The sequence below is a fragment of the Bos indicus x Bos taurus genome, chromosome 4 (assembly GCF_003369695.1).
Source record: "Bos indicus x Bos taurus breed Angus x Brahman F1 hybrid chromosome 4, Bos_hybrid_MaternalHap_v2.0, whole genome shotgun sequence".
Classification (NCBI taxonomy): Eukaryota; Metazoa; Chordata; class Mammalia; order Artiodactyla; family Bovidae; genus Bos; species Bos indicus x Bos taurus.
Window position 1 is genome coordinate 99,323,752 of NC_040079.1, and position 72,089 is coordinate 99,395,840.

Genomic DNA, 72,089 nt, shown 5'->3' on the forward strand with positions numbered 1-72,089 from the left:
CGTTTTAAGTTCAGTTCAAAACAAAAAGAGTTCAAAAACAAAATAACAAATATTCTTTGTGATTAGGCAATTCTTTTAAAAGTACACAAATGGAAAAATGTCGCCAAATATTTCAGTAAGTTCAGAGGAAAAGCAGCAGAGCAGGGGGTAGGATACCTGAGCTGGGTGTTGGAAAATAAGTTTGGGAGACTAAAGAAATGGTTAAAGAACGTTCTAGGGAAAAAGAATGAGCGAAGTGTGGACAAAGGAAAGGAATGTTTCCAAGGAATGGGATATATCTCAGTTTGCCTGGGACATAAGGGAGGGGCAATGACAGGAAATAAAGACTGTGAATTGTAGGTTGTGGCCAGATTAAAAAAAGATTCCCAACACCACAGTTGGGACTAGGGCTTTATTCAGTAAAAAAAACTAGGGACTAATAGCAACAGAGATTTCAACTACGAGACAGATTTCAGAGATATTACTAGACTAGACAGTATTAGGCAACAAATTAGAAGCGAAGCAGATGAAAAAAATCAATTTCAAAAGCATAACCAAGACACTTGACTGATACAAATTTTATTTTTCATGCTAAAATTTTTACAAATTTGATTTTGTCATACACAATTACAAGAGGAACAGTTACAAGTGAATTAAAAAATAGTATTTGGGGGCACTTCTATTCATTTTACTGTCGTAAGTATGTTTTGTTACAGGTACAGCAACAATAGTTATTAACTACAGAACTGTTCAACTTGGAAATTTAGTAAGTATATTACAATGGAGGCTAATACCTAATATAAACAAATAGTAAGTGCCCAAACATAGTCTCACACTCTATTATTATTTATTGCACAATTAAAATCACTGGTTAGAACCTACCCACCAATGCCAACAATTTCTGACCAAGCATGTCAAGTCAGAAAGCATTTTAAAATCATTTCCCCAAATCTTACTTACTTTAGTTCTATGAGGAAATACAAGACAAAACACACAAGACAAAGCTTCCTGATATTATATGCCTAAAATAAATCATTATACAATGAAATTATGCATCTTTTGCAATGTGGCATTTTTCCCATCTCACACAGTAACAAAAGATGAATACAGCTTACAGCATTTAAGAGTCAACTGACTACAGCTGACATAGTATCTCCCAGATTTCTAGTTTCTAAAATTCTGGGGGGAGTGGGACAATTTGAACTGTAACAGTCTACAAGGTAGTAACATTACCTCTTGGCCATTGGCCCAATACTAACCCCTTTTGTTTTTTAGTATACAAAATATGCTGAAAACATTTCTCTTAAACACATTTCAATTAATGTAATTAAATAGAAGGCAATAACTTCCTTCTAGAAGAATTAGATTTAGCTATGAAAAACTTGCCATATATTTGTTTAATTTATGGAATACTTTTTGGGTCAATACAGACCACAGTGTATTTTTAAACTTAAAAGCCTATGCTAAACATGAGTAAAAGGAACTAAAAACAGAATCACACTGGTAGTTTTTTAAAAATGAAAATTACCATTTTTATCCCTATAGTATATAAATATATCACTTGCTTTCATCCTAATTAAAGGTCAACTTAAAAAAAAAATCCACTGTGAAATTTAAATTCTAAGCACAAAAATATACAAATATTAGTTCTAATCAGAAATTTCAGCTGACAAGTGAACATTTTTACTTTGAAATATGTAGATCTGGGATACAGTAGTGAATTTTTTGATTGAACACATCACAAATATATCTAGTTTTCATGTAAAAATAATTTTTTTAAAGAAATAATGTTTAACAGTCTTTTTATCCCACCTCAAACATATTTTTTCCTTAAAATAGTTTAACATCTCATTTAAAACCTGATATTACAAAAAAGAAAGAAATGAAATTAATTCTTAGATGTATTTGAGCCAAGTAGTTACTGTTTTCAGATGTTATGAACTAAAAAATCACAGAATGGTGAGTAACCTTTGGCTTACAATCTCACTAGTACCAACTGGGAAGCCCAATCAAGGAAGACATATGTACTTGTTAATTTAAAATTTTATATCTTTTATAAAGAAACCCTAACAGATAAGCATTAATAATTAAAGATAAACACTTTATACTAAAGATTTATAAAATAATAAAGTATCTTAATAGTATTCTTAAAAATACTATCAAAAGCCTCAGTCCTACATATTATGTGCAACATCCAATACATTTTTATGAATAAAACATTTTCAAAGGCTGGAAAGAAAATATGCTTACTGTAAGAACAATGATGCTTGAGTAAAACCAACCTGTGTGAATCTCTAATCTGCCACTTTAAAGCTTACGTATATTTCTTAACCTCTCTAAAACCCAGATTTCCTCGGAGATAAAATGGGGGAGGGGTAATGACAGTCACTACCTTACAGGACTCTGCCGAGGGATAATGAGAAAAGTTAGTACAGTCCAGTATGTGACACAGAAAGTAATCAGTAAACATTAGCTATACTGAGAAGTGACTTACTTTGGGGTCAAATATCTAACAAATCATTTTCTTAAATAAGACATAGCAATATACAAAGAATTATTTTAAAATTAAAAAAGAAAGTCAAATGGCATGAGGGAAAGTTGGGGACACGTACTCCAATTAAACATCCAGAATTATATTGCAATAATGATAAGGCTAAGAACCACAAAGATTCATCAGGCTGACGTTTGAAGTTTTTAAGTCACTTTCATTTTGTTTTGGCAATCACTTCCTATCTATTTGAACACCACACTGTGTTATTCCTAAACTATGAGTCAGAAGATCCAAAGTGAATTTTATTTTCTTTGAGAAAATAATTCTTTGAGTAATAATAATTCATGAATTCTTTGAGAAAATAATTATGTCATTTGCCTAAACAAACAAAAAAGCATAGAAAAAATGCACACAAATAAAACCATGGTCCTTTACATGTTACATGTACAGTAAAGATAGCTATTTAGAAATTGCAAGCAGTTTATCTGGTGTCTAATATTTTCAAACTATTATTTCAAATCTCAAATCCATTAATCTCTTCTTTATAATTAGTCTATCTATTATCTTTATTGGAATAATCACAGATTTAACAGAAAATTAAGCTACTTAAAAATATTAAGTTATAGATTATGCTCCAAAATATCTTACAAGTGTTCATTTCCCTTGAAAATATTTCAGGTACTAATTTCAAGATATCCAAAATCTTAGTTCATTAGTATTAACTGTACTGTCATTGTGTTACCCATGTGAACACTTTCTCTGATTTTTACTTGTACTAACCTGAGTCAACAGGGCTTTCCAGTGGGTGATTTCATTGACCAAGCACAGAAATGGCAGACAGAAAAATTCGGTCTGGCATCAGTTAAAATATTTATTAAATATTCAGCAAGACCCTCAACTTCTCCATGCCTCTTTTTCCTTTTCTAAAAGATGGAGCTCCTACCACCCTCCTTTTCTGACTCACAGGATTCTGACAAATGATATGACAAAACAAGAGTTCTGCAAAGGGCATGGTGCTCTATAAATGTAATATCAAAACATGTAGGCTTGGTTAGAAGGACCAGTCTATTATAGGTGCAAGGAAGTTATACTTGGAAATATCAGAGAGAAAAAAATTAACATCTTTACCATGTTTGTTGAATAAGATCTAAAAATAGTTTTTTAAAAATCCTATTACCACGTAAGAAACTGCATTGGACAATGACCTAAGAAAGGTTAAAGCCTCATCTGTTCTTTCCAGATTTTTATTTTAATGGCTATAAGTCTGCATCATCGGAATGTGCTTTTGTAATTGTATTAATTTACAGCCTACTTGGCTCTAGGGTTCTCTGGCAGTTACTTAACCCTCTGTGAAAATAGTCACAAGTGATCTTGATTTCTCTACTACTTTCTTTTTTTAACTTATTTTAAATTTCAGTTTCTTTCTGACTTGAATGCCAAAGAAAGCAGGAATAATAAGGAATTTTTAATTTAAAGAATGAATAAATATTCAGAACTAAGTCAGTAAAAGCAAATGTTCTCTAACTTTCCTGACTCTTCGGCAGATGCTCTGTGTCCACTTTACAAGGATATTAGAGCTACGCATCAGAAGAAAAGTCCACTTAGTTTACACTGTACAGTTTTCCAAGGTTAAAAGATACAAAGTAGGAAAATAAATTAGGATTGATTTTTGAAGAAGGCATATCTGAAAGGATGATTTTGAAGAAATGGGACGAAACAAAATACGGTATTTTTTTTTAACATTTTTTGCTTTTACACAGTCACTTAAATGCTATTATCTCTAAAAGCTGTTAGTCATTCAGTCATGTCCAACTTTTTATAACCCCATGGACTACAGCCCACCAGGCTCCTCTGTGCATGGAATTTTCCAGGCAAAAATACTGGGGTGTGTTGCCATTCCGTTCTTCAGGGGATCTTCCCGACCCAGGGATCGAATCTGGTCTCCTGCACTGCAGGCAGATTCTTTACTGTCTGAGCTACCAGGGATGTCTAACTCATTAACTAAATGAGAAACTAGATAGGTTACTGGTCAGGGATGTAGGAACAGATCCGGATGCACTAATGGAGGTGATTGTTGAAGACAAAGAAGTAAAAATTTTGAGGCAGAAGAGGGTCTGGATACTACTCATTAAAACATCAGAAGATAGTAGAGTGAGAAAAATGAAATGAGAACAATGTGAAAAATACAGTTAGAACCCACACAGTAGTGAAGTGTGCAATTTCAAAGAGACAAAGGGTGATCAAAAAACATGGCAGAAAAAATATTAAAGATTGGGTTGGACCACAAAATCCATAATTAATTTAAAGGGGTGATTTTAGTTTAATAGTAAGGATAGATGAGTTAGCAGTGGATTAACAGGAGACTAAGTAGTTAAAAACGAAAAAAGAAGTTAGTACATTTCATCATTAAAATGGTTCATTGAGGAAAACTTAGAAATAAAGGATATGAAAGCTAAGGGGAAACCTGAGTAGGTTTAAAGGCAGAAAGAAGGGCTTCATTAGCTCTAATTACTTATAATTAAATAAAGCTCACGTTTTATAGTTGAGAGAATCAGACTTATAAATAAGAATGTTTCAGACCTATGTTAGGCACTTTTCAGGTAGAGAGAGGGGTAACCTGATTTATCACTAAGGAACTGAAGGAAATTAATCTCAAGCCAATGACTGTTTTTGGTATCAATAGTCAGCCCCTATGCTCAGTATCATGTATTTCAAAGGTACTTTGAACTTGGGAAGTGAAAAGGCCAAAAGCCCAAATGCAAAATGGTATTAAAAATATAAAATAGTAAAGTAAGTCAATAATTTACACTTCAGAACAACTTTAAACAAAATCCAAACCAAAAGTAGAAAACTTAAAAAATGTAACTCCTAGAGGCCTGATATCCACGACGTGCAAAGTAATTAAATTTAAAAAAAGTATAGGTTTTATTTTGCTATAGCCACCATAATTTATAACAGGATTTCCTGGATAATTTTACCAAAGTAATAATTTCACCTCATTAAAACATTCATAAAATTGATGATCTGAGTACCTAACAGTTGTGAAAAGTATCTTCATAATTCTTTAGTATGAAAAGCAACATTAAAAAAAAGTGGATCACCAAAATATTTTATTTCAAATCTATGTTATACCTGATCAAATATGTATTTGGAAACATATTCACATTCTAGAGGTTTCTGAATTTCATTTTCCTGTTTTTTTAATTTTTATGAGCAACTTACTAGATTTTAAATCTGTACCACTTTAACATTTATTACAACTATTTAGAATCCATGCATAATTTATTTACAATACTGTACATTAAATGGTTATATTTGAATATTACACAAAAGTTTCACACAACTATAACATGGAAAGACATGTGAAACATATTATATAGGGGTTTTTAAAATTTTTCAGGTACAGAATTCTGCAAACATTATTTTGGTTTATAAGTGTTATGCAAACACTAGCTTGAAATAACACTGACGAAACCATGCAAATGAGTGGGATTTCAAAATGAAAAAGTAAAAATATTTAGCTAAAAGCTAAAATAGCATATAGGTTAAATACTACCAAGTAGCAATGGGAGTTTATAAAACAGGAAAAAAGAAAAGGTATTCTTTAAATGTCTTCATCAGTAATAGGCCCTCTGTAATTTTCTATAAAAACATTCAGAAATAAAGTTTCTCAAATTATGTTCATCACCAAAATTATGTTTTCAGTAGTGATTAGAGCTGTGAATTTTAAATAAGTATCTGTTATCCTGAAGGAGAAGTCTTAGTTTTCCCCTTTGGGAAAGGAGTGAAGAACATCAATCAGTAAATTTAGGTTCAAATAAAAGATCCTGGTATAAACATCACAAACACAGAGTGGAGAATTGTAATAAACTACAAGTCCACATATTCTTAGATGTACTCTTAAAACAGAAGTGTAAACTTTAGGTTGTTCAATTTAAGATCTCCTATCACGAAGTACCTCATCCTTCAAAGTTTGGAAAATATCAATAGGTATTTTTTTTCTCTAGGTGCATCTCTTGAGTTTTCACTGTTGTGGCTGAAGTACATTTAGATATTCAGATTGCCCCAAATGATACGTGGTGTTTCTTCCACAATCAACATACTGGTACCTTTCCTGGGATATCTGTTCGGAATGTCCAAAGTAAGTTGTCGTTACAGTAACTCTGAAAATAAAATAAATGGAGAGAAGCACTGAATAGTTATATATAAAAAAACTTTCTAAAGTGGGAACACTTTATATATCAAAATTCTTTTCAGGGAGAGGTTATTTGATTAATGATAACTTAATGTTGTAGACATGGGTCTCTTAGGGAGTATTTCGCCAGTAGACAACAGGAATGCTGGCTGAGCAAGCCCTATCCAAATAATTATATGCAAAAAAAATGTCATTTTTTTCAAAACACCTATCTTTGGCTAAAAATATATTTAGTTCATTGCACTCTTAAAAATAATCACACAGTTCTCTCATCAGAGAAAAAGGGTTAATTAGGTGTTAGCTAATGGCCTAAAGACCCAACCTATAACCTACAATGTTTTCATGGCTTAGGGAAACACCCAGCTTGCAAACCAATAACATTATTTCTCTTCACTACTGTTACTGCCTTTACCACAGGGAGCAAGGAATTGGCTGTTGAGCTCATCCTTCTCTCTGTATCAATTTCTACTGTTTTCCTGAGTTCTTGGAAGGTCCAGATTCACTATTTAGCAGACATGTGGTCCTTCCTGCTTCTCTGAGCTCCCATTTCCTCATGTGTAAAGTGGGAAACTATTTTCTTCACCTCACTGCACTTATGTAAGGCTTAAAAACACAAATGAGACAGCATTTATAAAGATGTGTATACTCTAAGCTAATGTTACACATCTAAAGTTGAAACAAAGAAATTACTTCAAAAAAAAATCATACTTACTGCATCATGAGCACTATGTTATGTACCTTGATGGTTAACAGTGTACAGAAATCACTGTTAAAGAAAAAAGCAATGTAAATACACACAAACTATGACATTAGAAATTTATTAACAAAATAGTTTAATTACAATTCCTCTTCCTATGTTAAAGCCAATAGAAATACTATTAAGAAGATATAATAAATAGCCATTAAATGGTGGAGCATTTTCTATATCTCAAATGATTAATATTTTCATGGCTTCTTATTCTATGCTTTCATACTACAGCAGCTGTAGAGTTGTCTACTAACTACTTCTATTTTTTTTTCACCTTTTGAAATTTTAGTAACCAGATTATTACCTACTCAGAAATTCTGTATCAGGCTGATATCAAAAGAGGATTAAAAAATTATCACAGTTTTTTATTTAACAAGAGTTAATAATCATTTAGACCTAATTTACAAGTTTCACAACTTCAAACCCGAATAGAATATTAAATGTCATTTAGCATTTGTAGTCCTCCTATACAAAAACAAAAAAATAACAAAATATGAGAATATGATTTTTATAACATAGTAAATAAAAAGTGACATGGTATGCATAATCCTAATTGTGAAAAAAAAAACTATGTGTACAGGTATATGTACATTAATGTTACACATTTTGAAAAGAGAGAACAGAGATGATCAAAGGCCAGAAGGAATATTCTAAAAATGTAGTCTTGTCTCTGCTAAAATGATGGAAAATTAAACATATATATTTATTAAATATATATATTCACACATGTATATACGACTCTTTGTGACCCCATAACCCCATGGACTGTATATGGAATTCTCAAGGCCAGAAACTGGAGTGGGTAGCCTTTCCCTTCTTCAGGGGATCTTCCCAACCCAAGGATTGAACCCAGGTCTCCCACATTGCAGGCGGATTCTTTACCAGCTGAGTCACAAGGAAAGCCCAAGAATACTGGCATGGGTAGCCTATCCCTTCTTCAGTGAATCTTCTCGACCCAGGAATCGAATTGGGGCCTCCTGCATTGCAGGCGGATTCTTTACCAACTGAGCTATCAGGAAAACCCTATATATTCACACATACACACACTTATTCTTTATAATTTAATGAGAGAAAATAATTAAAAATCAGAACTTACAACATATAACTCATTTCCTCTGCTATGACAGTAGGTACTGTATAATCAATCTGAAAGGCAAAAAATGAAAATAAACCAACAGAGAATAGTATCAAAATATCAAATATTTCAGACACATTTCATAACTTAAAAGAGTTTGGAAATCTCTCTTTTTATGGGTTTGATTCTATGACTTTCTTTTACATACGTATGGGATACATTTCAAAGTCTAATTTTTTAGGAAAACCCCCATCTCCTGAAAGTTAATATTATATACAAAGTTGAGATGTATTTAACTCCTCCAAAGTATTTTCTGAACGAAGCTTACTTGTTTCATATCCAGTGGACCGATACTGGTTATGTTGTTTAAGCGTGCCTTTCCAATAACTGTTTTTGAAAACTGAACTTGTGCAGTGATGTTTTCAACTTCAACAGAATAATAGTTATTGTTCGTTATATTTAGTGTATTCTGAAAAAGAAAGGAGGTAGAAAATGTGCAAGTTATTTTAGAATAGGCATAATAAAGAAGTATTCAAAATAGAGAAAATGACTCCAGCTGTGGCTATGCTTCATTTACCAGGAGGAAGTAAATTGTCCCCCAAAACATCAAAGAACATTGAACCAATTATTTGGGTTTTGCATGAGTGCTATGTATATAAAACACATACAATGAACATATACTTTTAAAGAGTAGGCTCAGGAAATGTATAGTACCAGAACATAGAAAAATCAATGTTATAAAATGTATTTGTGGCCTTAGCAAAAATTCAATAAAAGTTGTTGTTCAGTTGCTAAGTTCGGTCCAACTAATTGCAACCCCATAGACTGCAGTATGCCAGGCTTCCCTGTCCTTCACTATCTTCCAGAGTTTGCTCAAACTCATGTCTATTGAGTCAGTGATGCCATTTACCATCTTATCCTCTGTGGCCCTTTTTCCTCTTGCCATCAACCTTTTCCAGAATCAGGGTTTTTTCCAATGAGTCAGCTCTTGGCATCAGGTGACCAAAGTACTGGAGCTTCAGCATTAGTCCTTCCAATGAATATTCTCAGTTGATTCCCTTTAGGATTGACTGGTTTGATCTCTTTGCTGTTCAAGGGACTCTCAAGCGTCTTCTATAGCACCACAGTTTGAAAGCATTAATTCTTTGGTGCTCAGCCTTCTTTATGGTCCAACTCTCACATCCATACATGACTACTGGAAAAACCATATATTTTTTTTTGTAATTATTATTATTTTTTTAAATTTTATTTTATTTTTTAACTTTACAATATTGTATTGGTTTCGGACTTTTGTTGGCAAAATGATGTGCCTGCTTTTTAATATGCTATCTAGGTCTGTCATAGCTTTTCTTCCAAGGGAACAAGTGTCTTTTAATTTCATGGCTGCAGTCACTGTCTGCAGTGATTTTGGAGCCCAGGAAAATAAAATCTGCTATCTTTTCCATTTATTCCCCCATCTATTTGCCAGGAAGTGATGGGACCAGATGCCATGATCTTTAGTTTTTTGAATGTTGAGTTTTAAGTGAGCTTTTTCACTCTCCTCTTTCACCTTCATCAAGAAGTTCTTTTAAGTGCTCTGCTTTCCGCCAAAAGTCTGATAACATCTGAGGTTTTTGATATTTCTCCTGGCAACCTTGATTCCAGCTTGGGATTTATCCAGCTCAGCATTTCATATGCTGTACTCTGCATGTAAGTTAAATAAGCAGGGTGACAATATACAGCCTTGATGTACTCCTTTCCCCATTTTGAACCAGTCCATTGTTCCATGTCCAGTTCTAACTGTTGCTTCTTCACCTTCATACAGGTTTCTCATCAGGCAGGTAAAGTGGTCTGGTATTCCCGTTTCTTTAAGAATTTACCACAGTCTGTTGTGATCTACACAAAGGCTTTAGAGTGGTCAATGACGCAAAAGTAGACGTTTTTCTGGAATACCCTTGCATTTTCTATGATCCAATGGATGTCTGCAATTTGACCTCTTGTTCCTCTGCCTTTTCTAAATCCAGATTGTACATTTGGATAACCACAACATATTGGTCATCCAGTTTATTAAGACCTTTTTGTATAGTTCTGCTATGTATTCCTGCTACCTCTTAATCTCTTCTGCTTTTGTTAGGTCCCTGCCATTTCTGTTGTTTATTGTGCCCATATTTGTATGAAATGTTCCCTTGGTATCTTCAATTTTCTTGAAGAAATCTCTAGTCTTTCCCATTCCATGTTTTCTTCTATTTCTTTGCATTGTTCACTTAAGGTTTTCTTATCTCTCTGTGCTATTCTCTCGAACTCAGTATTCAGTTGGGTATATCCTTCCCTTTCTTCTTTTTTTTTAAAATTTTATTTTTAAACTTTACATGCTTCTCTTCTTGTCTCACCTATTTGTAAGACCCCCTCAGACAACCATTTTGCCTTCTTTCATCTTTTTGGAGAATGGTTTTGGTCACTGCCTCCTATACAGTGTTATGAACCTCTATTCATAGTTCTTCAGGTACTCTATCAGATCTAATCCCTTGAATCTATTTGTAACTTCCACTGTATAAATGTAAGGAATTTTATTTAGTTCATATCTGAATGGCCTAGTGGTTTTCCCTCCTTTCTTGAGTCTGAATTTTACAATAAGGAGCTCATGATCCCAGCCACAGTCACTTCCAGGTCTTGTTTTTGCGGACTGTATAGAGCTTCTCCATCTTTGGCTGCAAAGAATATAATCAATCTGATTTTCGTACTGGCCATCTGGTGATGTCCACATGTAAAGTCATCTCTTGCATTGTTGGAAGAGGTATTTGCTATGACCAGTGCATTCTCTTGGCAAAACTTGGTTAGCTTTTGCCCTGCTTCATTTTGTATTCCAAGGCCAAACTTGCCTATTACTCCAGGTATCTCTTAACTTTCTACTTTTGCATTCCAATCCCCTATGATGAAAAGGACATCTGGTTTTGGTGTTTGTTCTAAGTCTTGTAGGTCTTTGTAGAACCGTTCAACTTCAGCTTCTTCAGCATTAGTGTTTTGGGACACAGACTTGAATTACTGTGATGTTGAATGGTTTGCCTTGGAAATGAACAGAGACCATTCTGTGGTTTTTGAGACTGCACCCGTAAAGTACGGCATTTTGGACACTTTTGTTAACTATGACGGCTACTCCATTTCTTCTAAGGGATTCTTGCCCACAGTAGTAGATATAATGGTCATCTGAATTAAATTTGCCCATTTCCATTTCTGTTCACTGATTCCTAAAATATCGATGTTCACTCTTGCCATCTACTGCCTGACCACTTCCAATTTACCTTCATTTATGGACCTAACATTCCAGGTTCCTATGCAATATTGATCTTTACAGCACTGGACTTTACTTTCACCAGCAGACACATCACCAACTGGATGTTATTTCTGCTTTGGCTCTGCCTCCTCATTCTTTCTGGAACTATTTCTATACTCTTTCCCAGTAGCATGTTGGACACATCAATCAGGGGAGCTCATCTTCTGGTGTCATATCTTTTTGTCTTTTCATACTCTTCATGGGTTTCTCAAGGCAAGAACATTGAAGTGGTTTGCCATTCCCTTCTCCAGTGGACTACGTTTTATCAGAGATTTCCACCATGACCCATTCACCTTGGGTGGCCCTGCACAGCATGGCTCATAGCTTCATTGATTTACACAAGAATATGATCCATGTGATCATTTTGGTTAGTTTTCTGTGATTCTGGTTTTCATTCTGGAGGCCATGGGACTGTAGTTCTTGCTTCTTCTGTCTGTTTTCTGATGGATGAGAATAAGAGCCTTGTGCAAGCATCCTGATGGGAAGGACTGGCTGTGGGGAAAGCTAGGTCTTGCTCAGGTGGGCAGGGCCTTGCTCACTAAATATTTAATCTAATTTTCTGCTGATGGGTGGGGCTGTGCTCCCTTCCTGTTAGTTGTTTGGCCTGAGCACCCAGTCCTGGAGTCTGCAGGCTCTATGGTAGGGCTGGTGGCTCAGATGGTAAAGAATCTGCCTGCAGTGCTGGAGACCCAAGTTTAATCCCAGAGTGGGGAAGAACCCCTGGAAAAGGGAATGGCAACCCACTCCAGTATTCTTGCCTGGGAAATCCCATGGACAGAGAAGCCTGGCAGTCTACAGTCTGTGGGGTCACAAAGAGTCAGACACAACTAAATGACTCCACATGCAGGCTCTATGGTGGGGCTAATGGCTACCTCCTCCAAGAGGACTTATGCCAACATGCTGTGCCTCTCAGGGCTACTGCTGCAGTGCCCATGTCTCCAAGGAAAATTACTTTTTTATTTTTCAATAAAAGTAACTCTAAAGTTCCATCCAAATTTTTCTAAATGTTAATATGTAAATGTCTTCACAGGCTAAGTTATTTCTGATTCTACTGAATACAAAGACAACCTTTTAAAATGTTAAGCAAAACTTTAAACTATTTTTTTTTTAATTGGTATTTTATCTCATACATGAGTAGAGGTTTCCAACAGGTCACTTTTAAGAGGAATTGGAACAGTTTCAAGACTTGATGAAAAGAAATACAGCTGCATCATTTCCACACTTAATTAACAGCTGGGCTGAACTTCTGCAATTCTAACTTAAAGAACTGTTTCAAATTACTTTAGAAAACAGTCAATGAAAAGAAAAACTGTTAAATCAGGAAATAACAAAACATCTAAAATAGTGCTAACAAAATAAATCATAAATAAAATCACAAAACATTAACTAATAAATCTTGAAGAAGTATTTGTAAGGCAGATAGTAATGGTTGTCACCTATACTACGAGGCCTTACAAAGTGGAAAAAAAGACATAAAGCCTCCTGTTAAAAAAAAAAATAAGAGCAAAGGATATGAGTAAAGAAATCAGCAGAGTACAAATATAAATGGCCAACACTATTTGTCAAATTAATTTATGGTCAGAGAAAAGCTGATTTAAATAAAGGTGGAATATTGCTTTATATCCATTAAACTAGTAAAAGTTATAGAAAATGACAGATTCTATTTCTGGCAGGGATATGGGCCAAAGGGTGTATTTTTGCATTCCTGGAAAATACATGAAGGATTACAGCAATATTCATTGAAATTTAAATTATGCATTATCCTCTGACCTAGCAATTCTACTTCTGAGCAATTATTCCACAGAAATAAAAACATTAGGATGTTAATGACAGTGTTATTTGTAGTGGCAAAAAACAAAACAAAACACAAATCTTGAAAATAAAGTGAATGTCCAACATAAAGTAGAATGCTTGAAAAATAATATTATGTCATTACATGGAATAATATGCAGCCATTAAAAAGAATGAATGAACTCTAAGCAGAAAATCAGGAGTGATTCCTGCAAAGTATTAACAACTGAGAAAACCAAGATACATAAAAGTATGTACAAAATATTATTTTTAGAACTAAATAATGATTTAAGAAAAACTGAACATATGAGTTTATAAGTTAATATGAATATGGAGAAAGATATGGAATGAGGCAACATGGGATAAGTGACAAGACAGAAAATGGTCTTAGTATAAAAATGATGACAAAAAAAAGAATGTGCTAGCAACCAGTAATTTTATGATCACATTTATGCATTCATTTTGTTAAATGTAGAGAAATGTTTTAAAATTCTATAAAATAGTAGAAATAACCTTTCTCTAAATATACAACATTTTCACCTACTTGGGTCTTAATACCAATATCATTTTATTTCTAGTTGCTGCTGCTGCTAAGTCACTTCAGTCATGTCTGACTCTGTGCCACCCCATAGACGTCAGCCCACCAAGCTCCTCTGTCCCTGGGATTCTCTAGGCAAGAATACTGGAGTGGGCTGCCATGTCCTTCTCCATTTATTTCTAGACACTACAGTAAAAAATTGCAAATTTAAGGTCAATGGACCCTCTGATATAGACCAAGGAATGGGATCCAGGAAAATTTTGGAGTTCTATTTAATATTGGTACACATTTTTTCTGATGAGGTGTCCATACTTTTCATTAGAATATTAAAATATTTTTTTAAATTCATAGGCAGCCCACACCATGGTAGTCAGCTCATTTTGTGTTGTCTTCCCATTTGCTCTGAGTTAATATTCCGCACAGAGAAGAAACTGCATCATGTGACATCAGTACCTTTTAGAACTGATCAGCATGGGTAGATGGTTTGAGGGGAAAAAAAAACGTGTAAGGTATTCTGTGGTGCCGTGAATGTTAGTCATTTTGGAGCTTGGGTAAAGGGAGGCAGGTTGAAACGTGTAGATTCCTCATAGAGAAGTTTTCTATTTCCCAGAAGTTAAAAGGTCTTCAGAGGACTGTACCTGTCATGGGGGTTTAGTAAAAAATGACCTCTCTCATTCTCCAGATCATGAAAATTATAGTGCAGCAGATGCTACATATTTCTAATTTTTAGCTGTTTCTAAAACAATAAGGCCTATCTTTTAAAATTTAAAAAAAAATGCAAACAGGCTGGAAACAAAAATACTTTTAAGAATTACAGAAAGATAAATTGGTAGCTAAAAAGATAACACAAAGATGATGCAAAACAGGCTGGAAACAAAAATACTTGTAGAATTACAGAAAGATAAATTAGTAGCTAAAAAGGTAACACAAAGATAAACATCAAGAGAGACAACAAAAAATAAGACAGGACAAAAAAGTTTAGTATGAAAAATAAAAAATTTTACTGCTGAAAACTGAGAATCCATTTAATTTATAAGGCAAGGGACTGCAGTCATAGGCTTTTGAATAATGATGATTTATTATCAAAGGCCTTAAACTTATGGTCTTTAACTGCAAATTTACTTTCAGGAATTTATCCTTAAAAAATAACCGGAAATGGAAGCACAAAGTTTAAGCACAAAGATGTTTTTGGAATAAATATTTGTAATATCAAAACTAAGCAACTATTAAGAAGGTTAAGTAAAAATTGTAATATGGCCATGTAAAAGACTACATGCAACCACATAATATGGGAAAATGCAGTGAGATCAATTAAGTGAAAACGTGTATGTATATACACTCACGTATATGTGTGTACCCTTTATACATAATTCCATTTTAAAATGTATTATGTGTAAATATATGCATGGAAATGCTTATATACAGAGTTAGCACACGTATGTTTAGTCATCTCTTGGTATCCATGGGGGATTGGTTTCAGGACCAACTGTCCCATCCACTCAAGGTTCCATCATACCAAAATCTACAGATGCTCAAGTCACTGATATAAAACGGTGTATATTTGCATATAACTTATGCACATCCTCCACATAACATCTCTAAATTACTTCTAATATCTAATATAGTGCAAATGCTACATACATAGTTGTGAATATAAAGTAAATGGTATGGAAATAGTTGACAGGGTATAGCTAATTCAAGTTTCTTTTTTAAAAAGAAGAAGAATAAATGAATCCATGTGAATTCTTTTCTTCCTGTAACTAAGGAGTAATTCTACCCAACACACATTTCCTTTTCAGTCCCTATGTCTCTCAACCCCCCTCCAGCACCACAGGCGCATCTACCTCCACCTCTAGCACACCAATCAACTCTTCAAGGAAAACGAATGAGGTCCAATATTACCCTTCCAAACAAATCATTGCCACACAGATGTACCTTAAAGCCAGAAGCAATGTATCTTCCTTACTAATAATACAGTGATTTGCAAACCATGCTTACATAAATGTAGAACACATACAAGACCTTCTCTGAGGTTTTTGTTTGCTTGTTTCAGGTGTGGGAAGGCTGCAGAATCCTAAAAATTATTTTCCTGAGAAACAAAGATTTTCACACATACTAATTTACAAGAGAAGTCAATCACTTGTTCACTACCTTTGAAAACAAAGGAATGGTCTGTTAAAGATGGCAAAAATTGTGTTTCACAAAACACAAGGACATGAAAATGTTACATGTATAACATCTATTCAATCAACTATATTAACATCTTGCTAGGAGCAACTGAGGGTCTAATGTTGAAAAGTAAACAGATTGTAAAAACTTTTCTCCCAGTAATTATTTTATTTTACCCTCTCAAAGGCATCTTCAAATGATAAGGATTCTGAATACACAGAATTTGCCATTTTCAGCAGAATCAAAGATGATAGAACAAGTCAATACATCAGACAGAAAGAAAGAAAACTAAGTATTAAAGTGTTACCTTTCATGTTCTCTCAATAAGGACAAAGGTGTTGCTTAACATGATAAAGCAATGATGTCTTCATGTTGATGTATGGCAGAAACAAGCACAATAAAGCAAATACCTCGCAATAAAAATTTTTAAAAAATAAAGGAATGAAGTCAAATATTAATATAAACATGTTCTTACCGTGATATTTAAATATATTGTGCGTTTTTGAACATCATAACTAACGTATGCTGATTTGACGCCAATGTATTTCACATCAATAGAACGAGGGAAAAGGAAAAACACAGCCAGTCCAGAAAGGAGCAGACAGACAAACACAGAAGCCATCACATACAGTTTGCTGGAAAAAAAAAAAAAAGGAAAGTGAGATATTTAAACATAGATGCATCAAAAATTACATAATGAAACATTCAGAGAAGACATTTTCATTTTCAATTTTTTCCCTATTATACCAGCACGAAAAGATGTTATGATTTTTTTCTTTTTAACCATCTTTTTACATTATAAAAGTATTGAATAGAGTAGGTTTGAATCTATTAAGCATTAAAATATTCTTCTTAAAAGACATATTTATCTTTTTGGAGACTCAAATTTCAGGCTTATTATAGATAGAACATTTACTGTGGTGATGCCCAAAGCAGGCTGCTCATGAGAATCAAACTGCGGAGCTTTATAAAAGTATATATTTCAAGACTCCCTGATGAATTTACTGAAGTAGAATTTTCACATGTGTGTGAAAATCTGTGGTTATTTTATCAACTGGATATATAGTTAGAATCAATTGTTTCAGTTTGTTTCAATTTGTAGGAACTGTTTTTTTTTTTTTTTTTTTACTTTTGATACAATCTTTTAAGTGATATTAAAAAAAAGAAGGACATGATCTAAAGTCTAAACAACAGAAATATATGCATGTACACACAGATATTTAATTTGCTTACCTGCTTCCTCTTCAAAGTTCGGTCCCAAACTCTGAAGGTAATCAATTTTGTTGGTCTATAGTTTATCATTCTATTGTCTCTCTCTCTGTGTGCATGCATGTATGTAGTTTCAAAAGAAATGTGCTTTGGATATCATGCTATAGTAAAATACAGTTCTTCCTCGTTCCATTTTATCATATAGATATAGTGTAACTTCTTCTACTAGTCCCTTTCTAGTGGCCACTTACATTATTTCTAGTTTTTGGTAAAATAAATACTAGCACAGTGAATAATGCGTGCAAATGCTGTATTTGACAGTAATCCTTAGAATAAACTTTTCAAAGTAGAATTCCTGAGCCAAAAGGTAAATGTGTATGTAATTTTGACAGGTAAGGCCAAATTTCCCCTTCAGTAGTAAGGCACAAGTGCGCTTGTTTTCACACAGTATTGCCAACAAAATAACACGGTCAAAATTTTGGACTTCTGCTCATCTGATACACAAGAAATGGTACCTCAGTATTGTTCTAATTTGCATTTCTCCTATGAGTGAGATTTAATATCTTTTCATATGTTTAAAAGATACTTGCTTTTCTTCCTTGTGAACTGGCTGTTCACAGATCTTACTTTTTGTATGGTTAGCCTTTTTCTTCTCAAACTGTCAAACTCTAGAGTAAGGATATTGGACCTCTAATAATATTTGCAAATACCACTTCTTAGTTTGCTATTTGTATCCTGACTTGATCTGCATCTTGTTTTTGCTTTTATCTTTTAAAAGTTAACCTACACTTTTATTAACTTTTTACATTTTATCCAAATTTATTAATCTATTCTTCTATTCAGTTCAGTTCAATTCAGTCACTCAGTCGTGTCCGACTCTTTGCGACCCCATGAATTGCAGCACATCAGGCCTCCCTGTCCATCACCAACTCCCGGAGTTCACCTCAAACTCACGTCCATCGAGTCGGTGATGCCATCCAGCCATCTCATCCTCTGTCATCCCCTTCTCCTCCTGCCCCCAATCCCTCCCAGCATCAGACTCTTTTCCAGTGAGTCAACTCTTCGCGTGAGGTGGCCAAAGTACTGGAGTTTCAGCTTTAGCATCATTCCTTCCAAAGAACACTCGGGACCGATCTCTTTTAGAATGAACTGGTTGGATCTCCTCGCAGTCCAAGGGACTCTCAAGAGTCTTCTCCAACACCACAGTTCAAAAGCATCAATTCTTCGGTGCTCAGCTTTCTTCACAGTCCAATTCTCACATCCATACATGACCACTGGAAAAACCATAGCCTTGACTAACGGACCTTTGTTGGCAAAGTAATGTCTCTGCTTTTGAATATGCTATCTAGGTTGGTCATAACTTTCCTTCCAAGGAGTAAGCGTCTTTTAATTTCATGGCTGCAATCACCATCTGCAAATATCACAGTAATCCAAGTCTATGCCCCAACCAGTAACACTGAAGAAGCTGAAGTTGAATGGTTCTATGAACACCTATAAGACCTTTTAGAACTAACACCCAAATAAGATGTCCTTTTCATTATAGGGGACTGGAATGCAAAAGTAGGAAGTCAAGAAACACCTGGAGTAACAGGCAAATTTGGCCTTGGGATACGGAATGAAGCAGGGCAAAGGCTAACAGAGTTTTGCCAAGAGAACACACTGGTCATAGCAAACACCCTCTTCGAACAACACAAGAGAAGACTCTACACATGGTCACCAGATGGTCAACACTGAAATCAGATTGATTATATTCTTTGCAGCCAAAGATGGAGAAGCTCTATACAGTCAGCAAAAACAAGACTGGGAGCTGACTGTGGCTCAGATCATGAACTCCTTATTGCCAAATTCTTCTATTACTGGATTCTAAAACAGTTAGGAAAGCTGCTCCACTCTAGGTTATTAAGAAATTAACTCTAATTTCTTGGACATTCTTAACTATCTAGAAATTATATAATAAAGAGTCAGACTGTTTATAAATCCTAGTTGCATTTTTCTTTCCATGAAGACTTGGCATGCTGTTTTACTGCTTATGTGTTTAAAGCATTGTGGTCAAGAAGGAACATGCCAATCTGATTTTCTATCCCTTATAATTTAATCAATCCTTTGCTTGGGCATTCAAAGGGGCTGTTGAGTTTTTTGTTATTACCTTTGAAGTCCAGTAATTTCACTAAGACTGGTTATTTCCAAAATTATGGTATGTCTTTTCAGTGTGTAGATTTATGTCTTGTTTATTTCAAGGAAGTGATCTTGAGTTAAACGTTTTCTCTTTCTTCAGTTTGCCTCCTTTGATTTTCTTCAAGAGCTCCAGTTACATTTATGCTCGATCTCCTTGGCTTGTGTTCTGTACCATTTTCTCTCAAGTACTTTTCATTAATTTTTGTTTGTGTGTGTGCACGAGTGAATGTTTTCACTTCATCCTTTGTATCTGCTCTGTCTTCTAAGTGCACTTTCCAAGGTATTTCTTTGTACTGTGTTCTTTCTGCTTGTCTTCATCTCAAAATTATTTTTCTCTAATTCTTTCCAGGGACCTGTAGACTCTCTTTTCATATCCTTCTATTGTTTAGTCACTGTATTTCTGAGCTCCTCAACTTTTGACTTTTCTGTTTTACTGTCATAGCTTCTATAGTTTCTTTCATCTCTTTCAGAACACGGAAGTATTAAGTTAAAGTTCTCATCTGCTTCTGATAATGCTTTATCATTTGCTAGTATTTTGATCAGTTCTTCTTTTATAAGTTTTACTACCTGTATGCAGGTCAGGAAGCAACAGTTAGAACTGGACATGGAACAACAGATTGGTTCCAAATAGGAAAAGGAGTATGTCAAGGCTGTATATTGTCATCCTGCTTATTTAACTTACATCAGAGTACATCATGCGAAACACTGGGCTGGATGAAGCACAAGCTGGAATCAAGACTGCTGGGGGAAATATCAATAACCTCAGATATGCAGATGACACCAACTGTATGGCAGAAAGTGAAGAAGAACTAAAGAGCCTCTTGATGAAAGTGAAAGAGGAGAGTGAAAAAGTTGGTTTAAAGCTCAACATTCAGAAAACGAAGATCATGGCATCTGGTCCCATCACTTCATGGCAAATAGATGGGGAAGCAGTGGAAACAGTGGCTGATTTTATTTTTTTGGGCTCCAAAATCACTGCAGACAGTGACTGCAGCCGTAAAATTGAAAGATGCTTACTCCTTGGAAGGAAAGTTCTGATCAACCTAGAAAGCATATTGAAAAGCAGAGACATTACTTTGTCAACAAAGGTCTGTCTAGTCAAGGCTATGGTTTTTCCAGTGGTCATATATGGATGTGAGAGTTGGACTACAAAGAGGGCTGAGCACAAAAGAACTTATGCTTTTGAACTGTGATGTTGAGGACTCTTGAGAGTCCCTTGGACTGCAAGGAGATCCAACCAGTCCATCCTAAGGGAAATTGGTCCTGGGTGTTCATTGGAAGGACTAATGATGAAGCTGAAACTCTAGTATTTCAGCCACCTGATGCGAAGAGCTGACTGATTTGAAAAGACCCTGATGTTGGGAAAGATTGAAGGCAGGAGGAGAAGGGTACAACAGAGGATGAGATGGTTGGATGGCATCACCGACTTGATGGACATGGGTGTGGGTAGTCGCCGGGAGTTGGTGATGGACAGGGAGGCACGGCATGCTGTGGTTCATGGAGTCGCAAAGAGTCGGACACTACTGAGCGACTGAACTGAACTGAACTTTCATATGATGCTTGATGGTAATCTGTTTTGTTTTTTTTTACTGCTCGTATTTAGATACATTTTTGTACTTTTAAGAGAAGTTGCCATATTATGTGGTGAGGATGGGCCAGGATTGCTTTCATAGCTTCACTGTTCAAGGACTCCATGCTCTGTTACACAAAGTATTAGATGGTCTCTACGTATATCCACTTCTATAGTTTTGGGACTATCTGTATGGTTTCTGAACCTCTTCTTTTATCACTACTCTTGTTCTATACAACCTGGATTCTACTGTCAGTAATTTTTTTCTTTAGGTTGTATCTTCCTTTTTGTAGGAGTTTTTGTTGAGTTTCCTTAAGGTCTTTGAGGACTTAGGATGGCCCAGTTCCTTTAGATTTTCTCAAGGCCCTTCTGTGTATCTCTGTCGACTTTTGTGCATTCTCTCCAACTTAAAGAGTTTTTAGATTTTCTATGTTAACAGAATATTCTCAGAGGAAATTCACTGGAAGTCTTCTGAGTGGGGGCCTCTTCTCTTGGGATAAAGTATTTACTTTGTCCAAGGGCTCTTAGGAACTCTCCTTCTGCGTTTCATCACAACTTCCGCAAAGCTGCCAAGCACTTTTGGGTCCTTATGTCATCATGGTATGAATAACCATATTTATTCTGAAGTTAGTGGGAATACCTTAACACCCATTTTTGATGAAAATGTTGTCTCTGTGTAACTGAGACCTAATTGCTCTTTCAGGTCTACCTGTTTTAACAGATTTAAGATTTCGATACTACACTGCTTTAAGAACTTATGCAATCAGGAATCATTTTTATTTTCTAATGACATAATGGATATGATGGCATAACTTAACCTGATACTATTTTTCCTTTTAATAGTTTTAACTAAAATACCTATTTATACATATTTGAAAAGCAAAAAAAATTTTTTTAATTGCCATTTTCTTATGATTACTTACGTTCTTCTTGGCCTTAATCTCTGATCACTGTATGGAATCAATGCCACCAGTTGGTTTTCTTGTCCTAAAAGAATTAGATTTAGAAACGTATTAACATGATTAATTAAAAGTATAATGACTCCTCATCAAAGTCTGGTTTGGAAAGAACACAATACCATCTGGCTCTCATCTCATTCCTTTATTAAATTCTCTCAAAATCTTCAAAAATCATCCAGTAGTAGCTGAGTTCCAAAGCAGACACTGTGTTTTTTTCATATCTGAATTTCTAGCTATTCAAAATACTATGAAGAATGAGAAAGAGTAATTCTTTCTTCCAGTGGGGGAAAAAAAAAATCACCAAGTCCAGGCTTTCAGATCTGAATTTACCAGGCTTTCCTTAACCCAGTTTTCCATTAAGATTTCAATTGGGTTATCTGAATGAGAGCAGAAGCAGCATACTGTTACCACTGTGTACTGAAACCCTATAACTAGAAAGGTTCTTAAAGTATTCCCCTTGAAAACCAAAACTGACATATATTAACTCTCAGGCTTCAAGACCCCAAACGTATATATAGCCTTCCAGGAAGGACTCTTTCAGGTCACACCCCTCTCTATATTAAGTTACTTCAAAATTCAATATTTCTTTCTTGGGTTGGTGGATCAGATGGTAAAGGATGTGCCTTCAGTGCAGGAGACCTGGGTTCGATCCCTGATTTGGGATTATCCCGTGGAGAAGGGAATGGCTACCCACTCCAATATTCTTTCCTGGAGAATTCCATGAACGGAGGAGTCTGGCAGGCTACACCAGTCTGGCAGGGGTCACCAAAGCATCAAACATGACTGAGAGGCTAACACTTTAACTTAATGAATAAATGGACCTCTAAATGCCAATTTTCCAATCTTATGAAAACTTGGTTCTTCATATTAACTATCAAAGCCCCATAGTCAAATTCTCTTTTAAAGCTTTCCATAATACTTTTGTTATACCTCCCTGCCCCCTCCACAAGTCTCCCCTCATCCATACTTCCCCTACCATATTCACATATAAATATATATCTGTGTATGTGTGTGTGTGTGCATATCTTATTTGGTGCTATTCATCTGTTTAAATGGCTACTGATTAAAAATAACCCTTTAGCTACTATGTCTGTATCTACACAGCTAAAAGTAGATAGAGAAGAACAGTCTCATTTTAGATCACTAATTTCAAGTGGCCTTTAATAATGCCAACACTTACACTATATTTCCCGAGTTCATACTCTCAACCTGACTCTCCCAAACTACAATTTCATAACTTCAGCTTTCTCTTCAAACCTCCAATATCTTCTCCCCTGTCCTTACGCTCAGTTCACGATGCGGCAAAGACACAAGGATTCCCACCAAGCTCCTACCACCACATCCACGCACCCACCCGCTTGTGCATCCATGCACTCTACCTCCCCTCCTCCTGCTAGGAGTAAACTGGCTATGCTCCTCTGGAGGAACCTGTTGTGCTTGTGCACTGTAATATTCCTTGCCACCTGCATTATCAGTGTTCTATGGATCAGTCTCATCAGCAAACACATTATCCATTCCATCTTCAAAAAATTCTTCTCCTGACCTTATAGTCCCCTCTAGCTATCACTTTTCTCTCCTCTCCTGTACAGCAAAACTCAAAGAAAAGCTATTTTCCGACTATATAACTTTGCGCCTCCTATGCACTCCTGATCCCAGTCTACACACGTTATGCATTCCTTTGCTACCAAAATTGCTCTTTTAAAAGGTCTCTGGCCTCTAAATTACCAAATCCCAAGGTCAGTTCTAAGTCCTCACATTATCTGATCAGCAGTACCTAACATAGTTGATGGACTTCTCCTCCACCAAGGAGTACATTTTTCTCATTTACCTTCAAGGATACCATGGACAAAGGGATTTCCTGTTTCTGCTCTAGCTGCTATTTTTAGTGTCCTTTGCTAATTCTTTCTCATGTCACTGACCTCAAAATGTTGCAATGCTCCAAGGTTCAGTGCTAAAGTCTCTTCTGTTTTCTATTTACACTGACAACCTTGGTGCTCTCATTCAATTCAGCTTTAAGTATCATCTCTACACCAATATGACTTCATGCTAGGCCTTGCATTTGAATTCCCAGCCATTAGTATAACTAACTTCCTACTGAACATATCCACTCAGATGTCAAAAGTGCATCTCCAGTTTTATATATCTAAAACTGAACTCCTGCTCTCTCCCCTGACACATATACTCAAACCTTTTCTCTATATTAATAAGTGGCTACTCCATTCCTCCAGCTGCTCAGACAAAAATATCTTCAAGATCATCCTTCACCTTACTATCCACAATACACATCCAGACAGCCAAAAACCTACTGGCTATACTTCAAAAATATATCTAGATTGCAAAAATGAGACTTCAGCCCTCCCCAGGCCCCCAGTCTGGTGCATTAATACCTTAAACTACAATAATCCTTTAATTCTCAAATAGCTACTACCTCTGCAAAGGTATTGTCATTCTGGCCTTCCCTCAGCATCTCTCCAGGGTCAAATATTGACTTCAATCAAGAAGTAAATGAGAACAGTACAAGGTTTCTTACATTATTTCTCCTTACTTCCACTGCTACTAAAGTAACCTACAAACAGCACATGGGGATTACTCCCTATCAACTTCCCCTATGACAAGGCACAAATTGATTTTTTTTCCTATATGGCTCATCTTCATGTATCATCCCTCTTCATGTAGTTCCTTTAAAAAAGAACTAATTAGCGCATGACCAGCTTATTATTATTCTTTAAACAACAAATTAAAAATATTCGGTCACCACATTACTTAACCTAACACCCACTACAGCAAAGCAACCGTGACCTGATCTCTATTGATACCAAATAGGACTAAAAGTTTACAGTCAAGACACGCTGCATATCTGCTATAATTTCAGGTGGGAAAGAAAAAAATATTGGAGGTAGAAGGGTGCTTTTCATTATTGCTTTAGGATCCCTAATTAAAATCTTTATGTTTGTGTCCTTTTGACAGAAGATAACTGATAGGAAGTTTTACCTTTAATTCTGTCTTTTAAAACATAAATGGTTGTGCTTAGACCCATGAGTTTCAAAGTAATTGTGAAAGTTCCTGTAATTATTCTTTAATGGAGAAACAGTGCAGTAACACATACCCCTAGGAATTCTTCCTGTTCCTTGACAAGTGGGGCAAGTGACACTGTCTCTTCCCGTAAATTCCACATATGGGAACTGAGAGACATCGCCACTTCTTCCGTCTTCATTATGGACTTCACCATTAACCAATCCGTTCCTTATATTTTCAGTTGATGTCATGCCATCATAACCATCTTCTTTATTTGAATGTAAAGGCAAATGAGAAAAAGACTTTCCCATGTCTAAGAAAAAGACAAAAATCTTACAGTAAACTTCAGTTAAAAGAAAGTATACTTAAAAACATTACAGGATATTTATACTCATCAAATTAATTAAAATAACCCTCAAGGGAGTATTCAAACTACTATTTGGGTTGGAATTATATTCAATCAAAATAATGTCTTAAATAAAACAGCCATTGACTAGAGTCCAAAAGTACTTTTCTAACAAAATATTATGAAATGATATCATATCAAACTTGTGATGAGAAAGGGCTTTCAAACAACATTAAAATTTGACAGAAGTCTACACTTAAGAGTGTAGTTCTTAAGTGAGAACTCTTAAGAGTTCTCTGAAAAGAAACACATGTGCTTCACTTTTCTTAGAATAAAACAAAAACACGTTCTACCTTTAAAACAGCAGCAAAGCAAAAGTTGCTTTGGGCAGATTACAGCTAGGTCTCACCAGGTAATGTCAAAGTAGTATTTTTCAACCTTTTAAAATTCATGCCCTTATGTGATAGACAAAATCCACAATCTTTCTCACACTCACACTTCTAGCTTTAAACATTTGCAACAACAAAAAAATACAAAAAACAAACCTCCAGATTTTTTCTTTCATTCAACAGTTGGTGAAAGTTAAAATTAATAAATTAATATTCCAAAATATTGACTATAATTCACCAAGACAAAGCAGCAAAATTTAGAACATTAATTTCAAGTTTTTAGGGTAAGAGTATCAAAAACGCAGGTGGGAAATTAAATAAAATTTAAAGACAAATAAAAATAGGAAGCGCTAGTACCTATACCAAAAGAACATCCACAGGTAAGTAATGCAGTAAGACCAGTTGAAGTCACACAAGTTTTAGGATTAAAATAAAATTTTTTTTAAGCCATATATTTTAATCTGTTGATATTCTCGGCACAAATTAACAAAAGGATAAAGCACAATTGAAAAACAATCCACTTCTGTTTTGAAATGTGACCATATATATTTTTTATCATTTCCTAAAACAGATTATTAAAGGCATTCATATAAAAAGATATGTCTTTAAAAATGCTCATTGCTTTTAATAAGAAAAACTGACCCTCAAAATAATTCAACTTATCTTATTCTATGAAGAAAATTCTACTTTTTAAAATTTGTATGCGATCCATGTATTGGGATCACTCGAACACAGGGTAAACAGCAGGATAAAAAATTATATAACTAGTGGACAAACTTAAAATTTCAGAATGATGAATAAAATGCTTGTTTTCAATATTTAAAAAAATCTATGTACACACTGCCCATTAAGTTCAAAAACATAAATAACTTATGACCTCTAAAAACGCATATATTTCTCTGGATTTTGCTCAAAGACATTTACTGCAAGCCAAACCAATACTTGCCAGTCACAGGTGGTTCAGGGGAGAATTAACATCACTGACCCCACACACTCTGACCTTGGGCTTATGTGGAATACTAGATGACCTGGGATCAGGGCGCCAAACGCACCCTTTTAGGATCTCAGTTAACACAACAGAGGTATAGGGTACCTCCCACTGTAATGACTTAAAGGGAAAAGACACAGAAGGCAAAAAAATAAAACAACAAGAGGCTCTCAGTCGGAGTCTGTTTTCTATCCTTATGTAACAGCTGCCTTAGAGTCGGCGTGGGACTGGTGTTTGTTTCATCAAGGTTAATGGACAAGTGCCAGGCTTTGTCAGGTACTGCCCATTCCTGCCCTCCCTACTGGATTTTCCTCAAAGAGCTGCTAAGTTTAACCACTTTTATTCTTGGAGACTTATAAAGAGGTGCTAGGCCCCTGTGCTCAATATATATATATACATATATATATATATATATTTTTTTTTTAATCAAAATCCCTTCATTTACTTAACAGCAACACGAATCTTAGGCTCATTATGGAAGGGGGGAGAAAAAGTACAGGACTCCATCCGATTTAAATAGGTCGTGAGCTTCTAAACGAAAAAAGTCGGCGCCTTTCGTAAGCCTGCCGACTCTGGAAAGGTTAAAGATGAAATACAGGCAGTCGGACAAGAATACTGAAAAAGAGCAGAACTAAGGGCTACCGGCCGCTCAAGGCGTGGGGGCCTGGTATCTTCCCCGTGCGCCGGGCTTGCACGGAAGCCCGGAGTCCCCTGGCAGAAGGCTGGGCCGGGGGAAGAGGAGCTGACACACCTCCATCGCCCGGCCCGGAGCGTCTCTCTGCCCCGCAGCCTCCCCTCCGCCACCTCCTCCTCCGGCTCGGCTCTTTCCGGGGTGCCCGCTCGGCCCCCGCTGGTGAAGGGGACCTGGGGGCTGCGCGTCCCGGGTCGCTCACCGGCACGCGGGGTGCTGTGCAGTCCCGAGCAACTCCGGCTCGGACAGGCCCGAGGGCAGGGTCACGGAGTCCGCAGTCCCGGGTGCTGGGGCGGGAGCGACGGGTCTGCAGCGCTGGGTCCCCGCGGGGTCGGGGTGGGGGTGGGGCAGCACCACCACGGCATCAGCTGAGGCCCGTCACTGTCGCTGCAACCTGCGCCCGCGCCTGCGCAGAGCGCTCCTGGTGGGGCTGTGGTGGTGGTGGTGGTGGGGGCAGTGTGTGTGTGTGTGTGTGTGTGCGCGCGCGCGCGCGTGCTGTGGCCCGGAAGCGCGCACTACGCCTGCGTCCTTCCTCCGTCTTAAAGCTCTGAATGTCTGCGGCGGTTTTTATGTGCCGTCTCCCAGTTTCATTTCCTTCGTGTCTCAAGAACTAGTGGTAAAATTTGACTGCTCTGGCCCTGGAAGATTTGAAAATAGTAGTACTCCCTCCGTTTTCCCCTATCAGGCTGTTTCCCTTTGCAAAGGGGAAAGACGGTGACAGCTCCCTGAGCTGAAACAGCCTCTCGTCCAAGCTCTTCAAGTGGTCCCTGACACTCGCGACGCTGGGAGTGACATAAATCGGTTGGTAGACGGGTGTCTGGTAGCTGAGAAGTCACATCTGTTTTAATTTAGAACCTCTTAATTATAGAAAGGAATAGTAAGTGGGTGGGAACCGGATATGGTTTTGTTTTTGTACCTTATGTCTCCTTCCTCCCCATAAGTGCTTAGTTACAAAGAGTGAGATCCCCGCCCAAATCCCCGTGTTTCAACTCATCCCTGTGACTTGGGGCTACTCTCCCCAATATCTCAAAGGGTAGGTTATCTCATGTGAAAAATGAGAATAACCATACAGAGTTGTTTTGAGAGTTAAATGAGGTATTGGCAATGCCTGTCAACCGCGGACTGGACTCATTGCCTGCAGAGAACTTCACGTTTAATGAATGAAAGCTACTTTTATAATCACGGTCACAAGGACCTCATAACCAAGGAAGTAAGTGATAGTAATTTATTGTATTTTTGTGTTCTGACACGATAGGTAGCCAATAGAATATGTAGATACGTAAAAGTAAGAAATGCAAATAAAAAACATACAATTTAATATCTTAAATTCCTATTTACACGTGTAAGATAATGAGCCTGCTCACATAATGTTGGTAAAGATATAAATAACCTGGCAAGCAGTTAGACAATATGTAGCAAGAGTATTAAATTTTCACAACCTTTAGCCCCACAGACCCACCTTTTGGAATTTATCCTAAACCTAAGGTCTTCCATTGTGGCTCAGCTGGTAAAGAATCAGCCTGCAATGCAGGAGACCTGGGTTCGATCTCTGGGTTAGGAAGATCCATGGAGAAGGAACAGCTACCCACTCCAGATTCTGGTCTCAGTCCATGGGGTTGCAAAGTATCGGAAACGGCTGAGCAACTTTTACTTTCGAGGAGAACTCTAATAAGATTTCAGTACAAAGTGCATGCATGCTAAGTCGCTTCAGCCGTGTCGGGCTTTTTGCGACCCCATGGACTGTATGTCCATGTCCTTTCTGAGGACCCCATGTCCTCCAGGCTCCTCTGCCCACGGGATTCTCCAGGCAAAAATACTGGAGTGGGTTGCCATTTCCTTCTCCAGGGGATCTTTCTAACCCAGTAATCGAATCCAGGTCTCCTGTATTGCAGGCAGATTCTTTACCGACTGAGCTAGGAGGGAAGCCCTCAAAGTGACAGTTGTTCAGTTGTGTCCAACTCTGCGACCCTGTGGACTATGCAGTATGGAATTCTCCAGGCCAGTATACTGGAGTGGGTAGCCTTTCCCTTCCCCAGGGGATCTTCCCAACCCAGGGATAAAACTCGGGTTTCCCTCATTGCAGGCAGATTCTTTACCAGCTGAGTCACCAGGGAAGCCCAAGAATACTGGAGTGGTTAGCCTATCCCTTCTTGGGATCTTCCCCACTCAGGAATGAAGGCAGGGTCTCCTGCATTGCAGGCGGATTCTTTACCAGCTGAGCTAGTAGGGAAGACCAAGAATGCTGGAGTGGGTTGTTATTCCCTTCTCCAGGGTATCTTACCGACCCAGAGATCCAACCTGGTATTGGCAGATGGGTTCTTTACCACGAGCACCACCTGGGAAACCCTCACTTAACCTAAATGTCCAACAACGTGAGGTTAGTTAAATCATTCCTCACCTCCCCTTTTAGCCCGTATCTTCCCTTGGAAGCATTGATTAAATTATTTAAGCCCTCATATTTAGCCCAGGCCTTCCAAAGGTGAGGAGAGGGGTGAGCATCTTTCACTAACATTGTTTGAAATTTCAAAATAAATATTATGGCTAAAAGAAATCAAAATCATGGAGGAAAAAAAAAATAACTTGCAAATCTATTGTAATGGCCTACCTGTATGACCCTACACTTACAGAATTAAAGGGTTACCTAAATATAGAATAGCCATGCAATTAGATCTTATAAAATTTGTAAAAATTATGTTTTAAATGTTTTATTACATGAAAAGTGATGATAATATACCACTAAATAAAAGCAATATGCAATAGATAATGTATGAAATATTATAAAGGCTGTACAGTCTGTTCCCATTAGAACATATGGGTATAAATGGAAAGAACTATACAAAGTAAGCAGTCATTTGTAGTTTGAGGCTATGCTTTTTTTTTTTTAATTTGGGGAAGTGAGACATCTGCTTATTTATTTTGATTGGCTGTGCTGCATGGCACATGGGATCTTAGTTTCCTGTCCAGGGATTGAATGGACCCTCCTTGCATTGGAAGCAGAGTCTTAATCTCTGGACCACCAGGGAATTCCCTCATTTTTGAATTAGCAAATGTTTCTTTAACATATATTGTTTTTCAGTTTAAAGGTATTATTTTAAATTCTCAAGGCAATACTTAGTCATTATTCTATCAACTGTTCATGGGAGTGTAACTTAGTTCAGCCACTGTGAAAAACATTATGGAGTTTCCTTAAAAAGTTAAAACTAGAAGTACCATATGACCCAGCAATCGCATTATCATAGTATATATCTGAAAGAGATGAACATGAGGTCTTGAGATATCTGCACTTCCATGTTCATTGTTGCATGGTTCACAGTAGCCAAAATATTGAAACAAAGTAAGAGTCAGTTCAGTTCAGTCGCTCAGTCGTGTCTGACTCTTTGTGAGCCCATGAACCGCAGCACGCCAGGCCTCCCTGTCCATCACCAACTCCTGGAGTCCACCCAAACCCATGTCCATCGAGTCGATGATGCCATCCTACCATCTCATCCTCTGTTGTCCCCTCTCCTCCTGCCTTCAATCTTTCCCAGCATCGTGGTCTTTTCCAATGAGTCAGCTCTTCGCATTAGGTGGCCAAAGTATTGGAACTGCAGCTTCAACATCAGTCCTTCCAATGAACATTCAGGACTGATCTCCTTTAGGATGGACTGGTTGGATCTCCTTGCAGTCCAAGGGACTCTCAAGAGTCTTCTTCAACACCACAGTCAGTAGATGAATCAATAAACAAGATGTGCGTATATATTGATATATATGTATATATACATATGTATATACATACACACATACACAAACACATAGAAATGTTATTTGCCAGTGTGAAAAAAGGACATCCAGTTGTTTGTGGCAACATAGATAGAATTTGAAGGCATTGTACTAAGTGACAGAGAAGGCAATGACAACCCACTCCAGTACTCTTGTCTGGAAAATCCCATGGACGGAGGAGCCTAGTAGGCCGAAGTCCATGGAGTCGCTAAGAGTCGGACATGACTGAGCGACTTCACTTTCACTTTTCACTTTCATGCACTGGAGAAGGAAATGGCAACCCACTCCAGTGTTCTTGCCTGGAGAATCCCAGGGACGGGGGAGCCTGGTGGGCTGCCGTCTATGGGGTCGCACAGAGTCGGACACGACTGAAGTGACTTAGCAGTAGCAGTACTAAGTGAAGAAAGTCAAGCAGAGAAAGAAATACCATATGATACAGTTTATACATGGAATTTTACAAAGCTGACCTCATAAAAACAAGCTAGGATTGTGGTTAAAAAAGGAGTGGGAGAAAAAGGAAATATTGTACAAACTTCCAGTTACAAGATTAATAAGTTCTGGGGACTCTAATGTATAGCATAGTGACTATAATTAACAATACAGTATCATACACTTGAAAAACTAGATAGTAAATGTTCTAACTGCAAAAAGAAATGGTAATTATGTGACATGATGCAGGTCTTAGATAATGAAGGCTATGGTGGCATCATTTTGCAATATATAAGAGTATCAAATCAACGTGTTGTACTCCTTAAGCTTATACAATGTTATACGTCAATTATATGTCAGTAAAGCTGGAAAACAGTAAGAATAATTAAAACTAGTTAGTGACTTGAATTACCTGAGTTTTTTACAGGATCTTAGTAATAATTTCTAATGAGAATAATTTTAAGAGTTTGAGAAAGCTGTGCTGAATGAATGAATTTATTGTACCAGGCATTCTTTATATCACCTCATTTAAATGTAATAGGTTCTATTATTATCCCACATCTTTTTTTAAAATAGAGGAAGTAGAGGATTTGCGGTATTATGACTTATTCATGGCCACAGAACTAGCAAATAGCAGAACTGGAACTCAAATATTCTGGTTTCAAAGGCTAAAGTATTATCCACCATAGCAGAGGTGTCTGTATTTAATTTTAAAGATGAATTTTGTCTGGAAAAAAGGATTAAAATACATGAAGACTGAAAAATATATGCTAATATAAAAAGTAATTCTTAAACTTCATAGCAGAGAATGTGAAGGGAATGAAACTGCTCTGGGTTTTCATGGAATAGAATGCTGAAAGCAGCAACAAGAATAATTTTTTTTTAGATTTGTTGGACTATAAAGAAAGCTGAGTACTGAAGAATTGATGCTTTTGAACTATGGTATTGGAGAAGACTCTTGAGAGGCCCTTGCACTGCAAGGAGATCCAACCAGTCCATCCTAAAGGAAATTAGTCCTGAATAGTCATTGGAAGGACTGATGTTGAAGCTGAAACTCCAATACTTTGGCCACGTGATGCAAAGAACTGACTCATTGGAAAAGACCCTGATGCTGGGAAGGATTGAAAGTGGGAGAAGAAGGGGACGACAGAGGATGAGATGTTTGGATGGCATCACCGACTCAATGGACGTGAGTTTGAATAAACTTGGGGAGTTGGTGATGGACAGGGAGGCCTGGCGTGCTGCAGTCCACGGGGTCGCAAAGAGTCAGACATGACTGAGCGACTGAACAGAACTGATAGAGGTAGGATCTTAAATATGCTCATAAATTTTTTTCAGATATTCTTCCCCAATAGATAGTTTTACTACTCTTTGCTACTCTGTATTTTCAAATCTTAGTCTAATACTTACATATGAGATGATAATTTTCTTCTGTTTTTGTTTCTTTGTTTTTGCCACACGTACAGCTTGTAAGATCTTAGTTTCCTGACCATGGATCGAACCAAGGGCCTCATGAAAATGCCAAGTGCTAACCACAATCCCCACAATAGGTTTTCTTTAAGAAATAACAGGATTCATCAAATCAAAGTTTATTTGTTTCTTTGACTTGCTGTGTGTTAGTTGTGGCACACAAGATCTTTGATCTTCGTTGCGGCATGCAGGATCATTTCATTGTGGCATGTGGGATCTAGTTCCCTGACCCGGGGTTGAACCTGGGCCCCCTGCACTGGGAATGTGGATTCTTAGTCACTGCACTACCAGGGAAATCACCTAGAGTTCACTTAAAAGACATTCCAAATCAGTGCTTGTTAAATTATTTTCATAAATCTCTTTAGTAATATGAAATATGATATGAAACTACTCTCCCAAGGTGGGAGAAAAGAAACAAAAACATTTTGTGTACATTCTCAAGGGAGTCACAGATTTCCCTGATATCTGGCCATGTGGGCCAGATTAAAAACCCTTGCTGTAAAAATCATTAAGGATTAATGTGGCAAGAAAATAGATGATAAAACCCAGTTAGATAAAGATGGCTCTATTTAGACCTCAGTCATTACAACAATGGTGCTATATTTGCTAGCCATTATTTGTTCTAATTTTCAAAAGGGGCTTCAGGAAATAGTACTTATGAATTAGCTACAGAGACAGGATTCCACTGTGGCGTATCAGCATTAGGTGACCCTACATTTCTTTTCAAAATACCCTGAAAAGATTCATCTTTCTTTCTTTCTTCTTTTTTTTCTTTACAGTTTTTCTACTTTCAGTATTGCCATACTTTAAATTGCAGTTTAACCTTAAAGAGGGGTAAGTTTTAGTTTTTATTTATAAGTGAGACATAGCTTGGGCACCCTGGATTCTGGCTTTGTGTTCTTCAAATTTGCCTCAGTGATCACCGTGGTACTAATATCTAAGTAGGCTCATTGTTTTATGCATTGTCATTTTAAAATAGCCTGGTCATAAGGAAATGTTACATGTTTTATGAATACCCTAATCATAGAAATAATATTCAAAATATAATAAATTTAAACTAAGAGTGAATTAGTAAGAATCAAATTAATTAAAACTTTAAAGTCTTAAGGGAGCTTCTAAATATTGAGATCTTACCACTTTGACACCTAGTATCCCCCAAGCTCAAAGTGGTGTTTTAAAAATCTAGTTAGAGCTTGTAATTAAATGAATTGTTCTTTTTCATTAAATATTAAATCTAAAATAGGAAGTGAAAGTAGATGAGAAACTGGAAATACCTGAATAGAGATTTCATATGTATAAATTATTCATTGTGTCCCCCTGGTTCTTCAGTCTTCCAGAGTCACCCTTTCCATTAGTAGACAAATAAAACACCATGAACCCTCTTTTAGAGACATGTGTTGTTGTTGTTGTGTGTTGTTGTTGTTGTTGTTGTTGTATTCGACTCTTTGCAACCCCATGGACTGGAAAGCTTCCCTGTCCTTCACCATCTCCTGGAGTTTACTCAAGCTCATGTCCATTGAGTCAGTGATGCCATCCAGCCATCTCATCCTCTGGCCCCTTCTCCGCCTGCCTGGGGCATATACTCCCCAGTTTTTCTAAAAATATCTGTGAAGGAAGGCTTACAACATTTTGCTGAAAGTTGACTGTCATTATTTTCCATGCTCTGCTCCTGGCTGAAGTCTTGATCACTTTGTGGTGTCGTATCACTCCTTCTGGATTCTTCATCGCATTCTCTGCATCCTTTTGCCATGCATTTAAACATGGTTCCTTTCTGTTAGACCACAAGTCATCATAAACAGAAAGCTGTATGTGTAACAGCTAAAGTGGTTTAAGCATACAAAAAGCAAACAACTTAAAACTGTATCCAACACTGGTTTTTATTAAAGTTCAAAGTTCATTTTCTGCCACAAGTCATTTTGTAGTGATCCTCCTTGTGCCTGAGCCCAGTCCATCAGTTACCCAGGAGCCCATTCTAATTCTCCAGCAAGATTTTTCCCAAATGCTTTCCTGTCAGTCCAGGGGCCCAGACTCTCCTTTTCTCAAGATATTGCAGTGAAAATAGAAAATTCCTCTTATAGAGGCCAGTTTGGCTGTACCTTTACCTTAATGTCTGTTTTAAGACTAGCCTTGAGACTTTTCTTTTTTTATGACCCAAATGGCCCCTTATGTTTGTTCTCAAATACAGCAGTGTCCTCCCACCTTTTGTAGAGTGTAGTGACATTTATATTAAAAATTTGAAATCCTTTCTTCTTTTGTTCCTTTATTGAAATGGAATGACTACAATGTAAAAGGACTAACGTGTAGGTATGAAAATTCTTCCTGTGAAATGCCAGTTATCAGTTCAGGTGTTGGATGAAAGTGTTTATTCTCTATAAACAGTTCTGTTCAACAAAAATACAATTGAGCAACAAATGCAAGCCATGTATGTAATTTAAAATTTTCTAGTAGCCGTCTTAGAAAAAGTAAAAAGAAATGGGTGAAATTAATCTTAATGGTCAGTCAGTATGTCTAAGTCATTATTATTTCAACATAAATATAAAGATAAAAAATTAATAAGATATTTTAAATACTATGTTTCATATGAAGTTAAAAATTGATGCATTTCAATTCAGAGTAGCCACATTTCAGGTGCTCAATAGCTATATGAGGCTATTAGTTTATTTATTTTGTAAGTTTATAAATAAATGTATATTTATATACATAATATATTTTACCTATTTGTAAGTAAATAAGCATGTTCTTTTATTTTATTTATTTATTTATTTTTGGCTTTGCTGGGTCTTTGTGGTTGTGTGCGGACTTCACTAGCTGCGGTGAGCAGGGCTTGTGGTGCTCGGGCTTCTCATTGCAGTGGCTTCTCTTGTCATGGAGCACGGGCTGTCAGTGCACAGACTCAGTGGTTATGGCACATGGGCCTAGTCACTGCAAGGCATGGGGGCGAAGCATGTGGGATCTTCCTGGACCAGGGATCAAATTCATGTCCCCTGCATTGGCAGGAGTATTCTTAACCACTGGACCACCAGGGAAGTCTAGGATGTATTCTTTTAGTAACAAGAGTTCCATGCAGTAACACAAAATACCAATAGAGTTCTTAGTTTTTGCTTTTTTTTTATTATATAACTAGAAATTTTTAGTTTAAGGAAGAAAAGAATACCACTTGCCTCTCATCTTTTTTTTTTTCTATTAATTTTTATTGGAGTATAGTTGCTTTACATTGTTATGTTAGTTTCTACTGTACAGCAAAATGAACCAGCCATACATATACAGGTATCCCCTCCCTTTTGGACTTTCTTCCCACTCAGGTCACCACAGGTCATTAAGTAGAGTTCCCTGTGCTATACAGTATGTTTTCATTAGATATCTATTTTATATATAGTATCCATAGTATATATTTGTCTATCCCAATCTCCCAATTCATCCCACCCCCATTTACCTCTCACCTTAATGCCTATTTAGACTTTTGTGCTATCCCCAAACTTTATTTTGATTTTCATTATATTTGTTCTCTGTTACTGTTGACTAGAAAATATATTCACAACCTAAAAGTTGAGAGTTATGTTTTATTTGGTGGGAATTTTTAGGACTTCAAGCTCAGGAGTCAGCATTTCAAGTAACCCTGAGAAAACTGCTCCCAAGAGGTAGGCGGAGAGAGGCCAAGATAAATAGGGGTTTTGTAACAAAGGGCAGGTAGTCTGAACTTCAAAAGATTATTGTTATTTAAAGAAAACTAGATATGTCAAGTTTAGACATTTAGTGTGTTTCTTTGTATGGGAAGATTCAAGAGTCTGGGCTCATTGAAATCATTCCTTTGATATGCACCTTAGCTATCTGGGGCCAGTATCCTGTGTTTTCAAATTCAGGAATTCTTTTCTCCTGAGTTCCCTTAGAGCTCATCAGCTCACCATAGACTGTGGTGTAATCGTTGATGACTGTGATAATCTTTCTTTACTGATATGGCAAGAAACATTCCATTTCTCATTCCTAAACACTGTTTTGCTTTCAAAAGCTCTTCCATACTCCAACTCCTAAATTATGGCAGTTGGATACAGCCTAGCCTATTAGCATTATTATCTTTTATGTTTCCCAACATGAAACCCCTAATGAAGTTTCCCCTGAGTGACAGATATACATAGGAGTATCAGGTTAGTTTTAGATTTAAGACAGAAGAGCCAAATGGAAGCTGGCATATCTACATGGTGTGTGTTAAAGTATATGTATTAAACCTTCTGATTTCAACTTTTCAAAAGTATTAAGTATCACTGTGAATATGTTCAGTTCTTCTCAGATTAGTCTTCGAATTTCAGTCATTAATAATTCATAATGATGGTTTTTAACAACAAATATTAGTATATAGACATAGACCTTTGGCATATGGACAAAAATTATTGCCTGCCATTTTGGTAAACAGAATGTTGCCCCACCATCAAGCCATTAACCAGTGTAGCTGCCTCTGAGGGGCATTCAGGATGGAGAAAAACAGGGTATTGGCCCTAGGTAGTTAAGATGCATATCTAGGAAATAATTGCAGTGAGCCCAGACTCTTGGATCTTCTCATACAAAGAGAAGCATAAAAATCATTAACTTGAGATGTCTGTATTTTGTGATTAGCAGTAATCTTTTGATGTATGACTACATTTTTTTTCCCAGCAGAAACTTCTGTATATCCTGGCTCCTCTTTTACCTCCTTGGAGCAGTTCCTCACAACTATCTGAATAGCTCAGAGCTATTTCTCAGAGCTATGGCTGTTTCCCAGGCAATAAGCCTCAGTAAGATCCCCAAGTAACACATAACTTGCAACTTTTAGGTTGTACATTTTTCTCCAGTCAACAGGTATCAGTAGAGGGCAATGTCCATTCCAGTCACTGTTCTACTTTGAACAGAACCAATGTGTGCTTTCAGAGAGGGTGTGTCTTATCTCTAAGAAATCACTCTCAAAAATAATATCCCCCTTTATATTGCTTAAAATCTAGTGAAGTAGAAAGGTAAATCAAGGAAAACAATGAAATATGATAAGGTATATGAATGATAGAAGTAGGCATAAAAGAATGCTATCTACTAGTATCCGGGAATAAAGATTGATGATGATTCCTTGGAGAAGTAAGGAATGTGTAGATTTTTTTTTTTTTAATTTCATTAAAATTTTCCTGTGGTATATTGGCTACCATTAGCATACATTGGCATACCATTAGCTATACATGTTTAAAGTACACAATTTGAGAAATTTGGACATATGAATATACTTGTAAAACCAAAACTGTGATAGAAATAATGAACATATTCACACCCACAAAAATTGCTTTGTGTCCCTTTGTAACCTCATTCTTGCTACTCTTCCACTGATATACTTTGTCATTATAGATTAGCTTGCATCTTCTAGAATTTTACATTAATGAAATCACACATTATGTACTCTTCTTTGTCTGGCTTTTTTTCATTCGTCTACTTGATTCATCCATCTAGTAAGTATGCACAGTCCATCCCTTTTTATTGTTGAGGAGTTTTCTCTTATAAGGACCATGGATGTGGGTCATGGTCCTGTAGCACAATCTATATTGTCTCTATGGTTTTACACCTAATCCTGAATGTATAAATGGACCCACATGGGGGAAAAAGCTTGGTATGGTCATTCTTTTTAATTTTAGCCATTAAATAGATGAGTAGTGGCTTCCTCCTGTGGTTTTAATCAGCATTTCCCTAATAGTGACTGATGTTGAACATTTTTTCAAATCCGTATTTGCCATTCTCATAGACTGTTTGATGAAGTGTCTGTTCAAGACTTTGCCCAGTTTTTCTTATTATTTTGTTTTCTTTTTATTGAGTTTTGGGAGGGTTTTAAAAATATATTCTGGGTACAAGCATTTATCAGATATATGATGTGCAGAAAATTTTCCCTTCAGTCTCATTCTTTTAACTTTGTCTTTCAAAGAACAGAAGTTAATTTTGATAAAGTTGAATTTATCAACATTACCTAAAGCCAATTAGGTAAGAGAGTTAAGTAAATCAACAATTACAATATAATGTGATAAGTCCTATGATAAGGATTTGCATAGGATGAATGAAGAGATGGTGTTTGACTCAAACTTAAGATTAATAAAGACTTTGTGAAGGAGGAGATGCCTGAGGAGGAGCTAGTTGAGTAAAGCTGGAAATGGAGTTGCAGGCAAGATAAGAACATGGGCACAGTCTGTGAAAGAGAATGATATTTTAACTATGAAATCTGTATAAGTGGAGCATAGTATACCTATGAAGGCAAAAATGAAATTAGGCTGAAAACTGAGAAAATAGTCATTGAAGGATCCTGTGCATTAAGGGGTTATGACTTTATGCTAATAATTATGGTCATATGTGCATTTTTAAAAGATCTTTCAGTAGTTATTGCTGAAAATTCATGGGGATGGATGGGATGAATACTGGGGGCTGAGAGACCAAATAAGAAGTGTGAGAAGGACCCAGGACAAAAGTAATGATGCCTGGGGGACAGAGAAGGTTCAGTTTAGTCCTTCAGTCATGTCCAACTCTTTGTGAACCCATGGACTGCAGCATACCAGGCCTCCCTGTCCATCACCAACTCCCAGAGTTTATTCAAACTCATGTCCATTGAGTCGGTGATGCCATCCAACCATCTCATCCTCTTGTCTCCTTCTCCTCCTGCCTTCAATCTTTCCTAGCATTAGGGTCTTTTCAAAAGACTCAATTCTTCGCATCAGGTGGCCAAAGTATTGGAGATTCAACTTTAGCATCAGTCCTTCCAATGAATATTCAGGACTGATTTCCTTTAGGATGGACTGGTAGGATCTCTTTGCAGTCCAAGGAACTCTCAAGAGTCTTCTCCAACACCACAGCTCGAAAGCATCAATTCTTCGGTGCTCAGCTTTCTTTGTAGTCCAACTCTCACATCCATACATGACTACTGGAAAAACCACAGGTTTGACTAGACAGACACTTGTTGGCAAAGGAATGTCTTTGTTTTTTAATATGCTATCTAGATTGGTCATAACTTTTCTTCTAAGGAGCCAGTGTCTTTTAATTTCATGGCTGCAGTCACCATCTGTAGTGATTTTGGAGCCCCCCCAAATGAAGTGTGTCACTGTTTCCACTGTTTCCCCATCTATTTGCCATGAAGCAATGGGACCAGATGCCATGACCTTAGTTTTCTGAATTTTTTTAAAATTTTATTTTATTTTTAAACTTTACAATATTATATTAGTTTTGCCAAATAAGTTTTAAGAAAGAGAAGGTGGATGGCTATAAATAATTGGAAAATAGACTAAGAAAGATTTGACTATCACTGAATATTTCCTATGAGACTGTGGAAGAAGTTAAATGTGAAATTGGAAAGAACATTTTTAAGCATAAATGACCTAAATGGTGTAGCCAAGAGACAAGGATGCACAATTTGAAATTTCATTATTTGTTTTATATATTTTGTTCTTTGAGGAACTAGTGGAATGGGATTGATGAGATGGCTGGTAGATCAACACGGTCATTAGCTTAGTAATGGACACTAGTAGTCAAGGAATAGGTGGAACCACATACTCAAGGGCTTCCCTGGTGACTCAGAGATATAAAGAATCCTCCTGTAGTGCAGTAGCCTCAGAAGACATGGGTTCGATTCCTGGGTGAGGAACATCCCCTGGAGGAAGGCATGGCAACCCACTCCAATATTCTTTCCTGGAGAATGCCATGGACAGAGGAGACTGGCAGGCTTCAATCTGTAGGGTTGCAAAGAGTTGGACATGACTGAAGTGACTTAGCACACACACACTATACTCAAAATACATCCCTATATGTTTTGCAAGTTGAAGATTATTTGGGATTCAGATCTTTATAGGAGAATAATAAAATCTTTCCAGGGGAATAATATATCATAATTAATACCTCCTGTGTTTGTATTTTAAGATTAATCATTAAATAATCAGAGCAATCTCATGTGAGACAACAAATTTGCTAAGTGACTTGGGAGACAATTAGACTATTCAGGTTGGAGTTCAACTGAACAGCAGGAAATGAAACTGACAGATTTTTTTTTTTTTTCCTGTTCAGAGTTGGTAACTATAGAGATCAGTGAAGTCAGAGAATGATAGGCAAGTTTTATGTGTTTAGTTGGGCAACTGACCAAATCCAAAAGGTCAGCCCAGCTTGGAAGTAGAACTTTCCCATTCCAGGCTAAGACAATATGGTTAGTATTAAAGAAACAAGAGCTTTCAGGACAAGGCTATCCTTATACAGTGTGAGAACCCTGAGCAAAGAGCCAACAAATGCAAATTAATGATTCAGGCAAAATGTCTGAGCAGTGATACATCTGTGGTGGAAACTAAGCTAAGAATATAGCTTAATAGTAAACCAAGGTCTATAGCTTCCCTGGTGGCTCAATGGTAGAGGATCAGCCTGCCAGTCCTGATCTGGGAAGATCCCACATGCAGTGGAACAATTAAGCCTGAGCACCACACCTATTGAGTCTGTGCTTTATTTTTTTATTTTTATTTTTTTTAATTCTTCCAATTTTATTTTATTTTTAAACTTTACATAATTGTATTAGTTTTGCCAAATATCAAAATGAATCCGCCACAGGTATACACGTGTTCCCCATCCCGAACCTCCCTCCCTCCTCCCTCCCCACACCATCCCTCCGGGCCGTCCCAGTGCACCAGCCCCAAGCATCCAGCATCATGCATCGAACCTGGACTGGCAACTCTGTGCTTTAGAGCCCAGGAGCACGACTACTGAGCCTGTATGCCTCAGCTACTGAAGCCCATGCTCCCTAGAGCCTGTGCTCCGCAACAGAAGAAGCCACTTCAGTGAGAAGCCCTCACAATGCAATGAAGAATAACCCCCTCTTGCTGCAACTAGAGAAGCCCACACAGCAATGAAGACCCAGCACAGCCAAAAAAAAAAAAAAAAAATCTAGAAAACCAAGATCTGAATTGTTCTCAACATATTGGAAGTCCAACAATGCACAAGTAGAGAAGGAAATGTGACCAGAGTCAGAGACTCGGAATGAGAAACATGGTCAGATAATAACAGTCACAAGGGGATCAAGTACTTTAAACTACATGAACAAGTACAGTTAAGTGGTTAGGAGAGAAAGAAGGAAGTATTTCACTTTTACTAGTGATCCTCACTCCTGCTGAAAAGAGAACTCTTGAGGCAGTGTTTTGAAAGTGTTCTAAAATAGAAATACAGAATCCAGTCAAGTTACAAAGTAGGACTTCCCTGGTGGTCCAGTGGTTGAGACTCTGCCTGTAAATGCAGGGCACATGGATTTAAACCCTGGTTCAGGAGGATCCCACATGCCTCAGGGCAACTGAGCCCATGTGCCACAACTCCTGACTTGTGCTCTGGAGCCCACGAGCTGCAACTACTGAGCCCACGAGCTGCAACTCCCAAGCCCACATGCTGCAATTACTCGAGTCCGAGCTCCTAGAGTCCATGCTTCACAGCAAGAGAAGCCACCACGAGAAGTCTGAGCTCTGCACTGAAGAGTAGCCCCTGCTCACTAAAGCTAGAGAAAAGCCTGTGCAGCATCAAAGGCCTCATGCAGCCAAAAATAAAAGCCAGTTTATTTTAAAAAATTACAAAGTAGTAAAAGATTACTACATGAGTGCACTAAAAACAGGAGTAAAGGGAGACCAGCCAAATGTTTAATGGCTGTGTGTAGGCTGCAATGATATAATAGATTATAATCTCATGGCACTTCAATCATCAAGGGAGTCTGTGCCCACCCTCTAACTCTTTCCCAAGGCCTGAACTAAATACTCAAAAGTAATATGTGAAAGGCCATGAGTAAGGCAGGATTACTGGGAAAAATCCCTTTAAGGATGCCAGGCTGTCTTCAAATGCACTGCAGCAATGCTCTGAAGATTAGAGGCAGGCAGCAAGATGGAGGAAGTTCAGCTCAGGCAGCAAAAGGCAGGCAAGACCAGGTAGTAAAGAGAACAACCCACAGACATACTGGAAGCTAAGCTTCTGAGCCAAGAGTTAACAATTCAGTGGATGGGCTGTCAGGTACAAAGTCATCTCTAGAGTTTTGCCAGTGCTTAACACCCAAGTACTTTTAAAGGACATAGTGAGCTGAATCTAATTAATTTCAAAAAGCCCAGACTCAGCAAATTTAAAGATTCAGTTTATGCAGGCTTCCAAAGAAGAAGCCTAGTAAAAAAAATGTGGTAAGATACTTTTTAGGGTAAATATTACTTATTGTTCTGTGTTATATAATATATAGCACATAACAAAAATTGTGAAATATGTGAAGGCACAAGAAAATGTGAGCCATGGTCAAAAGAGAAAATAGTTAAGAGAGGCAAACACAGAAATGGCCCACATGTTGCAATTATCTGAAAGGGAAAGGGACTTTAAAATCACTATAAAAAGTGTTAGAATATGTAGGAAAAGTGAACAACATGAATGAATAGACAAGATATTATGATGAAGCAAAGGGAACTGTTTAAAAAAGCAAATGAAAATGATAGAAATAAAATAGATAAAATATCAGGCATAAAAAGTCCACTTTGTAGGATTATTAGCAAACTGGATACAGCAGAAAGAGAATTCATAGATTTGAGATAGTTCAATAGAAATTATACAAATATAAAAAGCAAAAAAAAAAAAAAAATGGGGTGGAGGGGGACAGAGGGAAGTGTCTGATATTTGCAGGACAGTATCAAATGGTCTAGCATACATGTAGCTTAGAATTCAAGGAGAAGAAAAAAGAGGACAGAAGAAGTATTTGAAGAGCGAAAAACTAAGAAATCTCCAAAACAAATGAAGATATCAATCCAGAAAGCTCAGTGAGTCCTAAAAAACATAAATTGAAAGAAAAGCAAACAAGAGATCATAGCAAAAAAAATCTTAAAACCAGTCACAGGAAAATGATACACAATACATGCAGGGAAAAAAAATGTTTTAAAAAATCATTAGTGATTTTTTTATGTCAAAAAGAACAGATGCCATAGGGTATGGAAATGAAGTGGAATTTTTGAAGTGTCTTAAGATGGTGACTGCAGCCATGAAGTTAAAAGACGCTTACTCCTTGGAAAGAAAGTTATGACCAACCTAGATAGCATATTGAAAAGCAGAGACATTACTTTGCCAACAAAGGTCCGTCTAGTCAAGGCTATGGTTTTTCCTGTGGTCACGTATGGATGTGAGAATTGGACTGTGAAGAAAGCTGAGCACCGAAGAATTGATGCTTTTGAACTGTGGTGTTGGAGAAGACTCTTGAGAGTCCCTTGGACTGCAAGGAGATCCAACCAGTCCATTCTGAAGGAGATCAGCCCTGGGATTTCTTTGGAAGGAATGATGGTAAAGCTGAAACTCCAGTACTTTGGCCACCTCATGCGAAGAGTTGACTCACTGGAAAAGACTCTGATGCTGGGAGGGATTGAGGGCAGGAGGAGAAGGGGGCGACAGAGGATGAGATAGCTGGATGGCATCACTGACTCAATGAACGTGAGTCTGAGTGAACTCCAGGAGTTGGTAATGGACAGGGAGGCCTGGCGTGCTGCGATTCATGGGGTCGCAAAGAGTCAGACACGACTGAGCGACTGAACTGAACTGAAGACTATAAAAAACATATATCAATTTAAATTTTATGTCTAGCAAAAAAAGCCCCAAATATTTCAGACAAAGCAAAGCTTTTTTCAGACAGACAAAAGCTGAGCAAATTCATCTCCAGAACATTTCCAGCAGAAATTCCAGAAGTTCTTTAGGCTAATGTGAAATGACATCAGATGAAAGTTTTGATATATAAATAAATATATAGAGAAATTTTCTTTTTCTAAAGCTACACATGCCTTTAAAAGATTATTGACTAAGATAGAACAAGGTGGTGGAGGAGTAGGTGGACGTGGAGTACGTCTCTCTCCATGGATACATCAGGAATACACCTTCAGACTCAGAAAACGAGCTGAGAGCAGACAAGAATACCTGACAAGCTCAGCTCAGCTCAGTCGCTTCAGTTGTGTCCGACTCTGTGCGACCCCATAGACGGCAGCCCACCAGGCTCCCCAGTCCCTGGGATTCTCCAGGCAAGAACACTGGAGTGGGTTGCCATTTCCTTCTCCAATGCAGGAAAGTGAAAAGTGAAGGTGAAGTCGCTCAGTCGTGTCCGACTCTTAGCGACCCCAGGGACTGCAGCCTATCAGGCTCCTCCGTCCATGGGATTTTCCAGGCAAGAGTACTGGAGTGGGGTGCCATTGCCTTCTCCGGAATACCTGACCAGAACCACGCAAAACTCAGTAGGAGGAAGGAACTAGGCGGGGAAATGGGAGTGTTAGTAGGACTGGACCTGCTTTGGCAGGTGGGGGAACTGAAACAGGGGTCCGAGCCCCACATTGGGGCAATTGTCTGAATCAGAGGAGAAATGTTTAAGGCTGAGAGTGAAACAGCTGATCTGTGGCAGCCTAAATGGAATGAGAATCAAGACAGTCCCTGCTGCAGCCATACATACCTGGCACAGGGACATGAATCAGCTAGAAGGCACAGCAGCTGGGAGCTGGAGTTTGGGGATTGTGGAGCAATCCCAGGGTGAGGGCTGCTGTTGACTGTGGAGAGACGGGTTGAGGGGAGGTGAGGAGGGAGACTGTGATGGGAAATGCCTGTGGAGGAAAGCTGGGCAGCCATGGAAGTAAGGTGATACTTCTGGGTCATCGTAGGGGGTGGAGCCAGTCCCATAGCCTCTCTCTCCCCACATGCGAGCATCAGCAGCTGAACAATAGAGAGGCTGGTCCATCAAATGCCTGATGCACTGAACTACGGAGTAGGACCCCACCCAGGGTGCCCCTTTAAATGCCTGATGGGCTGATCTACAGAGTAGGACCCCAGCCAAGAGGGCCCCTCTATGTGCCTGACTCGCTGAACAACAGAGAAGGACCCCAGGCAATGGAGCCCTCTAAGTGCCTTATATCAACTACAAAAAAAACAAAAACAAAAACAAAAACAAAAAACCTGTAAGTGATACAAACACATGGAGATTAAATAACAGGTTTATACATAACCAACAGGAGACTGAATAAATCAAAAGGGAAATCAAAAAATTTCTAGAAACAGATGACAGTGAAAACACTGTTTTGAAAACTCAAAACTTTTGGGATGCAACAAAAGGAGTCCTAAGAGGGACATTTATAGCAATACAATCCTACCTCAAGAAATAAGAAAAACATCGAATAGACAACCTAACTTTACTCCTAAAACAACTGGAAGAGGAAGAACAAAACACCCCCAAAATTAGTAGAAGGAAAGAAATCATAAAGACCCGAGCAGAAATAAATGAGCAAGAAATGAAAGAAACAATAGTAAAGATAAATAAAACCAAAAGCTAGTTCTGTTGAAAAGATAAACAATATTGACAAGCCTTTAGCCAGATTCATCAAGAAAAAAAGAGAAAAATAAAATCAACAAAATTAGCAATGAAAAAGGAGAGGTTACAACAGACAGTGCAGAAATACAAAGGATTAGAAGAGACTATTAAGAACAACTGCTGTTGCTAAGTCACTTCAGTCATGTCTGACTCTGTGCGACCCCATAGATGGCAGCCTGCCAGGCTCCCCGGTTCCTGGGATTCTCCAGGCAAGAACACTGAAGTGGGTTGCCATTGCCTTCTCCATTATGAACAAATATATGGCAATAAATTGGATAACTTGGAAGAAATGGACAGATTCTTAGAAAAATGCAGTCTTTCAAGCCTGCCAGGCTCCTCAGTCCATGGGATTCTCCAGGCAAGAATACTGGAGTGGGTTGCCATGCCCTCCTCCAGGGGATCTTCCCAACCCAGGGATTGAACCTGGATCTCCTGCATTGCAGGCAGATTCTTTATCATGTGAGCCACTAGAGAAGTTCCAAGCCACCCCCCACAAAGGAAAAGATGGTGAAAATTTCGTCATTTGGTAATGCAAATCAAAACTGTTTCTCATCCACTTGAAGGGCTGAAATGTAAAACAAAAATCCCTGAGAATATGAAATGTATAAATATTAGTTCATTAATGGTAACAAGTTTACCTCACTCATATAAGCTGTTGCTGCTGCTGCTAAGTCTCTTCAGTCGTGTCCGACTCTGTGCAACCCCATAGACGGCAGCCCACCAGGCTCCCCCGTCCCTGGGATTCTCCAGGCAAGAACACTGGAGTGGATTGCCATTTCCTTCTCCAGTGCAGGAAAGTGAAAAGTGAAAGTGAAGTCGCTCAGTCGTGTCTGATCCCTAGCGACCCCATGAACTGCAGCCTACCAGGCTCCTGCGTCCATAAGCTGTTACTATTGTGTAAACTGTTGTACATAGGACTCTGTCCTATGGTGAACATGTGAAGCAAATAAAATGCTCATAAACTGCTAAAGAAAATTGAAAAGTAAATTCTTTGGAGAACCATCTGACAGCTTCTTATTAAGTTAAACATACATCTGTCCTATGACCCACGTACCTAAAGGAATATCAAACATGCCCATAAAAAGACTTATACAGGAATATTCATGTCAGTCTTATTCTTCCTATATCAAAACTTGAAGAAAAAACCCAACAAATATCCATCAACAGGGTAAAGCAAATGATATACATTTGTACATTCATATAATAGATTGCTGCTGCTGCTGCTGCTAAGTCGCTTCAGTCATGTCCAACTCTGTGCGACCCCATAGATGGCAGCCTATCAGGCTCCCCCGTCCCTGGGATTCTCCAGGCAAGAACACTGGAGTGGGTTGCCATTTCCTTCTCCAATGCAGGAAAGTGAAAAGTGAAAGTGAAAGTGAAATCACTCAGTCGTGTTGGACTCTTAGCGACCCCATGTACTGCAGCCCACCAGGCTCCTCCGTCCATGGGATTTTCCCAGCAAGAGTACTGGAGTGGGGTGCCATTGCCTTCTCCATATAATAGATTACTACTCAGTAATTTTTAAAAAAGAACAAATTACTGATAAAAACAGCGTGTAAGTATCCAAAGAATATTTTGATGTGCAAAATAATCTGGATTTTTTTTTTTTTTTTGAGTGTCATAAGTGGCTTTTATTAGGTTGAGGAGGGTCTCCTCTACACTGACTCTGTTAAAAGGTTCTATCATAAATAGATGTTGAATTTTGCCAAAAGTTATTATTTTATCCTCTTAACTTGTGATTTATTATTTTTAGTGTTATGTTTGGAATTTCTTTTTTTAATTAATTTATTTTTTAATTGAAGGATAATTGCTTTACAGAATTTTGTTGTTTTCTGTCAAACCTCAACATGAATCAGCCATCAGTATATATATATACATCCCCTCCCTTTTGAAACTCCCTTCCATCTCCCTCCCCATCCCACCCCTCTTGGTTGTCACAGAGCCCCTGTTTGAGTTTCCTGAGCCGTACAGCAAATTCCCATTGGCTACCTATTTTACATATGGTAATGTAAGTTTCCATGTTACTCTTTCCATACATCTTGCCCTCTCCTCCCCTCTCCCCATGTCCATAAGCTTGTTCTGTATATCTGTTTCTCGATTGCTGCCCTTTAAATAAATTCTTCGGTACCATTTTTCTAGATTCTGTATATATGTGTTAGAATATGACATTTATCTTTCTCTTTCTGACTTACTTCACTCTGTATAATAGGTTCTAGGTTCATCCACCTCATTAGAACTGACTCAAATCCATTCCTTTTTATGGCTGAGTAATATTTCATTGACTATATATACCACAACTTCTTTAGCCAATCATCTGTTGATGGACATCTAGGTTGCTTCCATGTTCTAGCTATTGAAAATAGTGCAGCAGTTAACAGTGGGATACATGTGTCTTTTTCAATTTTGGTGTCCTCAGGGTATATGCTTAGGAGTGGGATTTCTGGGTCATATGGTGGTTTTATTCCTAGTTGTTTTTTTTTTTTTTTAATCTCAATGTTAATTTAATTTAATTTATTTAAAATTTTATTTTATTTTTAAACTTTACAATATTGTATTGGTTTTGCCAAATATTGAAATGAATCCACCACAGGTATACATGTGTTCCCCATCCTGAACCCTCCTCCCTCCTCCCTCCCCATACCATCCCTCTGGGTCGTCCCAGTGCACTAGCCCCAAGCATCCAGTATCATGCATCGAACCTGGACTGGCGACTTGTTTCATATATGATATTATACGTATTTCAATGCCATTCTCCCAAATCATCCCACCCTCTCCCTCTCCCACAGAGTCCAAAAGACTGTTCTATACATCAGTGTCTCTTTTGCTGTCTCATATACAGGGTTATTGTTACCATCTTTCTAAATTCCATATATATGCATTAGTATACTGTATTGGTGTTTTTCCTTCTGGCTTACTTCACTGTGTATAATAGGCTCCAGTTTCATCCACCTCATTAGAACTGATTCAAATGTATTCTTTTTAATGGCTGATTAATACTCCATTGTATATATGTACCACAGCTTTCTTATCCATTCATCTGCTGATGGACATCTAGGTTGCTTCCATGTCCTGGCTATTATAAACAGTGCTGCGATGAACATTCGGGTACACGTGTCTCTTTCCCCTCTGGTTTCCTCAGTGTGTATGCCCAGCAGTGGGATTGCTGGATCATAAGGCAGTTCTATTTCCAGTTTTGTAAGGAATCTCCACACTGTTCTCCATAGTGGCTGTACTAGTTTGCATTCCCACCAACAGTGTAAGAGGGTTCCCTTTTCTCCACACCCTCTCCAGCATTTATTGCTAGTTTTTTAAGGAGTCTCCATACCATCTTCCATAGTGGCTGTATCAATTTACATTCCCTTGCAACAGTGCAAGAACATTCCCTTTTCTCCACACCCTCTCCAGCATCTATTGTTTTTAGTTTTTGATGATAGCCATGTGACCTGTGTGACGTGATATCTCATTGTAGTTTTAACTTGCATTTCTCTAATAATGAGCGATGTTAAGCATCTTTCCATGTGTTTGTTCATCATCTGTGTGTCTTCTTTGGAGAAATGTCTGTTTAGGTCGTTTCCCACCTTGTGATTGGGTTGTTTGTTTTTCCGGTATTGAGTTGTATGAGATGCTTGTATATTTTGGAAATTAATCCTTTGTCAGTTGTTTCACTTGCTATTATTTTCTCTCATTCTGAAGGTTGTCTTGTCACATTGCTTATGGTGTCCTTTGCTGTGCAAAAGCTTTTAAGTTTAATCAGGTCCCACTTGTTTACTTTTGTTTTTATTTACATTACTCTAGGAGGTGGGTCATAGAGGATCTTGCTTTGATTTATGTCATCGATTGTTCTGTCTATGTTTTCCTCTAAGAGTTTTATAGTTTCTGGTCTTACATTTAGGTCTTTAATCAATTTTGAGTTTATCTTTTTGTATGGTGTTAGGAAGTGTTCTAATTTCATTCTTTTGCATGTAGCTGTCTAGCTTTCCCAGCAGCATTTATTAAAGAGGCTGTCTGTGCCCCCATTGTATATTCTTGCTGCCTTTGTCAAAAATAAGGTACCCATAGGTACATGGGTTTATTTCTGGGCTTTCTGTCTTGTTCCATTGGTCTATATTTCTGTTTTTGTGCCAGTACCATACTGTCTTGATGACTGTAGCTTTGTAGCATAATCTGAAGTTGGGAAGGTTGATTCCTCCAGCTCCATTCTTCTTTCTCAAGACTGCTTTGGCTATTCGGGGTCTTTTGTGTTTCCAAATGAATTGTGAAATTTTTTGTTTTAGTTCTGTGAAAAATGCCATCGGTAATTTAATAGGGATTGCGTTGAATCTGTAGATTGTGTTTGGTAGTATAGTCATTTTCATAATATTGATTCTTCCTACCCGGGGACATGGACTATCTCTCCATCTCTTTATGTCATCTTTGATTTCTTTCAGCAGTGTCTTATAATTTTCTGTGTACAGTTCTTTTGTCTCCTTAGGTAAGTTAATTCCTAGATATTTAATTCTTTTTGTTGCAATGGTGAGTGGGATTGATTCCTTAATTCCTGTTTCTGATTTTTCAGTTAGTATTTAGAAATGCAAGTGATTTCTGTGTATTGATTTTGTATCCTACAGCTTTGCTAAATTCACTGATTAGTTCTAGTAATTTTCTGATACTATCTTAGGGTTTTCTATGTACAATTTCATGTCATCTGCAAACAGTGAGCACTTTACTTCTTGTTTTCTGATCTGGATGCCTTTTATTTCTTTTTCTTCTCCGATTGCTATAGCTAGGACTTACAGAACTATGTTGAATAACAGTGGTGAAAGTGGACACCCCTGTCTTGTTCCTGATCTTAGGGGGAACGCTTTCAGTTTTTCACCATTGAGAATGATGTTTCCTGTAGCCTTATCATATATGGCCATTACTATGTTGAGGTAGGTTCCTTCTATGACCACTTTCTGAAGAGTTTTAATCATAAATGGGTGCTGAATTTTGTCAAAGGCCTTTTCTGCATCTATTGAGATGATCATATGGTTTTTATCTTTCAATTTGTTAATATGTTGTATCACATTGATTGATTGTGTATATTGAAGAATCCTTTCATTCCTGGAATAAACCCAACTTGATCATGGTGTATGAGCTTTTTGATGTGTTGCTGAATTCTGTTTGCTAAAATTTTGTTGAGGATTTTTGCATTTATATTCATCAGTGATATTGGCCTGTAGTTTTCTTTTATTGTGTTGTTTTTGTCTGGTTTTGGTATCAGGGTGATGGTGGTCTCATAGTATGAGTTTGGAAGTGTTCCTTCCTCTGCAATTTTTTGAAGGAGTTTTAGAAGGATAGGCATTAGCTATTCTCTAAATGTTTGATAGAATTCTCCCGTGAAGCCGTCTGGTCCTGGGCTTTTGTTTTTTGGGAGATTTTTGATCACAGCTTCGATTTTAGTGCTTGTAATTGGGTTGTTCATAATTTCTGTTCTTCCTGGTTCAGACTTGGCAGATTGAATTTTTCTAAAAATCTGTCCATTTCTTCCAGGTTATCCATTTTATTGCCATATAGTTATTCATAATGCTGCTGCTGCTGCTGCTAAGTTGCTTCAGTCATGTCCAACTCTGTGTGACCCCATAGACGGCAGTCGACCAGGCTCCGCCGCCCCTGGGATTCTCCAGGCAAGAACACTGGAGTGGGTTGCCATTTCCTTCTCCAGTGCATGAAAGTGAAAAGTGAAAGTTGTTCATAATAGTCTCTTATAATCCTTTGTATTTCTGCATTGTCTGCTGTAACCTCTCCTTTTTGATTTCTAATTTTGTTGATTTGATTCTTCTCTTTTTTCTGGATGAGTCCGGCTAAAGGCTTGTCAATATTGTTTACCTTTTCAAAGAACTAGCTTTTTGTTTTATTTATCTTTACTATTGTTTCTTTCATTTCTTTTTCATTTATTTCTCCTCAGATCTTTTCTTTCCTTCTACTAATTTTGGGTTTTTTTTTGTTCTTTTTCCAGTTGTTTTAGATGTAAAGTTAGGTTGTCTATTCGATGTTTTTCTTATTTCTTGAGGTAGGATTATATTGCTATAAACTTCCCTCTTAGAACTGCTTTTGCTACATCACATAGGTTTTGAGTTGTGTGTTTTCATTGTCATCTGTTTCTAGAAATTTTTTTATTTCCCTTTTGATTTCTTCAGTAAGCTTAGTTATTTTGAAACATGTTGTTTAATCTGTATATCCTTGTGTTTCTTACCGTTTTTTTTTCTCGTTGTTGATATCTAGTCTCATAGTGTTGTAGTCACAGAAGATGGTTGATATGATTTCAGTTTTCCTAAATTGACTGAGGTTTGATTTGTGACTGAAGATGTGGTCTATCCTGGACAGTGCTCCATGTGCACTTGAGGAGAAGGTGTATTCTTCTGCATTTGGATGGAATGTCCTGAAGATATCAATGAAATCCACCTCATCTAATGTATCATTTAAGACTTGTGTTTCCTTATTCATTTTCTGTTTTGATTATCTGTCCAGTGGTGTGAGTGGGGTGTTATCATCTTTTACTATTATTGTGTTACTGTCAATTTCTCCTTTTATGTCTGTTAGTGATTGTCTTATGTATTGAGGTGCTCCTGTGTTGGGTGCATAGATACTTACAATTGTTATGTCTTCCTCTTGGATTGATCATTATGTAGTGTCTTTCCTTATCTCTTGAAATTTTCTTTATTTTAAGGTCTCTTTGGCTTGATATAAGGATTGCTACTCCAGATTTCTTTTGCTTCCCATTTGCATGGAATATATTTTTCCATCCTCTCACTTTCAGTCTATATGTGTTTTTAGGTCTAAAGTGGGTTTCTTGTAGACAGCATGTAAATGGATCTTGGTTTTGTATCCATTCAGCCAGTCTGTGTCTTTTGTTGGATGATTTAATCCATTTACATTTAAAGTAATTATTGATATATATGTTCCTATTGCCATTTTCTTAATTGTTTGGGGTTGATTTTTCTCAATTGTTTGGGGTAGATCTTCTTCTCTTGTATTTCTTGACTATGTAAGTCCCTATAACATTTGTTGTAAAGCTGGTTTGATGGTTCTGAGTTGTCTTAACTTTTGCTTGTCTGAAAAGCTTTTTATTTCTCCATCAATTTTAAATGAGATCCTTGCCAAGTACTGTAATCTTAGTTGCAGATTTTTTCCTTTCAATACTTTAAGTATATCCTGCCATTCCCTTCTGGTCTGCAGAGTTTCTGCTGAAAGATCAGCTGTTAAGCATATGGAGTTTCCCTTGTATGTTACTTGTTGCTTTTCCCTTGCTGCTTTTCGTATTCTTTCTTTGTGTTTAGTCTTTGTTAGTTTGATTAGTATGTGTCTTGCTGTGTTTCTCCTTGGGTTTATCCTATATGGGACTCTTTGTGCCTCTGGATTTGATTGACTTATTTCCTTTTCCATGTTGGGGAAATTTTCAACTATAATCTCTTCAAAAATTTTCTCATACCCTTTCTTTTTCTCTTCTTCTTCTGGGACCCCTATAATTCGAATGTTTGTGCATTTGATATTGTCCCAGTGGTCTCTGAGACTATCCTCAGTTCTTTTCATTCTTTTTACTTTATTCTATTCTTCAGATGTTATTTCCCCCATTTTTTCTTCTAGCTCACTGTTTCGTTCTTTTGCTTCAGATATTCTGCTATTGATTCCTTCTGGAGTATTTTTTAATTTCAGTAATTGTGCTGTTTGTCTCTGTATGTTTATTCCTTAATTCTTCTAGTCTTTGTTAATTGATACTTGCGTTTTCTCCATTTTATTTTCAAGGTTTTTGATCATCTTTATTATCATTATTCTGAATTCTTTTTCAGGTAGTTTTCCTATTTCCTCTTCATTTATTTGGACTTCTGTGTTTCTAGTTTGTTCCTTCATTTGTATGGTATTTCTCTGCCTTTTCATTATTTTTTTTTTAACTTACTGTGTTTGAGGTCTCCTTTTCCCAGTCTTCAGGTTGAATTCTTTCTTCCTTTTGATTTCTGCCCTACTAATGTTGGTCCTGTGGTTTGTTTAATCTTCATATAGGGTGAGATTTGTGCTGAGTTTTTGTTTGTTTGTTTGTTTTTCCTCTGATGGGCAAGGCTGAGTGAGGTGGTAATTCTGTCTGTTGATAATTGGGTTTGTATTTTTGTTTTTTGTTTAGATGAGGCTTCCTGCACAGGGTACTGTTGATGGTTGGGTGATCCCAGGTCTTGTATTTAGTAAGCTTCCCTTATGTGAGTTCTCACTTTTTGATACTAACTAGGGTTAGTTCTCCTGCAGTCTAGGGGCTTGGGGTCAGTGCTCCCACTCCAAAGGCTTGATCTCTGCGCCACCCTGTGCCAGCCTGGCTCCCAGATCCCAGTCCCAGCCAAAATAATCTAGATTTTTAAAAATGTATACAATGTAATTCTGTTTACATGAATTTCAAGAAACGGCAAAGCTAATATATGATTATAGAGGTCAGAAAGTGATTGTCTTGGGTAGAGGTAGAAATGGACAAAAGTGGCATAAGGAAACTTTCTGGGATTATATAAATGTTCTTTTATTTTAGTTTTGACAAAACAGTGTTGCATGCAATTGCCCAAACTCTTTGAACTGAGCACTGTAGATCTCTTGTATTATATGAAAATTATACTTCAATAAAAAAATTTTAAAATTATACCTTAGATGTACTTTTCTTTCTCTTTATCTTACTTCGTCTTCCATCCTGGAGGTTTCTGTTTGTCTTGACTTTTCATTGCAGAAGCTTAATATTCCATACTTTTTTCCCATGAGATAATAAGGTCATATTCAATTCATTACTTTGGAACTCTGTTTGATGTTTGTATCTTGTTACTCTTATTAATATTTAGTTGGGCTCTAAATTCCTGTTGTATAGAGGGTGTGCCTTTGTCTGGCCTGTGTTGCCCAGTCTTTTTGCTGCTTTATTTCCTTACCTGTTTTCCTGGATTTTGAACTTATTACCTCTTCTGACCTTTAGTACCTGTATAAACTTTAAAGTTCCTTCATGTGTCTATGTTTCTTTTTCATTCACTGCACTATCTCTATAATGCTGTTCCATGAAATGGAGGAACGATATACTGGTTTTGAAATAAATGTTAGCATTGCATACAGTACATTTGAAAGAAATTACTTTTAAGAAAAGTAAATTAAAATAATGAAACTGAGCAATAAATGAGTTGATGCTTTGATTGTATTTGAATAGATGTATTTTCTCCAGTATATCTAGCCTGATTTGATCATAAATAATTTGGATAAAATTTTAAAATTCAATACATGTATTGTGTCATGGAAATCATTGTGTATTATATATCTTAAATTTTTTTCAATATTTGCTATTAAATAATTATTTTATGCTTTATTTTTAAGGTTTTTCTGGTCAAAGACCAGGAGGAGAGTGAAGATAGGCACAATTAATTATATGTATTGATTATTAATAATAAATCATGTTAAATAATTAAAATTAAATAGTGAATACTATTCAGAATTTTGAAATGGACAATAGATACAGATTGAATACTCTCAACCAAAGAGGCAAAGTTGACAGTAGCTTTGAAGAGCTGTTATCAGATAATAATAGTGAAATGCCATTTGCACTTTAAACTAGAGAAAGAGTTAGGGAAGGTTGTCAGATACTGGAAAAAAGAAATGAGAATTGTGTCCTGCAGAATTGGCTCATTAATTCCACTCCAGTGTGCCCTCTTGTTCATCTAGTCACATTTGAGCAGCTTAGCCCCTCTGTGTCTGACCCCAGACGTGTGGGCTTGAGTATTTGATAGGATGGCTATTTAACAGAATACTGGTGCCTTCTGCAAGGGAATTCAAGTGTCAACACTGCCAGGAGTCTGCAGTCAGTCATTGGTCTTCTGCCTTTCCTGTCGTGTTCTTCCTGTCGTGTTCTTCCTGTCACTTTGATTTCATTCCTGCTCTGCTTCTAATGTACTCATCACCTTGCAATTGAAGTTTTATATGTTTTTACTGCTTAATCATTATTTTCCAGCTAATGTTAAACACTTAGTATATCATCAGTGCCTTACTTTTATTATTCTCCTTATATTAAGAATTAATGATCTACATGGAAGTACTTCCCCCTGCCCAAACTCCCCGACAGATGTATTTGACCTTTTCCCCTAATATAATCATTCCTATGACATTTGCCAACCTGTTTTCATTGAATTATTTTGGAGAGTTCATAGAATACTTGGCGGCAATACTTTGAGTCACAAATACAAAACTAAACAGCAAACAGGGAACATTTGAACAGGCTTTGGCACCAGCTAAATAAACCAGTTGGAAGACACAATCTGCTGCTTGAATCTAGTACCTGATGACTAATGGAAAATTACAGAGCCTCACTTCTAACCTTGACATTGTTATAGGATGTGTTTCACAAGAGATCAGGCATGTATATGCAATAAGTAGAACACCCAAAAATAAGCTCTGTTAAAGACAGCATCTATGAGAACATTCTACTTATTTTGCTTTTCCTATCCTGGCACTAGAACTTGACTAGAATAATTATGTAGAGGTCATTTTTACAAATACGGCTGCAATAATTCCTTTATTAGGACTCTAAATTATTATGTGCTTGTCTAGAATGACTGAACTCACTATGGGATGATAACTATATGAACTTTACTATTCAGTCAACTGGGAACATAATTATGTGTAATAGACAGTGGATTTCCATATTCCTTTTTCACTGAGAAATTGCCATAAAATTTATCCTGATGTATGAAAAGACATCACCTTCTTTTAAATCAAGCTTTGGTTCATTTCTTTTATTCTCTAATTATGGTGGGTATGCTGTTAAGTCTCTGTGCTTATGTTTCCTGTTTGTTTTGTAAATTTTTCTAATTCTTACTCCAAGTCTTCAAAGTTTAATTGTCTTTAATAGTTATATTTTTTAAAGGTTGACATCTTTCTTATCTTTTTCATAAACTACATAATGCCAGTTTTATATTTCCAGGTACAATGTGTTTTTCTTTTTAGAGAGAATGTGAGCATGTGTTGCACCTCTTTTTTTTTATTTTTAGGGATATCCATGTTCTTTGGGTAGTTAAGTGGTTTCTTCAAAAGAGAGGAGTGGGGTGGGATACAGAATTCTGATTTTGAAGAGAAGAATCCAGGTTGGAAAGAGCAGAAATATACATATGTTTTTGTGTAATGCCAAAGAATAGCTTCTTAAATATTCACTGTAAACTCTTTTATACTGATAATGTAGATTTTATATGAGTAATTTTAAGCATAGTAATACAGATGGTTGAACCTCAACATTTTTGTCTACAGTGTCTGAAAACAGGGGGCTTAACAGTGGTCTTAAGCACATATATACCTGTGGTGGATTCATTTTGATATTTGGCAAAACTAATATGATTTGTAAAGTTTAAAAATAAAATACAATTAAAAAAAAAAAACTGCTGAGGGATTTCTTCTTAACTATTAAGACCCATGTGCCAACAGATGATATGGTTTATAATAATTGTTGGCATATTTAATTGTATAATTTTTACAGTGAAAGTGACCTTTTCTTCTTGACACAAATCATTGTAAACTTCCACTGATCCTTTTTCCACATGGGAACCTCACATAGAACATAGATGAGAAATTACAATACATTCACAACAACTTCCCAATTGATATTTTTTTCACAAAAATAAAAATTAATTTCATTTTCACAAATTACCTCAGGAAAGAATTTTTGATCACTGTGGTGGTTATCAGTTCAGTCCCTCAGTCATGTCCTACTCTTTGCAACCCCATAAACCACACACGCCAGGCCTCCCTGTCCATCACCAACTGCCAGAGTTCACCGAAACTCATTTCCATTGAGTCGGTGATGCCATCCAACCATCTCATCCTCTGTTGTCCCCTTCTCCTCCTGCCTTCAATCTTTCCCAGTATCAGGGTCTTTTCCAATGAGTCAGTTCTTCACATCAGGTGGCCAAAATATTGGAGTTTCAGCTTCAACATCAGTCCTTCCAATGAACACCCAGGACTGATCTCCTTTAGGATGGACTGATTGGGTCTCCTTGCAGTCCAAGGGACTCTCAAGAGTCTTTGCAACACCACAGTTCAAAAGCATCAATTCTTCAGCACTCAGCTTTTTTTATAGTCCAACTCTCATATCTATACATGACCACTGGAAAAATCGTAGCCTTGACTAGACAGACCTTTGTTGACAAAGTAATGTCTCTGCTTTTTAATTTGCTGTCTATGTTGGTCAAAACTTTCCTTCCAGGGAGTAAGCGTCTTTTAATTTCATGGCTTCAATCACCATCTGCAGTGATTTTGGAGCCCCCCAAAAATAAAGTCAGCCACTGTTTCCACTGTTTCCCCATCTATTTGCCATGAAGTGATTTATAGAGCTATGAAATTGCTAACAACAACATAGCCTAGACCTCTCTTGGGTGTGGCAAATGGATAGACAGTGTGTTTTTCCAAAGTGAAAAATGTAACCTTGTAAGAATATGTCTGTTTTCAAAATTAATGTTTTAATTAAGATTTTATTCATATATTTTAAGGGATATGGATGTTCTTCTTTTGTTAGAGTTGTCAGCTTAAAAAAATGCACAATGTGAGAGTTGCAAGTCAAGTTTTATTTGGGGCAAAATGAGGACTGCAGCCTGCAAGACAGCATCTCAGATGGCTCTGAGAGACTGCACCGAAGAGGTAGGGGTGGGAGAAAGGTCAATATATATGTGATTTTGGTCATGCAATCAAGCATTTATCTTTGCCAAGGTTTTCTGCTAGTGACAAGGAGCTGATGTCACCATGAAGGGATTCAGTACTTTTCTAGATATGAGAAGATTCAAGGATTGGGTTAATAAAATCAGTTCCTGAAATTATCTAACTATCTGAACATCTGTTCTGCCAGTTTTCCCAGAGCATGGCATGCCTCCTTCTTGATACTCACCGTGAACTCTCTTCTTAGGGAGTTGAAGGTCAGCTGCTGTAGCAGCATTTGTCATTGGCACAGTGTTTTATTCACCTTTTAAAAGTTTTTTTCACAAGTTGAAGTCAGAAGGTAGTTATCTTGTATAAGTCCAAAAGGCAAGGGACCTAAAATTAATTTTTATCACGACGTTTAAAAAAATAATTTTATCTCAGACACCATTGCCAGAAATATCACAGATCAGATCAGTCGCTGAATCATGTCCGACTCTTTGCGACCCCATGAATCGCAGCATGTAAATAATTGTTGAGTGCATAAAGGAACATCAAGGGAGGAAAAATACTTTACTATAATTTGAACCATATGTATTTTATCCAGTTAGATGGTGCTAAAGCCTGAGATAGAGAAAACGAGCCAGCTGCACTCATCATTATTATTTAGCCTTTCATTATTACTAGTTACCCCCATTCGTGTTGGCTCCCATATTGTGTACTCTGTCCCCACCAGTATCAGTTCTTTGCCTCCCACAAAACGTTTTACTGCCCTGAGCTCTTGTAAGCATTTGAACTTCTTCTTAAGACTTGAAAGATACTCTGAAAAAAATGAAGGAACCAAGGAACCAATTATAAACTATAGAATGATAATAAGACATTATATAGTAACATGCTAATTAATAGCTACTCAGGAGGACTCATTAAAGTGGACCACCTGGTCTGACTGTAGCACTTTATTGATAGCGTGTGTACTATAGAGGCAAGAAAACAAGCATCGTACTATCTGACCCTCCTTATTTGGAACACGCAACATCTGGCAAACATTTTCTTCCTCTGTTTCCTCCACCTCCCAGAGGAAAAGGGACTATTTATTTCAGAGATTGATTTTAAGATTAAAAACTCATGTGATTGCAATTTAAATTTCTTACTATTCTCCTGCTCTCCGCCTCTGTGTCCTGCGGCCCCACAAGCCTCTTCTTTCTAAAGCCTCATCTTCTTGTTCTAAAGCTCACTGACTATAAATCTCTCTCTCTCTCTCTCTCTATGTAGATTGAACTGAAATACTCCCTCAAAACATATACATTTACATTCACAAGTTTGTTTACATCAAAAAATTTAAAATTTGCCCTAACAAAACTCAGACCATTTTGGTACAGTTAGAAGTGCCTTGAAAGTGCCCTCTCTGCACTCACCTTGGAAATTTACAAACACTATGTTCAGTAGTGATGGTGGTACAGCAAGATAACATTTCCTTACTTATATTAACATCAGTATGAAGTAAAATTTATATCAGTGGTAGACACAAAGTATACAAAGTCAGAGATAAATAATCTTTTAAGGACAATGCAAAGTAGTATAAACATGAAACATCATGGCATATTTTTTAAAATTTATTTTTAGAGTATAGTTGCTTTACACTGTTTCTATGTTTCAATTTTGAGGAGAGAAATGTAAAAATATCACAGTCTTTTAACATGACATTGCGTACTTGAAACCTTGCACTTTCCATGTTGGTCACACAGTATAAGTATTCTAGTGTGAACAAGTGTAGGTTCATTGATGACAGTTCTAGAAAGAAATCTCCTTTAACAGGATCATAATTCTGCTGAGAAGCCCTATTCATGTTGTTTCATTGTTCTGCCTGAGCTTCCCCTATGGATTTAATTCACTATCATATTTGGTTTTCTAAACATCTCCAGAAGGGAAGAGAGTTTTATTTTACTACAGCTGTTGTATTGCTTAGGTGTATGATACTTTTGTAATATAACATAATAAGATGTATTACAGTTTAATGAGTGTTGTTTTTTGAGTTAGGAGATCACATGTAATTGAATCACACTGAATTGAATAGGTTGGTTTAATTCCTGGAATCAGTAGTGCTAGATCTGCTGGGAAGGCCCACCAAAATTATTTTATCAATTATAGAATTCACATGATATAATGGAGACCTTAATAGACTCCAGATTCAGATAATGTTATAACTTAATGACCAAGCAATACAGTTAAATGTCATTTCCAAATAAATAATACTATTGATCCCATGTCAGCAGCGTATATACTTATAGCTTCTCTTCCTGATATCCAGATCATTTACATTAATCAGTATCCCCTCTGTCTCTCTCACTCTCTCTGTCTCTCACATACAGACACACACACAGTCTTCACAGTCTTAGCATTTAAGAGGTACGAAAGATTCTGAAATTAACTGATGTTATAAAGGAACCAAAGTCTCATTAGCATACTGCTCTTATCAACTAGTTAGTTCATCACTTATACCCTAAGATCTTTCCAACAATGATTTAAAAGCCTAAATAATTAAGTTTCAGTCAGAATGTTTCATATTCTAAGTATCATCCATATTTTATATGGATACTAAGTAGTTTATGTATTTTAAAGTAAATGGTAAATATATTTTCATTGTAACCTTCAGTTTAAATGTACCATGTTGCATTTAAAATGTCATGCAGAAAAAGAGTTTCTTTATCATTTATTAGAGACTATATCAGCCTACAAGTGTTGTCAATTTAGGTTTACTTCAGAATATTATGGGTTTTCTTAAAATGACATATTTGCACACAGGTACAGACTATAACTTGGTCATTACTTTCATTAATAAGAAGATTTTAAATAATTAATGATTGCTTCTTAGATGTAGTATATAATAGTTTGAAAACAAGAAAAATCAAGAGTGGTTATTTTCATGCTTTAGTCATTCCTTATCCGGAGAAAACAGAGTGGCTGGAAAACACAGGGCTGAAGATGCAGACAAATAAGAGTCTGAATCCAGATTTGTGGATATATGTATGTATGTGTGCAGGAATATATTAGCATTAGCATGCTGCTGCTAAGCTGCTAAGTCACTTCAGTCATGTCCAATTCTGTGCGACCCCATAGACAGCAGCCCACCAGGCTCCCCCATTCCTGGGATTCTCCAGGCAAGAACACTGGAGTGGGTTGCCATTTCCTTCTCCAATGCATGAAAGTGAAAAGTGAAAGTGAAGTCGCTCAGTCATGTCTGACTCTTCACGACCCCGTGGACTGCAGCCCACCAGGCTCCTCCATCCATGGGATTTTCCAGGCAAGAGTACTGGAGTGGGTTGCCATTGCCTTCTCCCAGCATTAACATAAACATCGTAATATTTTACTTTTAAAAAAAATATTGTTTTTTTGTGTTTTTTTTTTAAGTTTTTAATTATTTTTGGCTGTGCTGGGTCTTAGTTGGTTTGTGGGCTTTTCTCTAATTGCGGCAAGGGGGTTGCTACTCTCTGGTTGCTGTGTGAGGCCTTCTCATTGCGGTGGATTTTCTTGTTGCAGCACAGGCTCTGGAGTGTTCGGGTTACCATAGTTGTGGTTCCCAGGCTCTAAAGCACAAGCTCAGAAGTTGTGGCTCACGGGCTTAGTTGCTCCATAGCATGTGGGATCGTCCCAGACCAGGGATCAAACAATGTCTCCTGCATTGGCAGGCAGATTCTCTATCACTGAGCCACCAGGGAAACCCTAATTCCCATTTCAAATTTAATTTTTATCCCGTTAATGAAAATTTGTTTTGTCAAATAATAATGTTATGTCGTTTACTATTGATTAGAGGTTTGGATCAGCACACTTATCAAAAAGACATAGAAATCATTTCAAGAGTATCATAGCATTCTTAGAAAAATGGATAGTTTCTTTCTGAAAAGAGAAATTAGAACCTAGAGGCATAATTAATAAATTTGTTCTCAGTACAGTAGCCAGTGGAAGAATTTTGTACCATGTTGGAGTAGTCTTTTCCAAAGCTTTGCTATACCCGCAGACCCAGTTAATTCATCAGATGCCCAGTTTCTAGGCAGTGCTTTCCCACAGCACTTTCTGCAGTGATGGAAATGTCCTTTATCTGTACCATCAAATAGGACAGTCACTAGTAGCCACATTTGGGTACAGACACTTAGAAGGTAGAGACAGTGGAGATGAATTTTACATTTTCTATAATTTTTTTTTTAATTTAAATAATCACGTGTGCCCAGTGACTATTCTGTTGGACAGCACCGTAGCACTTAATCTTTATTGTGGTGTTCATTACAGGGGATGTTTTTAATAATTGCAGTTTGACCCTTACTCTGATAAGCTGTGTTACTGTGGTTCATTGTGTCATAAGCAACAGAAGTCAACTTTAAATAAGTTAAGAGGAGAATTTATTAGAAACATATTAAATTAGTTCATGAATTAAAATATGAATTGATCAACTAAGCTTCAAAAAGACAGACAAAAAGCCAACTCCAAGGACCTGAGTATCAGGAGCCTGAGACTTCTAGAGAGGCTACTACTAAAGTGACTTAAGTTTTAATAATCATCCAGAAAGAATCTTACTGTCTTAATGGATCAGTTGTCTAACTGGATCAGTTTATCCTTGATCTGAGCTCAGCTGGTAAAGAATCCTCCTGCAGTGAAGGAGACACAGGAGGCACAGTTTACATCCCTATGTTAGGAAGATCCCTTGGAGAAGGAAATGGCAATCCACTCCAATATTCTTGACTGGGGAATCCCATGGACAGTGGAGCCTAGTGGGCTATAGTCCATGGGGTCACAAAGAGTTGGATACAGCTGAGCGACTAAGCACAGCACAGGGGTGGAGGTAGATAGGAAATTATCTTGGTACTAAAGCCAGTCGAAAGATCAGTATAAGCTGGGTAGTCACTCCAACTTGTGCCTAGCATAAATACTAATTTAGATCAATATTTAGGAGGTTAGCATGACCTATTGTCCGACTCTGTGCAACCCCATAGACGGCAGCCCACCAGGCTCCCCCGTCCCTGGGATTCTCCAGTCAAGAACACTGGAGTGAGTTGCCACTTCCTTCTCCAATGCATGAAAGTGAAAAGTGAAAGTGAAGTCACTCAGTCATGTCCGACTCTTCACAACCCCATGGACTGCAGCCTTCCAGGCTCCTCCGTCCATGGGATTCTCCAGGCAAGAGTACTGGAGTGGGGCATCATCGCCTTTCTGTATAGGAAAATACTATTTACCATAGTTCAACTATAGTGTGTGAAGTATTTCCTAAAATTTTCCCTTGCTACTCAGGGTGTTGCATGTATGGTCTCTAAGCACTGGCATCACTGGATGTTATTAGAAATGCACATCTCAGAGTGCAACCTAGGGCTACTGAGTCAGCATGTGCATTTATTAATAAGACAGTCTAAGTGATTTGTATGCACATTAGGTTGGAGGAGACCACATAAAATGTTTTTCAGGTCAGCTTAATGAAAGCTTTCATGTGGTAATTTTTAATCATAAAATAGTACATATTTATTTACTTAAGTATATGGATAAAGGCCACGTGGCGGGCCACTGAAGGTGCCTCTGGGGCCCGGGAGCAGCCTCTGCCCGACAGCAGCTGGAAGCTGGGCCCTAAGTCACACAGCTGCAAGGAGATTAACTCTGCCAAAAACCTGGAAGAGTTCGAGAAGAAAACTCTTTCTTACCTAAGTTACAGGTCAAGAGCTCAGCTGTGAACAGAGTGAGCCTGGGTGACATGGTGATTGCCATCTTTTGAGAAATCAGGAGACCCAGCTAAGCTGTGTCTGAACTGCTGGCACACAGAAACTGCTAAGCTACTAGGTTTGTGGTAACTTATTATGCAGTAGTAGATAACTGATAAAATTGTCATGAACCATAGATGCTATTTGGTATGTAGAATTAGATGAAATCACTTAGAATATAATGCCCAACAACTATCAATCCAATACTGTTTTATAGGTCACTTTTTAGTCAACTTTTAAAAGCATCTAAATGCTGTGCTAAGTCCTTTCAGTCGTGTCCAACTCTTTGCAGTCCCACGGACTGTAGCCTGCCAGGCTCCTCTCTCCATGGGATTCTCCAGGCAAGAATACTGGAGTGGGTTGCCATGCCCTTCTCCAGGGGATCTTCCTGAACCAAGGATTGAACCCTGTCTCTTAAGTCTCCTGCATTGGCAGGCAGGTTCTTTACTGCCAGCACCACCTGGGAAGCCGTCTAAGTGCTATGTCTAAGCCTAAATCCAAGTTTTCAGGAAAGAAAATGTTATTTGGCATGCTTAATCCATGAAATAATCACTGTATCTAGGAAGAAATCAGGGCACCTAGAATGAACACTGGCAAGGCCTCCATCTCTGTGAGTAGGGGGAAGGAAAGTGCAGTTGTCAGAGAAGAAAGCCATGGGCTTGGCAAACACCTTTGCATTTGTCTGCAAACCTGTCCACTTGAAAGACTGTAGAATGATACATTTTAATTTTCATTTCTTGGCTACTGCATTTAGGGTCTGTGCCAATCAGAATTCTGCGTAACAGTTTTTCTGTTTCAAGACCTATTTGTTAAGGAGCTTAGATTCATTTTTAAAAGCCACATTTGTCATAGTATTACGTATCAAGGGAGACTTTGTATTGATGTTTTTAAAAGATATGTCTGACATTCTCTGACATGTAGTGTTTTTATTTTCCTTAATTATGAAAACATGACTGAGTGCACACAAGCACACACACACAAAGTGCATATACCAGACTGGGAGCTGGCCATGCTGCTTTCTCCTTGACCTATAAACGAAATGATCAGGCTGCCTTCATAAGATGCACTTGATCTTCCAAAATGTGGCCGTTCATAGAATGCAGTAATACTGAATTTCTAAAGAGGTCAAAGAAAGGATAATCTATTTAGCAGGAGGATTGGCTGATGCCAGAGCCCATCCTTTAGAAGATTACTGTCACTCTATATAAGCTTTACTAGAGATGTCATTGGCTCTCTGCTCTCATCTTCTATGAGACTTTTCGCTTTGGCTTCAGTCAGGAAGGGGCACGTGTATATGACCAAGAAATCCTTGCCTCCTGACCTCAGTGATATGTTCCTGAGGTGTGTTTGTTACTCTGGCTAGATCACTCCAGTTTTCTCTTGTGCCAGTGAGTGGGGGAAAGTTTTGGAATTGTAATATGCAGGAACTATTGGTTTAGTTAACTGTGGATATCAAAGAGGGACGCTATAAAGAACTGGTGCCGAGGTTATTCTTTTGACATGGCCTCACAGAATTTTTTTTTTAATTTTATTTTATTTTTAAACTTTACATAATTGTATTAGTTTTGCCAAATATCGAAATGAATCCGTCACAGGTATACCCACGTTCCCCATCCTGAACCCTCCACCCTCCTCCCTCCCCTCCCCTCCCTCTGGGTCGTCCCAGTGCACCAGCCCCAAGCATCCAGTACCGTGCATCGAACCTGGACTGGCGACTCGTTTCAAACATGATATTATACATGTTTCAATGCTATTTTCCCAAATCTCCCCACCCTCTCCCTCTCCCACAGAGTCCATAAGACTGATCTATACATCGGTGTCTCTTTTGCTGTCTCGTACACAGGGTTATTGTTTCCATCTTTCTAAATTCCATATATATGCGTTAGTATATTGTATTGGTGTTTTCCTTTCTGGCTTACTTCACTCTGTATAATAGGTTCCAGTTTCATCCATCTCATTAGAACTGATTCAAATGTGTTCTTTTTAATGGCTGAGTAATACTCCATTGTGTATATGTACCACAGCTTTCTTATCCATTCATCTGCTGATGGACATCTAGGTTGCTTCCATGTCCTGGCTATTATAAACAGTGCTGCGATGAACATTGGGGTACACGTGTCTCTTTCCCTTCTGGTTTCCTCAGTGTGTATGCCCAGCAGTGGGATTGCTGGATCATAAGGCAGTTCTATTTCCAGTTTTGTAAGGAATCTCCACACTGTTCTCCATAGTGGCTGTACTAGTTTGCATTCCCACCAACAGTGCAAGAGAGTTCCCTTTTCCCCACACCCTCTCCAGCATTTATTGCTTGTAGACTTATGGATTGCAGCCATTCTGACTGGCGTGAAATGGTACCTCATAGTGGTTTTGATTTGCATTTCTCTGATAATGAGGGCCTCACAGAATTTTATGATGAAGGAGATGATACTGGTTTGTGGAGAAGGCTGATGTACTGGTGAAATGGAGGTGGTGGTGGTAAAGCATAGATCAAAATTACTTTTGTTTCAGAGAAAGGGAACAGCTCTTGGCCAAAGAGAAATACCCCCAGAGGATATAAGGGTTGATGGTCTAATCATTCTTCATCTTATGAAACAGAAACATCTAAAAAATTAAACTGTCATATACCTTAAAGAATGGAGTAGGAAATGACAACCCACTTCAGTATTCTTGCCTGGAAAACCTCATGGACTGGTAGGCTACAGTCCATGGGGTCACAAAGAGTCGGACATGACTGAGCATGCACACACGTATCTTAAAAAATAGCTCAAAAATTATTTTAGTGTCTTTAGAATAAAGGAGAATTGCCTCAAATTTTGTCCACCTGCAAATTATTCAAAATAAAAGCAATACATTAACTCATTTTTACAAATAGTTTTCTTTTGTGTATGTGAAATTCTCATCAATTAATTTAAATGTTCATTTGAAAATGCTTATGAAGTATGTGGTAATTAATCCTAAAGTTGAATATTCTTAGCTTTTCTTTCTAAGTAATGAGTTTTTTGTGTCTTTAGAATTCTTCATTTTACTTTGTTATAGTTTAGAAATCTCTGAAATAATGAAGTTATAACCAGAAATATAGAATAATCTTTAGTTTGAAATATTTCTAAACAAGGGAGAGACATAAGCAAAATGGCCATATAGGAATTCCCAGGACCTGTGTTTATCCAGAAACTTCAGTTTGTGTAACTATCCACACAGGAAAGTGTAACTATCCCCACTTCATAAGTGCGAAGGATTCCAGGGAAGGGTTTTCAGGCCTCTGACTTATTCCAGCAGCTGCTCTTTCCAGGAAATGAAAGAGATACCTGCACTCCCACATTCATGGCAGCTTGTACTCACAGTAGCCAAGACACAGAAACAGCCTTAGTGTGTGTTCATGATGACTTCATATCTATGATGAATGGGTAAAGCAAATGTGGTTTATATACCGCATATGAAACATTATTCAGCCATTTTTTTAAAAAAGGAAACCTTAACTTTTGTTGACAATATGGATGGACCTTGAGGGCATTACAGTAAGTGAAATAAGCCAGAAAAAGAAAGGCAAATACCATATGTTGTCACTTAATATGTGGAATCTGAAAAAGCTGAACTTACAGAGATAGAGAATAAAATGGTATGTGTTAAAGACTGAAGCGGGTGGGAGGGGATGGGAGATGTTGGTTAGAGTATATATTGAATACTGCCAGCTGGATACTGCCAATCCTGGAGAAGGAAATGGCAACCCACTCCAGTATTCTTGCCTGGAGAATCCTGTGGACAGAGGACCCTGGTGGGCTGCTGTCTATGGGGTTGCACAGAGTCGGACACGACTGAAGCGAGCATGCATACATGCCAGCAATAACATGAATAAATTCTGAGGATCTAAAGTACATCACAGTGGCTATAATTACCAATGTGTATTATGTGGCAACCGAAATGTGATAGTACTGGGAAAAGCAATAAACCACTGAATCATTTTCTCAACCAAAATTACCAGGCGATTCTGCCCTTTAAAGGGATTCTCTAAATTCAATACTCAGAAAGAGTGGTCAGTGATGTTTGTGTTGAATAATACCTTACACCCTACATTGAGGGCTTTGAATTCTTTCCAGTTTTGCACTGTGTCCTAACAGTGTTATTGCTGAGGTGCCTGATTATACTCACTTGGTTTGGATATTATGCCAGCTTTATAAGTTACCATGCTGAAGCTGAGATGAATGATATTTTCATCCTTGTCCTTCTCAAGTTAGTGGTAATATCCGAAATTATCTTGGATAATTGCCTCTTTATATCCTTCAAAATATATCTATTGTATGGGTGATTCATAACTTAGAATTCTTTTTTTTTTTTCATAACTTAGAATTCATTATAGATGTTCATTTTCTTAATAAGGGCTTCCCTGGTAGCTCAGACGATGAATCCACCTTCAATGCAGAAGATGTGAGTTTGATCCCTGGGTCAGGAAGATCCTCTGGAGAAGGGAATGGCAACCTACTCCAGTGTTCTTGCCTGGAGAATTTCATGGACAGAGGAACCTGGTGGGCTACAGTCCATGGGGTCGAAAAGAGCTGGACATGACTGAGCGACTAACACTTTCACTTTCAGTTTCTTAAAAAACCTGTGCCAGATCACTCCCTAGGCTTCAGCTAGAATAGATTCAGGTGTAAGATATCACAGATGATCTTAGCCCCTACAGTAAACTTTTGAAATCGATGTCATAAAAGGGTGATTCTATCCTGTCATTTTCAACTTTTAAAGAAAACATAAAGGATTTCTTCTTTAGCAAATGCATTATTAACTTGTGTAAATTATAATCAGAATTGTGCATTCACTGTGCTTAACTATGCAGTGTTGAGTAGAATATTTTAATTTATTCTTATTTAAAAATTTATTTTACAGAAGTAAACACATTGATTTACATTGTTGTGCTAATTTCTACTTTAGAGCAAAGTGATTTAGTTATACATGCCTTCTCTTTCATATTCTTTTCCATTATGGTTTATCACAGAATGGTGAGTATAGTTCCCCGTGCTATGCAGTAGGACCTTATGTTTACCCATTCTGTATAAAATACTTTGCATCTGCTAATCCCAAATTCCCAACCTATCCCTTCTCCATACCCTTACCCCTTGGCAACCACATGTCTGTTCTTTATGTCTGGGCATCTGTTTCTGTTTCATGGAGAAGTTCATTTGTATCATATTTTAGATTCTACATGTAAGTGATACCATGTATTACTTGTCTTTCTCTTTCTGGTTTACTTCACGTAATATAATCTGTAGGTCCATCCCTGTTGCTGCAAATGGCATTATTTCATTGTTTTTTTATGACTGAGTTGTGTATCATTGTACATATGTACCACATCTTCTTTATCCATTCCTCTGTTGATGGCATTTAGGTTTTATCCATGTCTTGGCTATTGTAAATAGTGCTGCAGTGAACACTGCCATGCATGTATCCTTTTGAATTTTAGTTTTTTCTTGATATGAATGTTTTATTAATGTCTTATTCATTAGATCACTGTTTATGACACCAAGTTCAAGTGTAAAATTCACAAGTCACATGTGACTTGGTTGTTTAAACCTCATAATGCTTTCTTTATATGTAAATTTTATAAAAATGAAAGACCTATCTGGATGTTAATATTTTTTGTGTTATTCCTAAGTTGTTTTGTTGACTATAACACATTAAAGAGGACTGTCTACCTTTACTAAGCCAGTATTCTTTGTATTTTCTTTCCTTTCCTTATTTCAGTTCCTTAGTTTTCTTGTTCATACAATTAGGTTGAACTGTATGAAATTACAATTTCTGCCATTTCTTTTATTTGGCTTAAATAAGAGAAATTGCAATAGAAAATGAATAAATTTTATGATGCCAAGAGTATTTGTCTTTGAAGATTCAATGAATAATACCATATGTCAAAATTTTTTCTTGGGAAAAAAGATAACCTGGAATTTCCAGACAAAAATTACATTTAACTTCATCAATATAAACATTATACTTAGTTCCATTATGATTCTAAGAAAAACTCATCTGGGGTTAATCATGCTGTAGACATTATTATCTATGAAATAACATTTATCTTACAGAGAAGATGAATATTTCTACCTGAAAGCACACAGAGCATATTCCTTCTTAATTAATTATCTTGTCTTCAAAACTGGATATATGACCAGTCATTCAAGCTACTGAATTGTGGATTTGGTGTAAATTCTAGTTATTATTTCAAGTAACCTACCTTGGTAGGAGGAGCAGTTTTCTCAGAACTACAGAGATGCTGTCTCCCATTATTAAATCCTAGAGTGCTTTCATTGTAAACAACTGTTTTCTTGGTACCTATAAAACAAAAGTCAAATTAACCTAAGGACTTTTTTGAACAATAAAAAGCAGTTGAGGAAGCCTCATTGAGGCCCTCTCAATGGGCCTTACAGATGCTAATAAGAGCAATTAAGAATATCAACAAAAAAACTTGGAAAAAAACAAAAAAGTTCTAGCTATTATTTCAATGAGATAATTTTTTTTTCTTTTAAAAAAGGAGATGCCACTAACGAATTTAAAAATATTCTTTGGATGGTTATTTAGAATGGGATAAATAAAAGAGACATTTATGTGATTAAAATAAGATTTAATACTACACTACCTAAAGCTGGTTTCCCTGTTGGGTCAGACTGTAAAGAATCTGCCTGCCAATGCAGGAGACCCAGGTTTGATCCTTGGGTTGGAAAGATCCCCTGGAGGAGAGAATGGCAACTCACTCCAGTATTATTGCCTGGAGAATTCCATGGACAGAGGAACCTGGCAGGCTACAGTCCATGGTGTCACAAAGAGTTGGACACGACTGACTAAGACTTTCACTTTCACCTTGGTAGGATGATTCTGCAATGTCTTTTTCTTGCTTTACAGTTAAGCTGTAAAACTGGTAGCCTTGTAAATAAATAAATAATGATAATAATATGCTGCAGTTATATTCTGTCTTAATATAAAATAATAAACAACTAGATACCTCACTCTTTGTTCATGTTTTGTTCTAACATGATGGACTATTAGACAGCAATGATGCAAACAAAATAGAGTCAG

The 72,089-nt window shown here is 37.3% G+C and overlaps 1 protein-coding gene across 2 annotated transcripts; it reads right to left on the reverse strand.

The window, feature by feature from the left end:
* Window positions 1–541: 541 nt before the first annotated feature.
* TMEM106B (transmembrane protein 106B) lies at window positions 542–28,060 on the reverse strand. 2 transcript variants are annotated; one of them, XM_027540047.1, is made up of 8 exons: window positions 27,841–28,060; window positions 25,316–25,537; window positions 22,174–22,237; window positions 16,772–16,931; window positions 8,817–8,957; window positions 8,510–8,559; window positions 7,378–7,431; window positions 542–6,633 (listed from the first exon to the last, which is right to left on the reverse strand). In XM_027540047.1, exons 2-8 carry the CDS (start codon window positions 25,533–25,535, stop codon window positions 6,495–6,497), a joined length of 828 nt encoding a protein of 275 aa, XP_027395848.1. In that variant the 5' UTR covers window positions 25,536–25,537; window positions 27,841–28,060; the 3' UTR covers window positions 542–6,494. The 2 variants fall into 2 exon arrangements, with proteins under 2 accessions (XP_027395848.1, XP_027395849.1); XM_027540048.1 differs by lacking the exon at window positions 27,841–28,060 and adding an exon at window positions 27,699–27,786.
* Between the last annotated feature and the right edge of the window lie 44,029 nt (window positions 28,061–72,089).

What these genes read in the sequence shown, in the direction of transcription:
- TMEM106B (XM_027540047.1), bottom strand. Translation starts at nt 25,535, where the DNA reads ATGGGAAAGTCTTTTTCTCATTTGCCTTTACATTCAAATAAAGAAGAT. An exon ending in AGATTAAGGCCAAGAAGAAC is followed by an intron (nt 16,932 to 22,173) that starts GTAAGTAATCAT and finishes TTTTTTTTCCAG; the next exon opens with CAAACTGTATGTGATGGCTT. An exon ending in GTCCACTGGATATGAAACAA is followed by an intron (nt 8,560 to 8,816) that starts GTAAGCTTCGTT and finishes TTTGCCTTTCAG; the next exon opens with ATTGATTATACAGTACCTAC.